Below are 72,089 nucleotides of genomic sequence, written 5' to 3' on the forward strand. Positions count from 1 at the left end.
TTTCTGGGACAATCTTGAAACCCTTAACTTTAAAGCTACCTGTTACCCATAACCCCACACAAATGATTAACCAACAAACATAAAAGAACTCTACAACCAACTAATAAGATTTTTAAAAATAAATAAAAAATAGTAGCTACAAACCGTTGGCAGAAAAAACCATGTGATGAGTAGTAGTAAAGTCAATAAATATGGCAAAATTTTAGCAACTTGGTACTGCCAAATTCTTGTGACTTGTCCCCATGATTTCTTGCATGTGCAAAAAGGTTGTCTTGACCATAAATTTAATAGATAGCCCTTTTAACTTTTGCTTTCTTTTGTATTACATGTGACCATCTAATTCCGACAAGGACCACCTTCCTAATTCCATTAAACAATAGGAATTGTTTATGCACAAAAAAACTGAAACCAATATTGTTTAAACAATTAGTCAAGCTTCCTTCTTATGTATCCAAAAGATTAGATTTTCCATTAACTTGTCCAAATCGCATTTACATGGCCGATATGAAATTGACTACAACAACAACAAACTCAGTGTAATCCATAAAAGGAGTCTAGGGATCAAGGTAGTATGTACGCATGACTTACTCTTCTAGAAAATAAAATTGAATAGATTAAGAAAACAAAGAAGCATATATGTGAGAGGAACTCCAAAATTGATTAAAGTCCGCCCTTGAACACATAAGGTGTATCTACCGAACAATGAAGTTTGGGAAAATCATAGAATATTAGGGTTCAAATCCAACAGAGATAAAATAATGTTAAGCGATTTCTTTTCATCTGTCTAATCTTTAATGAACAAAGTTACTTGATACCTATACTAGTCGGAGTTAGTAAAAGTATTTGGTGAAATAGTAAAGGTGTACGCTAACTACCCTTAATTAATGCAATTGAATGCTTTTTAAGAATCTAAAATTCAGCAGATAGAGATATCTCCAGCATGACATGGTCAAATTTGCACACAGAAAAAAGTCAGCAGTTTGGCTTGACAGCTTAGATTCAATGGAAAAGAAATTCAAAGTTGAATAAACTACTTATAATACTACATGCAACTTGCTTAGTTTTGTCATCTACACATCAGCTGATTCAAATCCAATTGTCAAATGCACATTTAAGCAAAACAACACCAGCATCAAGGAATAAGTCTGAATGGATATGAACAGAATAATCAATGCTATCATTGAAGCATTGAATTAAAGAATTGGCAGTATAGCTCATCCCTCTGTTGTAAAAGCCATATATAAATACAATGGAGAAATTTTCTCATTTAAAAAGGAAAAAAAAAAAAAATGTATATCGACCAAGTAAATCACACCTTTTATGCAATTGCTGAAGCATTGATATGTTAAAAATAGAGTTAGGTTGAAAGATTATACAAAAATGGAGTTCTTGCACTAAGAACTTCCACTGAATCCTTTGCTGTCTTTCTTCAACTTATCCATTTCCATTTCCCTTGTCCGTTGGCCTTCGCTACTTGATCCAGACGGGTACAGCCCATATTCACTTGTCGGATTACTGTACTGGCCACTGCTTTCATATTCTTGGCTCGTCGCTAGTGCCATCTTCCTGAATTTCTTCATGTCTTCATTGTATTGGAGTGCATCATAATCTGAACTTGTATATGAACTGTATACTGTGCTGTGTCCAGGTTTAATCCCTTCATTAAGGTCCGATAACGAGACAGCTCCTTCCAAAGCTCTGAGAACCTGCTCAAGTTTTCAGTAAAAACTTAAGATTGCAGATAGTAAATCCAAAGTTTGCAATCTATATCTTGACTAGAGCATAAACACCTAGTGATTATTAGTTTTAATCAGTAGAAAATAGCAAGTATAGGAAGTAGAGTGCATTCTTTTTCCTGGTTTCCCATGCAGTGTCCAGTACCCTCATTGGGACCGACTAAATCCGGATTCGCGCTTGGAAGTCCCACATTGGGAGAAAGCGCTCCCTAACAAAGGTGACTCCCTACCCAGGACTCAAATCCGAGATCTCTGGTCAAGGATGAAGGAGTAATTACCGCTCTACCATAACCTTTGTTGCTAGTAGTAGAATACATTTGGAATTTATAAACATCACTTTTAATATTCTCACTTGTACAAGGTTGAAGCTAATCATAACTCAACTTCCTAAATGCTTACTGTGTTATACTTTTAATGCCTATTCACTATAAAAGAGCAACCGGTGACGAAGCATCTCACATTCACGTAGGGTCCGAGAAAGGGCCACATCCCAAAAGGGTGTGATGCCTATTCTCTACAAATAAAATAATCTGTAACGCAAAATGGAATTTCACCTGAGTCATTCTTGGTCGACGCTTTGCAGAATGACGCACACAAGCAGCGGCGCAAGCAACCATGCGAGCCATCTCATTATGGTTATAATCATTTTCTATCCGACGATCAACAAGGGCATCAAACTTTTCATCCTCTAAAGCTCGTGTGAGCAATGGCCGTGCCTGAAACAGACAGAAGGTAATTTCTTTGTGAGCAGAACAGCAGAAATACTCCAACTGAAGAGCTAGTGGAAGGAAATCAAAGACGGCCCAACATGTCTGCATAAATATACTCACCCAGTCCACCAAACTATCTTCTGTGAATGACGGATTGGAGTCAACAGGCCGGCGTCCAGTTATCAACTCTAGAAGCATCACACCAAAGGAGAATACATCTGACCTATCCGTAAGCTTTCCAGACGACGCATATTCTGGAGCCAAATATCTAGGGTCGGCAATAATGAAGAAAAACAATCAGGTCTACTGATGATCAAATGGTAAAGAAGCAGCATGCTTAGCAATACATATACAAGATAGGAAATCGGAAACTGAACTAATACACACAAAAGAATCCAATTCTTACCCAAAAGTTCCCATCACTCTGGTGGAGACATGAGTGTTAACATCAGAAGTAAGCTTAGCAAGTCCAAAATCAGCAACCTGAGAAAGCGGAAAAGTTTCTTTGACCACATGGAAACACAAAGAGGATACAGGATTTACTAGATAGTACAACTGAATTTAGCTTCTGATGGCATCCATAATGTATAATTTGCAGAAAATCAACCTCTGAGTGAAAGCGATTGGAGACCATCATTGCCAATGATTCAATAATCAAATAAACAAAATTTAACACGCTCTTCAATTGTACATGCAAAGGATTTTTACCTTAGCCTCAAAATTAAAGTCGATAAGTATGTTAGCTGCCTTGATATCACGATGAATGATTTTAGGTTGGCCTGTGAAGAAAAAATGATTCATTTCACATTGGAACTTGTAACATAAGAGCCAAAAAGGATTATCAACGTGATTTAACCATGGAAATCTCTAAGAATGAGAGAGAGAGAGAGAGTAGAGAGAGAGAGTAACATACAGTCTTCATGCAGATATGCTAGTCCTTTGGCAGACCCTAGAGCAATCTTCAGTCGGGTAGGCCAATCCAATGGAGGCCTTCCCTTTCCTTAAAATATTCCAAGTATAAGAATTTGGATTAGTAGACAGATCAAGCATGTTCAGGGAGTGTATTTATTTGAGTAGAAATTTGTAGGCAATGAAAATGAACTTTTTACTACTGTGAAAGCAGTAAAATAGATTTACCATGTAAATGAAATTCCATAGTGTTGTTCGGAACAAACTCATAAACGAGCATTCTCTGAGCCCCAGTGATGCAGTATCCAACAAGAGAAACGAGATGTTTGTGATGTACTCGGCTAATAATCTCGACTTCCGCCTGAAATTCACGTTCCCCTTGTCCACTTCCAGCCTTAAGTTGTTTAACTGCAACCTCTCTCCCATTAGGAAGGACCCCTTTGTGTACATACCCAAAACCACCTTGTCCAAGAAGGTTAGCATCTGAGAAGCCATCAGTTGCCCTAACCAATTCCTCATATGTGAATGTGCTCTGAGAGAAACCCAAGGCCATGCCAGGAGAAGGTGGTGGAAGCGCAACTTCAGACCCAGAATAATTGGAGGAAGTCCCAGTGCTGCTCATGTAAGGTTGAGGTGAAGGTGCACGTACTGGAGCGTGTGAAGGTCGTAATGCCCCTGGTGGTGGAGGAGATGGTTTTGGGGGCATTGTAACGAAATGATCCGCTGCTGGTGGAGCATTTTGCTGCCAATGTTGCATATGCCCACCATGCGGCTCAGCTGACAAACAACATCAACATTAGTACTCAAAAGTTAATATATCGTAGTATATTTTCTGGAAAATATTTTTACTCACTAACCAAACACTAGCATAGAAAACATTTTCCCAAGACAATTTCTATGGAAAATAACTTCGGTCATTACCAAACATACCCTATATATGTAGCTAAATCTATTCTGTTATCTAGATACTTAAAGCTTGAATCTTCATGCATTTTCAGCAGCAACCAAAAAAATGGTACTCAATAATCCAGGCTCTAGAACATTATACATACAACAATTACGTCTGAGTCCCAAACAAAGTTGGGGTTCGCGATATGAATTCTCGCTTTTTCTTTAAGCTCAATTCATATCATCATCGTACCAAAATAAAATCTGTATTATGAGGATTCATCCTAAATTGGCAAGTTTTATGTTGGCACCCTCCTTTATCCGGACTTAGAACCGGCAATGTGAGCAAGCCCACCCGAGCCGAGTTAACATTATAAATACGTATACGTATATCCAGTTGAATATAACCCACACATCGCTCTTGAAATATATTTGATAAATAAAAAATGTTTAGCAGATAATTAATATCAAATTCAAAAAAGATCTCACCTTTGACCCCTTGTGGTGGTGGAGGTGGAACATAGTAATTATCATCATTTCTTCTTTTCTTCTTCTTGCAGAATATGAACAACAAACTCAACACTGCTAAAATTACAACACCTCCAATAGCAATTCCCACAACTGTCCCCGTTGATATTCCATTTGACCCTCCATCTGACGGCGGTGGTGATAAAACCGGCGGTGATGGACTTCCTCCCCTAGATGGCACCGGAGTCCTCCCTGAAGGTACTGGCGGTGAATTCCCTCCCGCCGGAGGTGAGGGTGATGAACCAGAAGGTGGAGAAGGAGTGGTGGATGGAGGCGAAGGAGGAGACCCAGATGGAGGAGTTGACGGAGTTGTTGGCGGAGCAGGGGTGGTTGGTGGTGGCGGAGAGGCTGAAGCAGCCGGCGGAGTTGCTGCTGGTGGGGTCGGGGTGGATGGAGGAGGAGCTTGTGCAGGAGTCGCCGGCGGCGGAGCTGTTGCTGGTGGCGTTGGTGTGGCCGGAGGAGGCGCTTGTGCAGGAGTTGCCGGCGGCGGAGCTGTTGCTGGTGGTGTAGGGGAGGCCGGAGGAGGAGCCTGTGCAGGCGTCGCCGGCGGCGGAGAAGTAGAATTACTAGGTGGTGAAGTAGGAGCAGGGGCGGTTACCGGCGTCGGAGAAGACATTTTCCGGCGACCGTTAAGTTTATCACTGTGTGAATGTGTGAAAAAGAAGATTAAACCCAAAACCAATGCAAACAATACAAAAAAAATTGGTAGAAACTTTAATAGGAAAATTTTGTATAGCTTTTGATTCTCTCTCTAGAATTTTACTCCTTTTAGGAGAGAAAGTGAGAGAGAGAAGAAAACGAAAACGGAAACTGTAGTATTGTAGTAGTCGTTAGGAATAAAAGAGGGAAGAATAAGCATGTCGAAAGCAGATATTTATTTATTTTATAAAAAATATATATTTTTATTCCTTAATAGATCAACCTTTTGGATTTGTTTTTCCTTGTATTTTGTAAGTTTAACTTATATGCAGCGTGATTTTATTTTTACAAATTAAGTTAAGTATTTGTTAGATAACTATAATAAATTTATTGATATGCATTAATTGGTAATCTCATTAAAATAGTAATTAATATTCTATTACATCTTAATATTAACAGATTGAATTACTTGAGTCGAATATCTACCGGAAACATCATCTCAAACGGCACAAGATAAAGAGTAAATTTACATATACAATGTCGTTCCCAGACATTACTTATATAATTATATTGAATTTATTAATATTATTATTAATATTAATACTAACGAATAATATAAAAAATCTTACATTATCACTTGTATGTAACTTAAATTTATTTCTTTTTCAACCATATGAGTTTGATAAAGTGGTTTTAAGTCGAATGAAAAGGATTTTAAAAAGCTGATTGTTATGGTAAAAGAAGTTTCTAAAATAATCATACAGTCCAAGTGCAATTGCAGTTAAACTATAATTGAGGCGCATTTGATGGCTTGACATATTGATTTTCTAGTCTTCAAAGTTATAGAAATTTAGCTACGTGTTGTTATGTTATATTCTTCTTTCTAATGTGTTTGCCCGATCACATGGTCGCCGGCCAACGGAGTAATGGTCGCCGGCCAACGGAGTAAAATAATTGGTTAGGTCCTAACACCACGTAAAAACCTTGTATATACTCCTTGTCGAAGGTGCAAACAAAGTTTCACAACAGTAGCTGAAAAGATAAGAAACATACATATAAAATACAGAAATCTCTTAATGGTACGAGACCTTTTGGAAAAATTATACTAGCATAGTCCAAAATGGATAATATCATACTATATTAAAAGTATATTCGGACTTGTTGAGCCCAACAATTAATATCACAGCCTAAGTTCGACAAGACAAGTATGGCGACGATAGGGTGAAGGTGCGGCGCTCGATTTGCTTATCCATATGAGTTTGGAAATGTGCACACAAGAAGAAGTTAGATGCGGGCTTCGTTTACTATAAATACTCTGACGATAATAACCTGCCCAATGAATTCTGGATATTAAAAAATGGATCATGGTAATGGGTCATGTGGAGCTGAAAAGATTGAGAGTTTATATATAAAGTGTAGAGATCTTTTAACGGTGTGAGATTTTTTGAGAAAAAATGTGCAAACTTGACCCAAAGAGAGCAATATCCACCATGCTAAGAGCATTTGAAGGCTGGTTCAGCCCAATACTATTAAATAGGGGTGTACGAATAGAACCGAAAAATCGCACCAAACCGAAAAGTCAAACCAAACCGATTAAAAAACCCGATAAGGTTTGGTTTGATTTAGTTTGGTATTGAATAAAAAAATCCGAACCAGACCGACATATAAATATATATTTTATATATATACTTTTAAGACTTTATATAGATTTTTCTTTAAAAATGTCTAGAAATATTTGGGACTCTCTAATGGGATGTAATATTTAATAGAATATGAAGTGCTCTATTTTTATTAACTTTAAATAATGTGTTGTATGATCACTTTCTTGTCAAATGTTATTGAAATGCGTCAATCTCTTTATTTTTTTATATTCATATGCCAAGATTTATTAGATTCTTATATTTTTTTGGAATTTGAAGTGGTATTTCGATAATTAAAAATTAAATAGAATATACATCATATTTAGGTATCATATTTTTTTTTATGCTTAATTATTAAATTCGGTTAACTTTGAAAGTCTACATCAACGAAAATTTATTGTCAGACAACTAAAAAAATAACTATCATGTGTTACTAAGAAAATTCTACCATAACAATATTTTAATAGATCATATGTTTGTCAGTTTTTAAAATTTTTATTAAAGATATTTTTACTTATCAAAAATTTAACATAGTAAGATTGACATATTATTCATGTAATAAAAAAATCTGAAAAATCCAAAAAATTCGACAAAATCGAACCAATCCAAACCAATATAGTTGGTTTGGTTTGGTTTTAATAAAAACCGAACCAATCCAGTCTATGTACACCCCTACTACTAAACTAAAACATGCATGACATATGACATATTTGTAGACTAATTAGTATATATTTTCAATTTATGATTATCCATAACGCAATAAATATATAGGCAGACTCAGAATTTAAAATTTATGATTTTTGAACTCTAAAAGTCGATTTCAAGTACTAATAATTGAAATTTAAACTTAAAATTATATAAATATTTAATGAATTTTATAATACAAATATAGAGTTCGGGACAAATTTACTGGTTCACCCGAATTTGCTTTCAAGCTCCATTAAATGAATAAATAGATATTATTTGATATAAACTGTAGTGTAACCTTGTAAGTATTTAGCATAGCATGATGGGATACGCGTGCCGTCGCTTCTTCGAGATTATATAGTTCCAAATGGAATGTTCATACTGGTGTTATACGCGTTAATTTTATTATGCAACTTTTAAAAAGAACGAAAATCTAATTCAAGAAGTATTCATGATAAAATCATTGTTATTTTGGTTGAATATTATTACCACAGGCGGAGCGAGGATTTCAAGCTTGTGGGTTCATGATTCTAATCGTTTGAAGTTATTGGGTTTTAAATTAATAATTTACATATTCAATAAATTTTTTAAGATAAATACAGAATTCTAACCAAAGTTAGTGGATTCGGCCGAACTCGCTAGCTCCCAACACTCTAGATCCGCAACAATTTGTTACACTTCACATTCAACAATGTCGCCCGTTGTTTTCTTTATGAACAATAGAATTTGAATAAATGCAGAAAATTATTGGTTGGACTCCATTTTCATTGAATTATTTTCCTTCTTTTTTAAGAAATAGCAAACAAATAATTACAAGTTTATGAGAGTATTGTATGATTAATGGATATTGCATTCTCTATTTGCAGATTTTCTTTTATCATTCACATTATCATTTTTCTCCTTTATATACGAGATGTTTATGTTTTATCTAGAAAGGAAAGACATTAAATCATGTTTGTTTTATTCTAAATTGACCGTCTTGGGTATTTTTGGTATCACATATCAATCAGAAGACTTTGTCACACACAAATTTAGTAAGAAGATTTTCACCTTGACTTAAATGATTGTTTAATTCCTTTTACTTTTATCTTATCCTTCTCTGGAACCTAAAATGATTTTACCCATGTAATGAAAGTAATCATCATATTTATTTGAAGGTAAAACTTTTAGCATCTAATATTTATATCGAATCATATTAGTTAATCACTCCACTCATTATTTATACCAATTTGTCGGAGTAGGTAATAATGATCACTATATATATATATATATATATATATATATATATATATATATATATATATATATATATATATATCTGAATATTTAATTGATTATTTCGAAGATGATGAATATGATCATACCTGCTGGCTCTTAGCTGCTGCTCTCAATTTCAACGGTTTTATATATAAAAGTTAAATGACATAACTCATTTTATTATTATTATTTTTAGTTTTTCACTCGGTATCCGTATCCACTTTAGAGTCTAATTTGCGCCAAAAATTCCACTTTGGATAAAGTTAATGCTCCCTCGTTAAATCGACTTTATTCCTATATGGTTCAAAGTCAGCATACATTTTATTACGGATAAGAATAGTATTTATCACTTTTATCATAACTTTTGGTGGTCATAACCCATTGTTACTTTGTAGTTGATAATATAATATACTAAGATTTGGTATTAGTAGTTGTTAGAGAGCAAGTGATAAATATTTATTGCTTTAATAATCATCAATAACCTATTGTTAATGACTAAGAATCTTGGAGTATAAATAGATTAGGGTAAAGTAAATGAGTGTGATGCTAAGGTTTGGTTTTTACTTGTACTTAAGTCAAGGATTAGGTAACGTACTTGTACAAGATTTCTTTTTCTTTTTGCTTCTTCGTTGTAACATAGTAGTAAAATAGAAAAAAAAACAGCTAGACAATTGAAATAGCACCAAACATCATAGTTGGAGGCGTTTTCGTATAAAGAAAGAATAAAGCATAAAGTAGTTAAAATCTAAAAGCAAAAGAAAAAGGTAATAACATAAGAGACAATTCTAATGATATCGACAAGAGTTTCAATTCTCACTGTTCTTTTTTCCATTTCTCTTCCCCTAATCCCCAGTATTAAAAGGAAAACTTTATAGTAATAATTTTTTGAAAATACATTTTTGAATTAAGCTATCACGGGTTCTAGCCATAGAAACAGTCTCTTGCAGAAATACATGGTAAGACTGCGTACAATAAACTCTTATGGTGTTGCTCTTTCCCGGACCTCGCGCATAACGGGGGCTTAGTGCACCGGACGTTTTTTTTTTTTTTTTTTTTTTTTTACATTTCTAAATCAAGCTGATGAGAGGCTTTCAACTTTAACCAAATATTGTCCAATCACTTCTAAGAGAGTATCTTTGATGTTATAACTAGCTAATTTGATCACGCTTCGCGCGGTAATAAATAACTTCATTAAGCTTATAAATGATCATTAATTTCCTAATATTGCTAACGCACTTGGAATCAACAATGTTAAAATTTGACTAGTAGTTTTGCAAAGTACTTGATAATAGTTTTCCATTTCCATGATTCCTATTCAGAATTATTCCTAAAAGTTTTTATTTCTGAAAATGGTGGTCCAACAAAATAATTTCGATTTACAATATTTTTAAAAGTACTTTTCCAAATGCCGCCGGCGTGCCAATTTTGAAAAAATATTGTTTACCGGAAAAATCGGATAACGTTAGATTTGTGGATGATTCTAAGGATATGCAATACAATTTGATATAAATCGCGTAGAGAAATGGAAATATGTGTATTGTTGACTGTAAGAACGAAAATAATAAGGAAAAAGAATGAATAAGTAAAACAAGAACAAGGGGATAACTATCAATATAAGAAGTGATCTTTTTTATGTCGGCCCCCATAGCTTACAAGGATTCCCCTTTTATAGAAGAGGGTCATTACACAAAACAATAAAATAAAACATATAGTGGAAGGCCCATGATGACTTGTCTCTTCCTTGATTCCCGCCAAGATTTTCTCTCTTGGTGCGGTTGCAACGGCTCTTGTCTGTGAGCTCGATACTAGCTCGAACTCGTTACTGGGTCGGGCCTTCGGTCTTGGATCGAGTTCGACCTTCGAGATGGGCGTCGCGTATTTCCGACCTCGAAGTAGCGCCTTGTGGATCGATTCGGTCACGGGCTCGATAGGATTATCGAGCCTACTCCTCGAGTGACTTTCGGACTCGAGGTTCGTTAGTACCGACCTCAAAGCTTACTCCCAAAATCTCATTCCGACTTTTTAACACTCGAACTCGATCGAACGTAGGAAGGCCGAAATCTATTTCGGCGTATACAAATATCTCTTTCGCTCTCTATTTCTCCAACTTGCAAATAGATCTATATATGTAAAAGATAAATCTTTTGTGTATAAAAAAAATATATGATCATAAAACTAAAAACAAGTTTGTAAAGACCCACAAAACCATTTGACCCTTCAGGCCAACAACTTAATATTGAATGCAATATAATTTTTTTTTTACAATCTAGCCTTGAACGAGTCTCTCTCTCTCTCTCTCTCTCTCTCTCTCTCTCCATATATATATTATATATATATATCATACCCAGATACAGTTCAGGCACTAGAATTATTAGTAAGTCATATATATTTCCGATCGAACAAATAAACAATTCTATTGACTTTTAAATTTACGTAGGTTATCATTAATGCATTCCAGAAAGCAAAATGCAAAGCATATATATGTCGTTGAATGAGAATTATTATTTCTTTATTCAACGGCGCCAGGCATTAGACTTATTCATACGCTATCCGAATTAACAATAAAGAATTGACTTATCATTTAAATATATATATGTGAATGATGGATTTAAGAAGGCAAATGCAAAGAACAGTCGTTGAATGAGAATTTGCATGATTGCCAACTAGTTGCCAGCGGTAACTTGGAAAGGCCTGCAATATATATATATATTCAAAAAAATATGATTTTTTTTAACGTTTCCAAGAAACGAGGGAACTATCTGTGTACGGTCAAAACCGATTCTCAGTCATAAAGACCGGTCGAGACAATGGCGTTTCAATCGAAGGGTATCCACATGACAAGCTCGGACGAATTCCGAAATAGGGACGTCGAACTTCGCGTTATAAACGGCAAACTCGATATCATTATTGAGCCCGTGTCCGAATCAGACTACGGGACAACACCGATTGATACAGACCCCTAATATCGATGCCCCAAGGCAGAACCGAGCTCGAACCAAGACTGGGGGTTCGACCTAACACCGAGCTCGAGCCAGTGCCAAGCTCGCAGACAAGAGCAGTTACAACCGCACCGAGAGAGAGAATCTTGGCGAGAATCAAGGGAGAGACAAACCATCATGAGTCCTCCACTATATGTATTATTTTATTATGTTGTTATAGATAAAGCAGTGATCCTCTACTATAAAAAGGGGGATAGACTGCAATAGAGGCAAGTTCTCCAAGATACATTGAGATTTCATTGTGCTTGTTTTTCTAACTCATTTCAGTCCCCCCATCCATCATCCATCATTCCCATTTTATAGCAAAAATACATGTATTATCATTTTGTATCAAAGAGATTCGCATACCCTTAGAACCATATCTAAATTTAACGTTATCCGATTTTTCGGGTAAACAGTTTGGCGCCCACCGTGGGGCTAAGGGTAACAGTGATTGTTTGATATAAATCTACAGTACACTCCAGATTACAACTTCAAAATGGCTCTACCTATTGACCTCGAAACCGGCCTTCAAGATGAAACTAACAACTTGGCGCCCGGTGCCAGAAGGCTACTAACGACGGCAATGAGGCTCGAATCGAAGAACCCGAAATTCGAGCCGAAGTACCATTGGATATCAATTCACAAATAGCTCTAGAAGCGAATCAGCGTTCTGAACCGGAAAGAAGCGTTCAGGGCGGTGCTCATCCCATGGCCCGAGACACCCACAGCACGGGAGAAATTGGGGTCAGCTTGCGTATGATTTTCGAAATGTTACAAGCCCAACAAACAGCGATAGCTCAGTTGCAGAGCCGAACTCATATGCGAAGCGGGCCGAACTCCAATCCGCTTCTCCGAGAAGTCACACCCATAACGGAGCCCGCCGTAGTGAAATCAAACGAGCATGAATCGGGGATCGCTCCTGAAATTGCTAAATTGCTCGAGGAACTCACAAAACGAGTCGAAGCCAACGACAAAAAAATGGAAACGTATAACGCTAGAGTTGATCAAATCCCGGGAGATCCGCTAATGATAAAAGGGCTCCATTCGAAAAAATTCATACAAAAACCTTTTCCCTCGAGCGCGGCCCCAAAACCAATCCCCAAAAAATTTCGTATGTCCGAAATTCCGAAATATAACGGTACGACCGATCCTAACGAATACGTCACCTCCTATACATGTGCCATCAAAGGCAACGATTTGGAGGATGATGAGATCGAATACGTGCTGTTGAAAAGGTTCGGAGAGACCCTCGCAAAGGGAGCAATAATCTGGTATTACAACTTACCACCAAATTTCATCGATTCTTTTGCCATGTTAGCAGATTCGTTCGTAAAAGCACATGCTGGTGCCATAAAGGTTGCAACAAGGAAATCAGATCTCTTCAAAGTAAAACAAAGGGGTAACGAAATACTGAGTGAATTCGTATCCCGATTTTAAATGGAACGTATGGACTTGCCACCGGTCGCAGACGATTGGGCCGTACAAGCTTTCACCCAAGGACTGAACGAACTAAGTTCTACAGCGTCACGTCGGCTGAAACAAAATTTGATAGAGTACCCAACAATAACTTGGGCAGATGTACACAACCAGTACCAATCAAAAATCAGGGTTGAAGATGATCAATTGGGAGCTCCGTATGGGCCCGTACGTCAGAACCACACAACCACTAAAAATCAGAGGAAAATCAACAAAGAACAAAGGTCGAACAGAGACCGATACTAACCGTACGGCACAGATCGGATGAACAACGGTTCAGCACGTGATGCGGTTCGGAACAACCGAAGGACTGATCGGGGACAAAATTCTCGGGGACTTATGAGCAAGAGCGGCTTTGATAAATATGCCGATCCTATAGAAGTCCCTTGATTATCGGAGTATAACTTCAACATTGGTATATCCGCCATCCAAAGGAATCCTAATCAAATGTGCGAATATCATGGCACCCATGGCCACAGAACGGAAGATTGCAGGCAACTAAGAGAGGAAGTGGCCCGCTTATTTAATAAAGGACACCTTCGGAAATTTCTGAGTGATAGGGCGAAGAACCAGTTTAGGAACAAGGAATTCGGCAAGCAAAACGAGCCAGAAGAACCGCAACACGTCATTCACATAATCATCGGCGGCGTCGATTCCCCTCAGGGACCGATGCTTAAACGCACTAAAACATCGATTGTGAGGGGAAAACGATCTCGAACTCAAGATTATACACCCATAGGGACTTTGTCCTTCAGTGATGAAGATACAGAGGGAATCATCCAACCCCATAACGATGCACTGGTAATATCCGTACTCATGAATAAAACTAAGATTAAGCGTGTGTTAATTAATCCAGGTAGCTCGGCCAATATCATCAGATCGAGGGTCGTAGAACAGCTCGGCCTGCAAGATCAGGTCGTACCCGCAACTCTGGTTCTAAACGGATTCAATATGGCATGTGAAACAACCAAATGCGAGATTACCCTACCAATAAACGTGGCCGGAACCATCCAGGAAACAAAGTTTCACGTGATCGAAGGTGATATGAGATATAACACCCTTTTCAGAAGGCCGTGGATCTACAGCATGAGAGCCGTACCCTCGACCCTACACCAGGTCCTCAAATTCCCAACATCGGGAGGTGTCAAAATAGGGTACGGAGAACAACCGGCCGCAAAGGAAATGTTCTTCATCGAAGAAGCAAAATCAATATCCCCGTCTTCGCCGATAAAAGGATCGGGTTCAGAAGGAGACACAATCGGAGAGCAGAGCGCCAAATAGCAATCACAGACATCGACTTCGACCCGGCCAGGTAAGAAGAACATTGAAGAAGATGATGACGACCGGTGGATCCCTCAATCCTTCGTAACCCCCGATGATTTCGATGCCACCAAATCAACAATTGAGGAACTGGAGCAAATCATACTGATCCAACATTGGCCCGAGCGAAAGGTATACCTGGGAACGGGTTTGAGCCCCGAACTCAGGAAGAAACTCATTCAATTTCTTATCAATAACATCGACTGTTTTGCCTGGTCCCATTTAGATATAACAGGGATCCCGCCGGACATAACAGCGCACCAGCTAAGCTTGAACCCTAGGTTCAGACCGGTAAAGTAAAAAAGAAGGACCCAATCCGAGAAAAAACACGCATTCATAAAGGACGAGGTAACCAAACTTCTCAAGATAGGGTCCATTCGGGAGGTAAAATACCCCGAATGGTTAGCCAATGTAGTTGTAGTATCTAAAAAAGGAAACAAACTTAGAATATGTGTGGACTATAAAGATTTGAACAAAGCATGCCCCAAAGATTCCTTTCCACTGCCCAACATTGATCGCATGATCGATGCCACGGCCGGCCATGAGATCCTCACCTTTCTCGACGCCTATTCCGGGTATAATCAAATTCAGATGAACCCGGACGATCGGGAAAAGACTTCATTTGTGACATGACATGGAACATATTATTATAACGTAATGCCCTTCGGGCTAAAAAATGCAGGAGCTACTTATCAACGCCTAGTAAACAGAATGTTCGAAGAACAAATAGGTAAAACAATGGAAGTCTATATTGATGACATGCTAGTTAAGTCCCTGCGCGCAGAGGACTATTTGGCCCATTTGCAGGAAACGTTCGAGATTCTGCGAAAATACAACATGAAGCTCAACCCCGAAAAATGTGCTTTCGGGGTCGGTTCGGGCAAGTTCCTCGGCTTCATGGTGTCAAATTGGGGAATTGAGATCAACCCCGAAAAAATTAAGGTCGTCGAAGACAACACCATCGTGGACAGCGTGAAAGCTGTACAAAGGTTAACGAGAAGAATTGCAGCCTTAGGCCGGTTCATTTCGAGATCATCAGATCAAAGTCACAAATTTTTCTCCATACTCAAAAAGAAGAACGACTTCGCTTGGAAACTAGAATGCGAATAAGCGTTACAGGATTTGAAACGATATCTATCAAGCCCACCACTGCTTCACACTCCAAAAACTGACAAAAAACTATACTTGTACTTGGCGGTATCGGAAGTCGCCATAAGCAGTGTCCCAGTTCGAGAAGATCAAGGTACGCAATTTCCCGTTTATTATGTAAGTTGGACCTTAGGAGAAGCGGAAACTAGGTATCCGCACTTAGAAAAATTGGCACTTATGCTGGTAAGCGCATCTAGAAAGTTAAGACCGTACTTTCAATGTCACCCCATAAGCGTATTAACCAACTGCCCACTCAGTAATATTTTACATAGGCCCGAACTATCAGGTCGATTGGCCAAATGGGCCATCGAACTCAGTGGGTACGATATCAAATATCAACCCCGTACGACCATCAAGTCTCAAATTTTGGCAGACTTCGTGGCCGACTTCACGCCATCCCTCATACCCGAAGTCGAAAAGGAACTCCTTTTGAAATCGGGTATATCGGTCGGGGTATGGATTCTTTTTATGGACGGTGCTTCAAATATAAAGGGGTCCGGGTTAGGAATAGTTTTGAAACCCCCACGGGTAACATTATTAGGCAAGATATTAAAACTATCAGATTAACTAACAACGAGGCCGAGTATGAAGCCATGATTGCAGGTCTCGAACTAGCTAGAAACTTGGGAGCAGAAGTCATTGAGGCGCATTGTGACTCTTTGCTGGTGGTGAGTCAAGTAAACAAAACCTTCGATGTCCGAGAAGGTAGGATGCAAAGGTATTTGGACAAATTGCTTATCACTTTACACCATTTCAAACAATGGACCATACGACATGTTCCACGAGAACGGAATAATGAGGCCGATGCTCTTGCAAATTTGGGATCATCGGTCGAGGTAGATGATTTGAGCTCGGGGACTGTCGTTCAACGTTCAAGATCGGTAATCGAAGATGGGCACGCCGAAATAAATTCTACTAGCTTAACTTGGGATTGGAGAAACAAGTATATTGAATACTTAAGAAACGGAAAGCTCCCTTCAGACCCTAAAGATTTCAGGGCCCTACGGACTAAAGCTGCTCGATTCACGTTGGCTGCGGACGGAACACTATATCGAAGAACATTCGATGGACCGATAGCGGTATGCGTGGGTTCGGGAGATACCAATTACATCCTCCAGGAAGTACACGAGGGTACTTGTGGCAATCACTCCGGTGCCGACACATTAGTTTGAAAAATGATCAGAACGGGATATTATTGGATCGACATGGGCAAGGATGCAAAAGAATTTGTTCGTAAATGTGACAAATGTCAAAGATTTGCGCCAATGATTCATCAACCCAGAGAGCAACTTCACTCGATCCTATCCCCATGGCCATTCATGAAATAGGGAATGGACATCGTCGGCCCTCTGCCATCGACCCCAGGTAAAGCCAATTTTTTTTTATGACTGACTATTTTTCTAAATGGGTTGAAGCGCAGACATTCGAGAAAATAAGAGAGAAAGAAGTTATAGACTTTATTTGGGATCATATCATATGCCGATTCGGGATACCCACCGAAATAGTGTGCGACAATGGGAAGTAATTCGTTGGCAGCAAAATCACAAAATTCTTCGAAGACCACAAAATAAGAAGGATATTATCAACACCATACCACCCCAGTGGGAACGGTCAGGCCGAATCAACGAACAAGACTATTCTTCAAAACCTGAAGAAGAGATTGAATGACGTGAAGAGAAAATGGAGAGAAATTACGCCCGAAGTCATTTGGGCATACCGAACAACGTCAAAATCCAGTACAGGGGCGACCCCATTCTCCTTAGTATATGGTTCCGAAGAATTAATACCAGTCGAAGTCGGTGAACCTAGTCCCAGATTTTGATTCATGACAGAAGAATCAAATAACGAGGCTATGAACACCAGCCTTGAATTATCGGACGAAGGACGAGAAGCTGACCTCATCCGATTGGCCTCCCAAAAGCAACGAATTGAAAGGTATTATAATCGAAGAACTAAACTTCGCCATTTCAAGCCCGAGGACTTAGTATTAAGAAAAGTCACCATCAATACTCGGAATCCAAACGAAGGAAAATTAGGACCAAATTGGGAAGGACTATACCAGGTGCTCGAGAACATTGGAAAAGGATCATACAGGCTCGATATCATAAACAACAAACAGCTATCAAGCAGTTGGAATGTATCACATCTAAAACGGTACTACTGCTAAGGTACGACCTTTCCATATTCATCTAATTGACCCATGCAGAAGTCCGAATAAGAGCTGAACAAGATATTTCGCTTAAAAGCACGCGTTGCACTCTTTTTTCCTTAGATCGGTTTTCTCCCAAATGGGTTTTTCGGCAAGGTTTTTAATGAGACAACCATCGATCGTGCTACACTTTTGACAATATCCGAGGCCTCTTTCCAACCGACCTCGAATACTGGGGGGGGCATCAGGGCCCTCAAATACATCGAGTTCAGATGCAAGAAAGTAATCTCACAACAATAGAGTTCCAACAGGAAAAATTGTAAGAGCCAAATGGTCAAAATGAACCATGCTCATATAGATTGGCCCAAACATAAACACATGTGCAATGACTTGAGATTTATTGTGCAACCAGAATTAAGCCTACGGGCTACTGTTATTTCGAGTTCGAGCAAACATTCACTCGACCATTATGCCTTCGGGCTACTTACATTACTTCGAGTTTGAATCATTCACTAGAATATTAAGCCTAGGGCTACTGTTATTCCGAGTTCGAGCAAGAACTCACTCGACCATAAAGCCTACGGGCCACATTACTTTGAGTTCGAATCATTCACTCGACTAAGCCTACGTGCTTTCTTTATTTCGAGTTCGAGCAAACACTCACTCGACCATTGCGCCTACGGGCCACACTATCTCGAGTTCGAAACATTCACTCGACTATTAAGCCTACGGGCTACTATTATTCCGAGTTCGAGCAAGCACTCACTCGACCATAAAGCCTATGGGCCACATTACTTTGAGTTCGAATCATTCACTTGACTAAGCCTACGAGCTATCTTTATTTCAAGTTCGAGCAATCACTCACTCAACCATTGCGCGTACGGGCCACACTATCTCGAGTTTGAAACATTCACTCGACCATTAAGCCTACGGGCTACTGTTATTCCGAGTTCGAGCAAGCAGTCACTCGACCATAAAGCCTACGGGCCACATTACTTCGAGTTCGAATCATTCACTCGACTAAGCCTACGGGCTATCTTTATTTCAAGTTCGAGTAATCACTCACTCGACCATTACGCCTACGGGCCACACTATCTCGAGTTCGAAACATTCACTCGACTATTAAGCCTACGGGCTACTGTTTTTCCGAGTTCGAACAAGCACCCACTCGACCATTACGCCTACGGGCTACAATATTTCAAGTTCAAAACATTCACTCAACGGCTAATAAGCTACTTTTACTCTGAGTTTACATTAACTCAACCAGTACATTACACCTACGGATTATGTTCCTTCGAAGTTTGAATCATCGACTCAACAAGCAAAACCAGGGACTACAAATCTGATCGATCAGAGAGATTACAAGGTCAACACTCGATCAAAAGTCTTCACGAAACAAAAACAAGTCGACCCCGTTATACATATATATACAAAAATTGCCTACGTGATTAAATTGCAAACATGAAGAATTAGAAATTAAGCTTCCTGGTCGAGCTCTTCCCCGTCCTCAGATCCGTTTTTGCTACCATCATCATCATCATCAGAGGCTAAGGCTTCAGCTTCCGCTTCGAGCTCTTTTGCCTTTTTTACATCTTCGGTAAGGTCGAAACCTCGAGCGTGTATCTCCTCGAGGGTCTCCCTCCGAGACCTACACTTGGCAAGTTCGACAACCCAATGAGCTCGAGTATCGGCGGTCTTCGCTGCTTCTCGGGCCTCCATCTGAGCAGCCTCAACATCAGCCCTATATACAGCAATGGACTTATCCTCCAAGACTTTCGACGACTCAACCTATGCCTTAGACTCAGCAAGTCGTGTTTCAAGCTCCTCGATCTTCTTAGCTTGAACCGACCCCTTTTGCTTGGCACTTCGAAGTTGAATGTCGGCCGATAATAATTTTGTTAAGATGGTTTCTTTTTCTGCTGCCAGGCGGTTGAGAGTCTCTTTCCACCGATTGCATTCAGCTCGGATTTGATCAACTTCTTCTCAAAGTAACCCGATTTTTTCGATCTTTTGTTGCAACTGAGACAACGAAGGGTTAACTTCCACGGTTGAGTCAGACCCATACTTTAATAGAACGAGGCTCACCTGATTATCGAGCTCGACCCCTTCTTCACGGACCTTAGCCAAATCCGCTTGGAGGTCTTTTATAGCCTCGTCCTTTTGGCTGCAAAGAAACCGCAGGGCATCTCTCTCACCTGAGACCTTCCATAGCTCGGCCTCACACTGGCTAAGATCGACTCGAAACCTACTAATGTCCTACACATTAAGAAATACGAGTCAAGTATGGAAAAGAACAAAGAAACCAAGTATGGAAGAATCATTACCCGAGTAATGAAACGCTAAGCCTCCTCTAATAAAAGAGAAGCGTCACCAATATCGAAACCATCGTCGACTCCAGTAAAACAATCCCTAAAAGGATCCCCTGCACCAGAGCCTTCGCCGATATCGGGAGCTTTCAACTCTCGAGCTTCCTTCAACGCCTCCTCAGAAAAAGATGGAAGAGAAGGCGAATGACCCATTGTCATAGCCCCGAGCAAATCACTCGGAGTACTCCGGTCGAGACTCAGGTCTTCGGAAACGACCCCGACAGTCACAACCGCTATCGGCTCGAGAGCTCCGGCAACCTCGATGGCCTCCGTAGATCGGACTACCAAAGCCGATGAGCTATTTTATTCTTCTTCTTCTCTCAGTCGATGGACCGAGTCAATCGAAAGGAAAATTAATTTTCTCCTCACCCTTGGAGTTTTGGGCTTGGGGTCCTCTGACCGAGAGGAAGCTCTTCGCTTCTTATCTTCCCCCTATTTAGGGACTTGGGACTTGTTTCCTTCTTCACCACTCGAAGGCCTCAAAGCGGCATCCCTGGTTACGCCTGCACAAAAGGAAATCGGTAACGAATAGAATGCAAAGAATACTTTGAAGGAAACAAAAAGCAAACCTCACCATAGTTCTTGGCCTCCCATCTGCCTTTTGCCAAATCGCACCAAGCACGCTCGGCGTAAGAGGAGGTCGAGGCTAACTTCTGAACCCAGTCCTCGAGGTCAGTCACCGCTTGTGGCATCCAAGGGGCAGCTGAACATCAGGGAAGGACATCAGAAAAAATCAAAAAAGGACATGAAAAGTGAACAAAAATCACTTACGATCAAAATTTCATTCTTCAGGGAACGACATCTTCTCTTCCGGAATGAGATCACGGGTCCTCACTCGAATAAAATGACCCATCCAACTCCGATCCTTGTCTTCATCGATGCTCGACATCAAAGCCTTCGATGCCCGATGATGGAGTCTGATTAGTCCTCGAAAGATCTGAGGCCGATATAGTCGTATGAGGTGGTTCAGAGAAAAATCCAACCCCCCGGCTTTGATAGAGAAAAAACGCAACAAGATCACTATACGCCATAGAGAGGGATGAATTTGGCCAAGGGTGACTTGATACCTTTTGCAAAAATCAATAATCACCGGGTCGACGGGTCCCAGTGTGAAGGGATAAGTATAAACACTTAAAAATCCCTCCACGTAAGTGGTAACACTCTCATCGGAAGATGGAATTTGCAACACGACCTCGGAACCCCAGTAGCAGTCTTTTTGGACGGCCTCGAGGTGATCCTCCGTTATAGAGCACGTATACATCGATACGTGTTCACATCGACCCAGAACGGAGGAAGGATTCTCCACCTTAAAATTGGTCTTCAAAGTGCACGGGCCAGGAACATAGTCATGAACTGACGGCTCCACCGGCGCCTTATCATCAGACGACCATGAGGAAGAAGCTTTCTCCTTCTGAGGTACAGCTTTGGAAGTTTTCGCCATTGATATGAAAGAAAAGAGTGCAAATAAAGGTGAATAAATAGACAGTACCCAAATTCTGGTATGGGCGGCCCCGTAGCAGCGAAATAGAGAGGATAGATAAGAAAGTTTGGAAGAAGAGTAGGTGCAAAAGTGGTAAAGGTTGTATGGAAAGACTATTTATAGATTAAGGCATGACCGTTCGGTATCAACGGTGGCCGACCAACGTCTGACACACATTAAATGCTTTGGTAAAACCGAGTCAATGGGACAGCTATCACATACGTCAAGATCGGGTTCGATAGAAACGTCAGCATAAATTTGATCGAGCCGCAGGGAAATCATATCGTTCCTTGCCACATCCTTTCCGAGAAACGAGGGGACTATCTGTGTACGGTCAAAATCGATTCTCAGTCTTAATGACCGGTCGAGACAATGACGTTTCAATCGAAGGGTATCCACATGACAAGCTCAGACAAATTCCGAAGTAGGGACGTCGAGCTTCGCGTTATAAACGGCAAAACTCGATATCATTATCGAGCCCGTGTCCGAATCGGACTACGGGACAACACCGATCGATACAGGCCCCGAATATTGATGCCCCAAGGCAGAACCAAGCTCGAACCAAGACTGGGGGTTCGACCTAACACCGAGCTCGAGCCAGTGCCAAGCTCGCAGACAAGAGCCATTACAACCGCACCGAGGGAGAGAATCTTGGCGAGAATCAAGGAAGAGACAAACCATCATGGGTCATCCACTATATGTATTATTTTATTATGTTGTTATAGATAAACAGTGATCCTCTACTATAAAAAGGGGGATAGACTGCAATAGAGGCAAGTCCTCTAAGATACATTAAGATTTCATTGTGCTTGTTTTTCTAACTCATTTCAGTCTTTCCGTCCATCATTCCCATTTTATAGCAAAAATACCTGTATTGTCATTTTGTATCAAAGGGATTCGCATACCCTTAGAACCATATCTAAATTTAACGTTATCCGATTTTTCGGGTAAACAGTTAAAAGAAAAGGTTAACTTATATACAATGACGTAAAAAAGAACTATAGGTCACTTAATTAATTGTTTCTTCCTAATAAGCGAAAAGATATATGCCAAGATAATGACAAAATTAAACAGATAATGAATCTTGAAGTACTATTTCTATTTTCATGGTCAAGAACTAGGGCGGTGCATAATATGATAAATACTGAATTACGGTACCGAAATCGAAAATTTTGGTATATAGTATTCGATATTTTGGTATTTGGTTAAATTTTATAATAATTTGGTATTAGGTATAATGTTTAGGATTTAAAAAAATAATACCGAAATACTAATATCGTACCGAAATATATACTAAATTACACATTACAAATATTGTTGATTAACATACTAAGTTACACTATACTTTCTTTGGCATTCATATTGAGATTGGCAGTAAAGCTCATGTACTTCTTTAGGAAAATGGAGGAATAAGGTAGGATGCAGATTCTAATTCTTACTCTCTAGGTTGCCAAGCAGTTTAACATAATATTTAAACAGTTTTGGAATATTTCTTACTCCGTTACTCTTGTATTATTGCTGCATATGTTGGATTAGTCCTTGTTGTATTCTCTAATTTTAATAATTAATTCTAAGCAAGTAACATGATATTTCCAATGATTAAATGTATTCCTTTATGTACATTTTTTCTCTTAGTTGATACTTGATGGTTTTGGGCAAAATTTTTGTCAACAGTCAGATGAGTTTAGAACGTTTTCATTGAGTATTTTAATTAAGAATATTATAGTCTATGACTCTATGCACTAGTTAATATTCAAACCGAATAACCGAAATTACCAACCGAATAAACCGAAATCGGAAGGAGAAAAGCCGAACCATAACCAATGTAATTAGGTATGGTATTGGTATAACAATTTAAGAAACCGAATACTGAAAATATCGAATCGAAATGACTAAAATCTAAATACCGTATCGTACCGACCGACAAATACCAACTTCACTGCTCACTAGACAATCTTGACTCCGTATAGGTTAGATTTAGAGAGAAAAATAAAAATTTGCTTGCACTTTATACTTTTGGTTGGCTGCAATGCATGTTTGTCAAGTTAGGCAGCTGAAACCGTGTCTCATTCCTCGTTCCTTCTTATTGCTACGCCACGAACACTATAGCATCTATTTTACACGCTATGTTCGGTATTCATATTAGATTTCGACAATTTAAATTTTCGTTGTGTAGGGATCATTAAAGGAAGAAAAGCTTCCTATCCATACTAAAACTTCTATCATCTGCTGATCCTCTTTGGTGGGCTCTTGGTTATCTGGATCGTGCACTGTGTTAGAACTTTTTACACAATCAAGTTATTTAAAACCAATTATACTTATATACTGTATATACTATATAGTAAACGTAGATTGATAGTCCAAACAATCATGATAACTTACTATAACGAGCTAAAGCACATTGATCACATAATAATACATTATCCATGTATATAATTTAAACAATTTCTCTTTTCCCCAGAATACACCAGTCTTGTATTTTCTGCCTCTCTAGTATCTATATTTAATCCAAAAAAAATGTTTGATAACGTTGAATGTGATAAAATATGAGCCACTATTTTTTGAACTACCATATCAATGATTATTATGTAATAAAGAATGTATTACAGATATGTAGTCCCTAATAAAGAATGAAATTACATAAATGTATTCCCGAAAACGACAAGAAAAGTCATTGATTAAATAATTATATCACAAAAATTAAATTAACTTCGTAATATAATACTAATAAGGTCGATAAGGTAGGCTGAAGTCACATGAAAAATTGGGGTTAGTTGTTAATCATAATACGTGCCATGAAATTCGCTTGCCAAAAGGCAACATTGATAGAAAATGACAAACTCTCGACAAGTCTTTACGGGTATTTTGGCAAGAATAAAGAAGAAAAAAACAATTCATTTTATCCACCTTTAAAAATCTTTTACGCAATGAAATTACTTACCAATCATGTAAAATAAAGAATATATTACACCTGTTCGAATTATAAAGTGGCTCTCTCTCTCTTTCTTTTTTTTGGGAAGGCTAATCGTGTCTAATATAGGTATTGGCGCCCGAACTAACCAAATACATATAGCGTAAGGTTTATTAAAGAAGGAAACGCTCCCTACGAATTTTTTTTCCATTTTAAGAACTCAAACGCAATACATTTAATTAAGGATAAAGACATCATATCCATCCTATCATATCCTGGTGGTATAAAGAGACTCTTAACAAATTAGTGATCTGCTACAGAATAAAAAGGGAAAAATTTCACATAAAAATAATTGGGCTCCGTACTTTTCAATTTTATAGCTCATATTTCAATTTACAACCAACTAACCCAAAAATAATAGGCTAAGATTCAACATCCATCTCCAACGGGTTCTCGAAATTACTATTTAATTTTTAAAAAAGATTACTCAAGTTTTTAATTTAACTTTTGAATCAGTAACTGTGACTCAATATTAGTTCAACAAACCAAATCCATTTGGGTGGTGAAAATTAGATTTTTAACAAGCTTAAATATGTGGGTTTAAATTTAGAATTTGATTTTGTGAGAATTTTGGAGTGGGTATTATTTAGACTTGTTAGAAATAGTATAATGAGGTTGTATATGAAATTTGAAGTCATTTAATGGAGATTTGGACTGGTTTTGAACAGGAATTATAACTGAAAATCGTGAAAGAAATTCGTCTACAAACACTTGTATAAAGGTATATAAAAGTATATAATAGTGTATAAGATGTGTTTATACACTCATATACACTATATACAAGATTATACATAATTATACAAAAAACTGACTTCGTCTTCTTCCTTGCGTCTTTTATGAAATTTCACTCAAATCTTGCTCAAATCTACTCCAAATCACTTCAAATTTAAATTTTGAACTCTTTTTGATATTTTCAAACCAACTAACAAACTCAAAAAATCCTATTTTTGAAACCAAAGCTTTGAATGGCCTTCAATGCTGGACTTCTACTCTTCAATTGTCTTACATTGCAACTAGGTGACACAGGGAGAGAAGCAGTAATGACGGACGGCCCCTTGAAGCATATGTAGAAGATGTGAGAAGAAGAGAGAGTGAAAGCCAAAAAAAAAAAAATTACCGTTACTAATTTAATATAGACTAATGGGTGCAAAGAAAATTTCAAAATATGTACAACGTGGGTCAAACTAGATTAGTGCTTCAAATATGGGTCATTTTTGGATGAACTGTAGACCCAAGTGATATCTCATATAATTTTGTCAATAAAAATTACTTATCAAAAATCGTAACTTTCATTAGGTAATTTAAGTAAAATTAAACAAAAAAATAAATGAACAAATCATTTTTGAGCTGAAATACTACAAGACAAATGAAAAACTTTGGTCTTTCTTGTCGGATGACTCCGTTTTGCACCTCACCTTACGTTTGACCTCCATTCTTTACATATATTTATATTTGTCTTGGTGAGTGCACCTAATAATTAGAGAATGGAAGTTAATTCCTAATTATAAATTAAGTGTGATTTAGTTTGAGTTTTCCATTCCTTATATATGTAATAGTATAAGAGGCCCGAATAATAGGCTATGTAGTCTACTCAAAGCGTAAAATTCACGTACAAAGACAAAGCTAAGAGAATATGTTTTCAACTCGAGAATATTTTCTCAGGAATCATCACGTTATCGGGATTAAAATAATAATTTTCTATTTAGTTATTAATTACTAACTAATACTGATATACATTTTATTCAAAAATCTTATATTATCTATCCCATATAAGATGTGCAACTATAATTTTGGGATAACGTTCCCTGAATATTAATTCTTTTTCATATTTATTTTTTCCTTTTCCTCCTCATCTAACCATTTTGTTTTTTTTCTAGTAACCTATAGCTACGAAATTGGCCATAGAAGATTAATCTATTTATATCATTGTAAAGAAATAGTAGGATTATTAAAGTTGAGCAATCATAGTTTGGTCAAAATCTTGTCATTATTTATTGTGCAGAGGGAAAACCATGTGAATGATAGCGTGATTACAGGAACTTTGATAAGAAAGAATCTAAGTGCAATACTTTTTCCCTTCCTACATGATACCTATTGACCTATTAATCTTTCCTTAATTAACCACTTAATCTACCTTAAAAACAAGATTTCATAAGTTAATTACTTAGAATTATCTATTATTGTAAGTCAACTTAACTTAATAGCGTAAAAGAGAAGAAGATAGGTTACCATATCGGCTTAATATGCAAAATTAATTGTTGTAAACACTAAAATTGTTCGTCTCAAACGTTAATTCCTAAAAGATATACTCTATGTTTTATTTTTCCGTGACACTATTACTGTTTGAGGAGACAAAACAATTATTTTTAAATTATTGAAACAAATAAAACAGAAACAAGTGGATATCACTAGAATTGCCCACCTATTAACCTAAGTATCATTGATGAACAAAGCTGGGAAAAGGAATAAGGGGACTTCTCAGTGCTCCAACTTGTATTTTTAATTAAAAAACTAATAATGGAATTCTTTGTCATAGACTCATAGTATATACTCTATAGTCCCTCCCTTTAGAAATATAACTAGCTAAATATTAATAATTTTAAAATATCTGACCTATTAAATTTAATTTTTAATTCCGCCTCTAATCCTTACCACATTAGATGGAGCTGAGGGAATTCCATTTCCATTGGGCCTTGAGAAGTTAGCTTTTTAATCGAAGCCCAGGGAAGTTTGTGATGGACCTAATGGTTTGTCGTTGAAAAGCTTTGGGCTTTTTTCACTTTTAGTCAGTACCAGAAATTATTTATATTCGGTAGCCAAAAAAATTGTATAAAATTTATATAATTTTTACATATAATATACATAATGTAGATATATGTAAAAAAAAAAAAATATTTTTTGGCTATTATTTTGACAACGGTTATATAATGTCATTTTCCCAAAAGCTTTTGGAGAAGCAACAGCTCAACCCAAGCCACAATAAAAGGAAGTAGACAATTTTTTAAATATTAATTATTGATAAAGTGTGGATTATAGTACTTCTATGCAATTTTGAGGTATAAATTTTACTTTTTATAAATTAAAGAAGTGATATACAATCCAAATGATATATTAGATGAGTTTTTAACTTATATACTTCAAAATTGGTCATTCTTTTTTACTTAGTTGGTATGAAAAATTAAAATATACTTCCTCCAATTCTATGTACTTGTCATTTTATTCTTTGGCATATTCTTTAAGAAATATTAACTAATAATAAGCGTTACTTGACTAAATTGTCATTGTTCTTTGACCTCTCAATTTTTATATTTTTTTCTACAACATCTAATTACACCGTTAGTGATACTATTTTAATATTTTTTTTATATTTTAAACAAATAAATATTTTGAAACAATTATAATTAGCTGAGTCATTTTTTATAGAGAGAGATTTATCCTCTAAAGTGAATTTTATTGGGTGAATTTGGATTAGTCGGACTGCCAAAAAAGGAAAAAAGAATTCTATAATGAAATAGAAAAAGGTCATAAAATAGGAAGGTGTAGTGTTATTGGTCTGCAGCTGGAAAGCCATCAAATTAGGATAAAAAAATCTACCGGCCACTGTTACGTTACGCGCCGAGTCCGTGTACGAAATGCGGACACTTCCACTCCATTACATTATCATTTCATTTTCCGCGCAGCATGACTCACACACGACTTGTTTGACGAAATTCCCCTGAGACCGAGAGGCTAAAATTCCCTTTTCATTCCACCGACGCCATAAAATTCCTCTCGTTTTTTGCTTCCTTTGTTTTTCTTTTGCCCGAGAGAGGAAAATTACGACAGGAAATAATAAATAAATAAAAAGATGCAGAAGCCGAGGGATCGACGGTCAAGATCCTCAAGACCCATAACTATTCATAGCTTAGCACAATCTGGAGACGTTTTTGCCTTTCAAAAGTTGCTCAATGACAACCCTTCTCTTCTTAATGAACGTAACCCTGTTGTACGATCTCTCTTTCTCTCTCTGGCTTTATATATCTCTAATATTTGTAGTTTTTGTATTCCTGCAAGAAGCCAAGTTTGCACAAAGAAATGTGTATTAAGGAACCCCTTAGTTATATGATAATGCTTTATGTACGCAATTGGGAGCTACAACCCCCAGAAACTTGGGGCAAGATTAAGAATGCCAACAATGAATATAAAGAGGTTATATATATTAACATTAGCTGAAAAACATATGAATATAACAATATCCTTATGCATCTTCCACTTTTATTGGTTATTAGTTAAAGAGGAAGATGCAGGAGTTTTAGTTTATGGGTTCTGGATCACAATCCTTTTGCTTACTGGGTTTTGAATATATTATTTATACATATTAAATGAATTTTTTAAACATAAATACATGATTTAAGCCAAAGCTGTTGAGTTCTGCAGAACCCGTAGCTACAATGGTGGCTCCACCTCTGGATGCGTAAGGATATCTGTATCATTCAAATGTTGTTCTGGTTAGGCATATCTTTTCACTAGTCCCTAGGGCTTAATTCAAGTGGCAAAGATTGACGGACTTATGACTTAGGTCACAGGTTCGAGCCGTGCGCCATGTAGACTAAGCTTGGTATTTAAGTAGAAAAGGGTAGAGGAGAGGGCTTGTTATCCTCGAGTTTTGAAGGCTGCGATTGATCCTAATGTTTGGCCTCGGACGAATTTCTCGGTCATCAAAAAGAAAAAATATGTGTTCAAGTTGCTAAGTTTGATAATGGCTTATGATGGCCTCAGACCTGATTATGTCTACTTATGGTATTTAAGTAGAGAAGGGTAGAGGAGAGGGCTTATGCACAACTATAGACAAAATCAGCTTACCCGTGTTATACATATAGAGTATTGGTTATTGGATTTAGAAAAAAGATTTCTTTCCTTTTATATTCTGTTGAAAGAGAAAATCAAAATGTGCTTGCTGACACATAATAATGCAGTTGCTTTGGTAAATGGGTGGGATGAAGGTTAGCTAAATGGTTATTTGTTTTCCTGTTCAATAGAGTTAATTGTACTATGCTAGTGTTGTTTGTGACTGCAGGTACAGGATATCATGGTCAAATGCTGATATATAGCTTTTTATTTGGAGTTATTTCCTGCACTTTTGTTGTTTCATGATTTTAATGATTTACCTAGATATGGAGTTAAATTTGAGGCTAATATAAGTAGTACCTTGGGTTACGATGTCTTTGATCTTTCTTTATTTTAAGTTCCCTTAGGAATTTCCTAGAGAGAGGGAATCAAACAGGATACTGATGGTCTTATAAAAGTTTCAAAGACAGTTGGCTACTGATCATGTTTACCTGGTCATAGTCTTGCAGAAGTTAGATTAGTCGGTTGCTTGTGAAAAGTATTCTCCTTATATTGTTTGCTACTTATCTGGATGCAGATGGTGCAGACGCCTCTTCATGTTGCTGCTGGTTACAATAATGTGGAAATACTCAAGTTTTTACTTGGTTGGCCAGGCCCAGAAAAGGTGGAGTTGGAAGCCAAGAACATGGTACGTGAAGGAATCTATCAATTACATACGGTCGCATTTTCTTTTGGAGCTGACTGGACTTTGTCTCTTGTAACTTCTTGCTTTCTTCTTTTCTGCCTTCTGGTGTTAATATTTTGTGCATTGCAGTATGGAGAGACTCCATTGCACATGGCAGCCAAGAATGGTTGTAATGAAGCCACAAAAGTGCTTCTTGCTCATGGTGCTCATGTTGAAGCCAAAGCCAATGTGTGTATATTTACTGCTTCAATTGTGATTGGACTTGGGGCATGTGTTTCTCAATCTGTTTTGATTTTCATTTTCATGTGGCTTTTTGCAGAATGGGATGACTCCGTTGCACCTTGCTGTTTGGCATTCACTACGAGCCGAAGACTATTCAACAGTAAAGACATTGTTGGAGTATGACGCGAATTGTAGTGCTGAAGACAATGTACTATAGATTCCATTTATTCAAAAAGGATCATGTTACTTTTCTGGTCATTGCTAATTGTAGAATATGTGAAGTGCAGGAGGGCATGACTCCTATAAATCATCTCTCTCAAGGCCCTGGAAATGAAAAATTGCGTGAACTTCTCCACCGGTATCTTGAAGAACAAAGAAAACGTAAAGCCATTGAAGCATGCAGCCAGACCAAAGCTAAAATGGATGAACTTGAAAATGAATTATCTACAATAGTGGGATTAGACGAACTTAAACTGCAGCTCCGCAAATGGGCAAAGGGGATGCTCTTGGATGAGAGGCGTAAGGCCCTAGGGCTTAAAGTTGGTGCAAGAAGACCGCCCCATATGGCTTTCCTCGGAAACCCTGGAACAGGTAATCAAGTCTATATAATTTACAAAGAAAAGTATATTCCAATACGCACAGCAGAGGCGGAGCCAGGATTTAAAACTTATGGGTTCGGGATTCTAATCATTTTTAAGTTAGTGGGTTCTAAATTAATAATTTGTACATGTTTAATGAATTTCATCAAACAAATACAGAGTTTGAACCAAAGCTACTGGGTTCGGCCGAACCCGTAACTTGCTCTCTAGCTCCGCCCCTGACGCACAGCACAATGTTTTACCCATTCTACTTAAAGGAGATGGTGTCAAACTGTTAAGAGGAAGTAAATAAATGAGGTGAAAAAAACTCATCGAAAGAAAGCGCATACCTTGTAGCTCGTGGTTATGTCAGTGATGCTGTTGAATGCAGGATGTGTTTCAGTTTCTCTTTGCCCATTGATATTTGCCTAGCCAACTTATGTGTTTGATATATATTTCTTCTAGGTTGATTTCTTATATTTTCGTGAGGGTATACTATTACAGGAAAAACTATGGTTGCTCGCATTCTTGGAAAATTACTTCATATGGTGGGGATTCTTCCCACTGACAACGTGACCGAGGTGCAGAGAACAGATCTGGTTGGTGAATTTGTTGGTCATACAGGACCGAAGACAAGGAGAAAGGTAAGCTTTTTGTGACTGAAGTTTTTCCATATTCCCATAAATATTTGGCTTCGAGGTGACCAAGTCTAGGGAAAATCTGCAGATCCAAGAAGCTGAAGGGGGGATTCTTTTCGTTGATGAAGCCTATCGATTAATACCTATGCAGAAATCAGATGATAAGGACTATGGTTTGGAAGCACTAGAGGAGATAATGTCAGTCATGGATAGCGGAAAAATTGTAGTAATTTTTGCAGGTTACAGTGAACCAATGAAGCGTGTGATCACTTCTAACGAAGGTTTCTGTAGAAGAGTCACAAAGTTTTTCCAATTTGACAACTTTAGCTCTGAAGACCTTGCCAAGATTCTTCATCTTAAGATGACCAATCAAGCTGATAGTAGCTTGCTATATGGGTTTAAGTTGCATCCTTCATGTACTGTTGACACTGTTTCATCACTTATCAAGGACGAAACCACTGAAAAGCAGCGCAAGGAGATGAATGGAGGTCTAGTGGATCCAATGCTAGTTAATGCAAGAGAGAATTTGGATCTCAGACTCAGTTTTGACTGCATAGACTCAGACGAACTATCAACGATTACTTTAGAGGATTTAAAAACTGGTCTTCAGTTGCTGTCGCAAACAGGAGTTGCAGCTTAGTTCTGACTTCTTTCCAAGCCAAATGGAGCGCAGAACCAATGAGTTGCCATAGAAGTTAATCAAGTTATACGTGACTTTGTGAGAAAGTTATAGAGATTGCCATATATTGGTGGCGTCGACCTTGTAATGGATACTAGCTAGAGGTAGATTAGCTCAGGCCTGCAGGTCTGTTGTCCGCGGATTACTTCCTCATGAATTTCTCTCTTTTCGCATATTGCAACCTTGTATTAGTTAGTTCATTAAATTTGTTAAATATCCATTTAAATTCTTCATTGTACTTGGGAAATTCTTTTTGTACTTTTGTTATAGGTTGCTGGCTGTTGCAGGTTGGACAAAAATTATTGTACTGTACTAACTAATCATCCTTATATTGTTCAGCGACTATATATGTATTATCAGGGTTCCATCTTGTCTGCTACTGCTAGTGATACACAATGACAAGTTTAGTATTTACTTTTAAGAATTGCCAATAAAATAACATCTCAAATAAAAAAAATATACTATGAGTTTAGTAAGTCTTAGCTTGTGAAGCACCCAAGATGTGGCCCAGTGGTTAATGAAGTGGGTGAGAACCATGAGGTCTCATGTTTAAATTCCAGCGGAGGCAAATACTAGGTGATTTCTTCCATCTATCCAAGCCTTGGTGGATAGAGTTACCGAGTTGCGCGCAAGCGCATTTGATAAAGAAAGTAAGCATACATATCATAATCACGTATTTTAAGGTAAAACATGTATCTCTATAATTGTTTAAATATTATGTTTCAAGGACGGATAACCGCTACTATTTTAAAGAAAAATTACAAACTTTAAATTATCTTTAAAATAAATATATTTATATGTTGATTCTCATATTATGGATAACAGATATGTCAGTACTAATTTTTAAAAAAAACTTACACATCTTAAATTATCTATAAAATAAATATATTTATATAGTATTAATTTTCATGACTCGATCTCGAGATTATTAGTTAATGATAGATCCATCCCATCATAATTTTGGTATTAAATTGTTGAATTTAGATGCATAAAGATCGATAAGGATGCCATGTTTGATGCTTCAAAGCAAAGAAGTGTGAGAAAAAGAAATACACCTAGTTTTCGAAATTTCCTTATTTATATATATATATATATAACCGAGTAATAAATCGATAAGTAACAAAAAATAAATTAAGCTCCGACTTCCCGTGCAACGTAGCCACAACTCGAACCAGAGCAACCGATTTTTTCATCACTCCCTTCTTCACCATATCCTCGTTTTCCTCTCTTTCTCTCTCTAGAAGAGAGCTATGGTTCAAACTTCTCTCTCTATACTCTCTTCAACATCTCCATCTCCATTTCCTTCAAATTTCAACTCCGATTCACCTTCCACCTCGTTTCATTCCTTCCGACGAATTCCTCGTTTTCCGAATCTCAAGGTCTTCTTATCGAAGCAGCAGCTATTGGTCGATAATAATGACTCGGCAGAGCAATTTTTGGGGAATAATTCGATTGCTGATTTCATGAGGTTTAAACAAGGTACTAGCGCCGATGATAGAGTTAGCACCGCTGAGTTGCAAACCGCTGTTGTTACTTATAAGAAGAAGTTCCCTTGGTCTCTTCTTCAACCTTTTCTCCAGGTAAAATAAAATGTTTCGAACTGAACTTTCTGGAATTTTCAGAGATTGTGTGTGCGCGCGCGCGCGCGAGTCTGTGTGTATGTATGAGTGTGTGTGCGCGTACGCGAGTGTGTATATTTTGTGAGGTTAAAAACTAATTTACACAATCGGGTCACTTAAAAGTCAATTGTAGGTAATTCAATTTAATAAGCATTCATTCATAACCTACACGAAATGGTAAGTAACCGGATAGTGTAAAAATCATTACACTGTAAGTCAGTGCATATAACTTAAATCCGTATCTTATTTAGTTTAAGTTATATACACCATTAGTATAAGGATTTTTTCACAAAATTAGGTCACCTTTGCATGTTGTAGCAGTTAACGTGTCTTAATTTCAAGTCTACAAATCCCACATTTTACATTATAAGGTAAGCGGCTTACTTGTAGATTTATTTTGGGTGACCTGATGGTGTAAAAACTTTTTTGCATTGACTGTGTATTTAGGACTTCGATGTGAGTCATATTGCAAATGAATTGAACATTTGGCTATGTTTGAGTTTGGTTTTGAAGTTTGATTGTGATTTTGAAATTTTGATTGTGTAGGTTGATTTGGTGTCGACAATACACATTGCTGATAAAGAGTAAGTTCATGTCCCTCAGAATCCAGAAAATATTTTTTGGAGCTTGATGTTATGTTGATATGAAGTGAGATTATGTCTATTACTAGTCACTGGCTTCCGTGTAAAACTCCAGATTGAGTAATATGAATTCACCGTCAATAAATTGAAGAAGCTAAGATTATGTTGATTTATGATGGTTACTCTTGAACATGGTAGCATCTATGTGGTATGTGAAACACCAAAATGTGAGAATTAAATTAATCAACATTTCATTTATTTAAGACGTTTAACCTAAAATCTGATTATTAGATTAGTCAGTTAAATTTATAGAATTAGGCTACAAGCAATTTGAATTAAACCAACAGTATGATTTTTTTTTCTAGTAATGAATAAGAAAGCAATAGAACTACATAAACAAAAGTAGTGAAATAAAGTAAAGAATTTCTTATTGAGCAATCCTTGGTTGAAGAAAGCTGTTGAACGACGCTTGTAATTGAGAGAAAGGTGTGCAGTGATTTCTGTATGTTAATAGTATGAGTAGTAGAATGAGAATGGGGGTACAATCGCGGGAAAGGGGGGATATTTATAGTACAAGCTAATTGTAACTGCCCCTAGAATCTAATGTTGATGGCAACTTTTTGTAAAGGCAAGCACACGAGACGTTAGGAATTAGAAATGCGTATGATAAACAGCTAGTTATTAGTCTGCACAACTCAGATTGTATGAATGAAGAGTAATAGATTGGATAATGTTGCTCATTTTGTAGTTTCTCTCAAATGGTGATGAATAATGTCAAAGTGGTAACTGTGTTACCCTATATTTACAGATTTTTTGCTATGCATTTAACGATTATAATATGGAGGTGAAATTCTGAAGATTCTGTTGTTAAATCTACTTGTCCTTTTGTTTGGTGATGTGGTAAAGTAAGTGCCAAAAGGAATCCATATTTCCCTCTTATGTAGTGTGGATAACAAAGAAGCTTAGTAGCCATGGCTTGAGCTAGACAACAACTACAACAACGAAGCCTCAATCCCAAGTTAGTTAGGGTAGGCTGTGTGAATCCTTACTATCTGTTTTGCTCAATTTGAAAATTCTTGAACACTAGAAGTTCTATACATTTTCTACTAACATACATATCTCTAATAGATTAAAAGACTCTTAGGAAACATTGAATCTAACATAAACTTACCAACAATGAATTTTTCCTTCTATTGTGTTCTATTTCTTGCTAGCATGGATTTTAAGATATAGAGGAACTTCATTCCATGTGATTTTAGGTCTATGTCATCCCCTTTTAATACCTTTTCATGGTTTACACCTATAAACCGGTGCTTTTGGAGGGCTACTTATAATATGACCAAACCATTTCATACGACATTCTTTGATTCAAAAAGGGTCCTGATCTATGTCCTATTGAAAGTTGTCCAAAAGGAGCTTATTCATTTCCTCTTTGTACATTAGATCCTTGAATGTAGGAAATCAGATGTTGCATTTGTTGGGGCCTTAAAGAAGGATGGCTAGTTACAACTACAACTATTCACATAAGGAATTTTGTACTACAAGTCTTTTTCCTTCTATTCGGATGTTTTTTGCTAATATATATGCTATACCTTTTATTTGAATGGGGTCATCTCTAATCTTGTCTAATTGTGTGTGACCATCTCATAGATCCCTGAATGCTATTTATATTTTTGTCCTACTTAGATCCTTGGAGTTGTAGACACTTCATTTGATACCCAGGTAATAATTGGAAAACATATTGAAGTCACACTTGTGGACGGCGGCTATTCAGTTAATTCTCTTCTTGCGAACAGAGATCAGATCCCGGGGTTGGGGGATGCTATTTTCTTTGACTTCTTCTTTGTCCTTTTTAGATCCTTGAATGCTATTTATATTTTTTTTTTCATCACTATTTTCTTATTTCTCACAACTTATTTTTGAATCATAAATATTTGAGCATATCAGACATAATCTTCTTTTGGCTTCCCACATGGTGTCCGGTATCTCCGTTAAAGTTTCAATTAATATGGATTCGCGCGTTAGGCCCATTAAAGGGGGAAGCCGAGAAGCGTTACCATGTTTTTTTTTCCTTTTCTCGAACTCCTCTGATTACGGGTGGAGGGATCATATCCATCTTACCATAATCCTTGGTGGTTATATCAGACATTATACTTTTGTGTTTAATACATTTAACTTGGTTTAAGTTTTTGATCTTTTTTTTTTTTTGATGAAGATAGAATAAAGTCTTTGGTCTTCTTCTCTTTCAGGCATTCTAGTTTAGATATTTTTTCTCCACTTCATGCAGCCCTAACTTTTGGCACAAGCCATCTAGGGCTTTACCTTGAGCTTTGCTAACAACCTTTTAAGCTTCTCGTTTAGCTCTCTTATACTCTTTAAAGTCTTCTCTGTCTTCTGTTTTTATAACCTTTTGATAGTACTCCGTTTTCAATTTAATAACTCTTTACACCTTCTCCTTCCACCCCCACAATTCATGTGGTCGAGGTCATAGGCGCTTAGACCCACCTATGACTTCACTTGCTACTTTCTTTATTCTACTTGCACTTCCTTTTACTGGGTATATACCTAACCTTCTAGGTCCAATGCTTTCTCCTTCTGTAGCTTTTCCTGAAAGGCTAGTTAGTTAGTGCTTCTTGGTTTGCTTGGAACTCGTTTCTTCTTTTAGCTTCACATCGGGGACTACCAATCTATCTCGGGTGCTCAAGGCCTCTTTCATAACATTGAAGTCCTTACATGTCGCCCTTTGTGTGTTCTGGTAAGGAAAAAGTCTATTTAACTACGATTACCTCCCCCACTAGTGGGATTACACTGGGTTTGTTGTTGTTGTAACTACGATTACCTCCACTCTTAAATGTGAAGTGTGATTTCCTCTTCTTAAAATATAGTTTAGCTAAAATTAGATTATAAACTAACTTGGGCTAGACAAAAGGACTGAATTGGCTTTGGCAATGCGTCAGGTAGCATCCTTTTCGTCCTCCTTATTGAGTTGGTACTAAAGTTTCCTTTGTGGATTTCTACATATTCCACCTTGTATTTTATGGTCCCCTTTTTACCTACGATCGCTGATGAATGTACTATTATCTTTTCTGAAATGTAGTTTGATATTCAGTTGATTACCTGCATCATTAGTGGAATACAACTATCCAATTTAACCAGGTCTTCTTCTGGCAGAGCTTTTTCATGAACGCTCTTGTCAAATTGAAAATCATCCTTTCCTTGTTATGCAAATCATGAATTGCTAACTGCTTCAACTGAAATTCCTAATTGGTGTGGAAATCCCAAAGTGGGAACAAGTGTGTTCCTGTCTTATTGAAGAGTTGTTTTACTGGCACTTACACTTCCTGTGTTGCATTGGCATCATGCTTTTAACTTCTTTCAGCTAATAGATTCTCATTTCATTGCTTCCATAGAAAACTGTGGTTAGAAATTGGGTAATTATTGTCAATTGAAGAACCGTCCTAAGGTTCATTACTTAACCACATCAAAAGATAGCCGCCATCGACTTTGGCCGAATAGGATAGAATTAATCATCTTTTCAGTAATTAGTTAACAGTTCCATATCTCCGTGAATCAGTTTTTGTACAGACTCTGATTGCCTATATGGCACTAGCTTCCATCTTGATTCTGTCTCGTGGTCATGGTTATTTAATTTTTTTTCTTAATGTTTTATCTGATATCTTGATGTGTATTCCTGATAGAAACATCTTACTAACCTCTATTTCTGCATCATGCTTTTTTGATGTTGGTCTGACTGAACAGTTTGACTTTGATTAATGTTGTATTTGCAGGTATTTTGCTGCCCTACAAAAAGAACTTGAACCATATGATTGCGTTCTCTATGAGATGGTAGCCAGCAGAGAAAGTTTGGAGAGTAGAAGAGGTTCTAGTTCTCTTTCTAGAAAGAAATTAAAAAGCTCAAGATCACGGGGATTTAATATTATTGGATTCATCCAAAGGCAGATGGCAAGATTTCTCACCCTTGATTTCCAGCTAGATTGTCTTGACTACGAGGGTGAGAATTGGTACCATGCAGATCTTGATTTTGAGACCTTCAAGTTACTCCAGGTAGTCTATGTGATAACTTTGCTGTTAAGGCCATTACTTGTTAAACGAATTGCTGATATTCAAAATGTTCATACACTTTTGCCTCTCCCTCACTTCCCTTTGCTTATTTTGTTCAGTAAACGACAGTTGATTTATCTGTATTATGTATTATATTTTTGGTTCACGTATGTTTGGTGTGTGTATGTATATATTATTTATAAGGTTGCACCTCAGACCAACATTTCTAGTTTCTTTTTTTTTAACTGTGCCAAGTTTTCTTCCTTTTGTGTTCTCTGCTCACATGACCCGAAGATTTCACCAAGTTGTATGTACTTTTCAGCTTGAAAGAGGTGAGAGCTTCTTCACATTTGCCAGAGATATGACACTTAGATCAACAAAAGCACTTGTGCAACCTACAATTCCAGAAGATCTTGGCCCTTGGAGATCCAAACTTCTATGGGCTTCTCGGGTGCTGCCGATGCCTCTTGTTGGACTTCTTATCATTGGAGGTGTTTGTGCGGATGTGAAAAGCCCGGCATCTGAATATCCTGAACTAGAAGCCTTGTCCAGACTTGATTTTGGTGCTGCAATAAAGGTCTTCCTGGCAAAGCGACTAACATCCGAGTAAGTTTTTTGGCAGTCAAAATTTAGTTTTGGTTTGCAGCAGGCTGGAGTATTTTATTGTTTTCTGCTTTATTGATTGAGAATAAGAAGTTGTGGCTAAGAAACACCTCCACTCTATAATATTTTAGTATTCTACTCATATGAAGTTTAGATAGGAAATAACAACTATGAATGGTCAAATAATTTAGAGAGAAAAACGAACGGAAGTTGTTATCTGAATCCATTGAGTGTAAGAGTATGTATGAATAATGAAGTAAAACCAACCACAAAAAAAGAAAAAACGAACATTGGGCTGTTTAAGGAACACCCTATCTCCAAAGCAGATGTTATCCATGAATGCAAGCTCATATCGTACAGTCTATAAGTTTTTGCATCAACAGAGAGGATAATCTTGCCAGATTATCGTTTTGCCCCACACTGATATTGTTTACCTTTTCCTCCATCGGATCTTCTGTGTAGTGTGCGTTTGCAACTGCCTCTTTTCATTTACTAAAGTAATTACCCCTTCCCATTATACATGTAGATTCACACAGGTCACAGCTGATGTAGAGGCGGAATCTGTCATCATCGGAGAGAGAAACAAAGCTGCATTAGAAGCACTTCAAAGAGCAATGGACGAAGGTCATAACAAGATTGCTATCCTTTATGGTGGTGGGCACATGCCAGATTTGGGACGGAGGCTGCGAGAAGAGTTTGACCTTGTCCCTTCTCAGGTACAGTGGGTAACTGCCTGGTCCATAAGGAACCGCGACCTAACAACCAGTTCACTTCCTTTCTTGAAACAGATGGCAGAAGTTTCGGGCTGGCCTCTAAATCGGTATCAGACTTTAGCCCTGCTAATTTTTTCTTCTGTTCTTGCATTGGATCTTTGGTTTTGGGAACTCTTTTTTGGCACCACAGCTAATTGGATTTCTCATGTTGCATCAGACATTTCTCAATATGTTCATCTGCACAATTGATGTAATTAAATTGATTGAAACAATCGGATCAATAAAAGCCTTGTGTACATATTTTACGATTCTATTGTTAAATTTTATTTACGAACAGTTCTTTTCTCTTGAATTCTTGCTTTGATTGTTATTTGATCATTTGCTATTATAAGGTTATACCCTTTATTGTTGTTTGGCATCCGTAGTATATATTTGTACAGCGATTGTTCGATCACTGGACCAGGTGTAGAATTCTATATTTTCAATTGTCTCAGATAGTTTATGTTGTTCATGTATGTACCTAAACTGTACTGTACTCTATTCATTGTTGATTATATATACACTACACATCTGCAATAAAGAGATTGTGATCATTTAAGTTCCTCTCTTGCCCTCCACCAAAAAGAACAAGAAAAGGTAAAAGAAAGAAAAGAACCCCATCTTGCTAACCTTCAGGGTAGATGAAGATTGAAAACGACCAAAACAACATTAAACTGTCATCTAATAGTAAGAAAGAAAACAAAAATGTTTTGGGACCTACCTAAATATCTACCTACCTAGATACAAAAATCACACGATGCCAACAAGAGTTCGTAAAAAAATTTTTACAAATTCAACATGTATTATAATACGCATGAAAAAGTAGATATAGTCATAAATTTGTGTTACATGACCCCAAAACACAAAAAATGAATCCACAAGGCATGCGAAGCAACGAGTATCGGTCATAAGGTTGTTTCCTATAGACCTATAAAATTCCAGATCAATCAAAGTACGTCAAAAAGTTTTACAAAATTAGCATTTGTACTGTCATGGGCGGCTTTCCAACCATGCCCTATGACCCCTTGGACGCACCCTATGACGTCCTGGCAAGCCTCCCGACGCCTAGCGCCATGGTCGGCCTTGTGGTTTTAGTTGCGCCAAGTAAGAAGCGCGCCTTTGTCGCCCCACCGATAGCCCTCGCCAGCGCCCAGCCGCAGGCAGATGCCAACAGCGCCGCGCGCGCAGACTCTGATGCTAAAGACAAGGTTGCTGCCAACGGACTTGCTTATACTTTGTAGGAATCTAAGTCATTTTCTTTGTAAATATAGAGTAGTTTTATTTCATGTATTTCCATTATGTCTCTCTAGCTTATTTAGTCAAGTCCTGTAACTTTGATTTTTTTTTTAAGCACTATTAGGGGGTTCAAGCAAGCAAACAATTCTATATACTGTTGTCTCTCCCCCTTGACACCGTGTTACTCTTCTGTAATAGCTTTCATTAATGTAATTAAGCTTTCTTCCATTCTCAATTCTCTTTTCTGTTATCTCAATTGCTCGTGACACTGGTTTTCCCGTACGACACTGACAATCTCGTCTAGCGTACTGAGGGGACCCAATTGGCGGATAGTAACTACACAGACATCAGTTGCTTAGCCTAACGTCACCCTTCCAAGGAATCTCAGGAAGGCACCGCGTAACAGTTGGTATCAGAGCCTAGGCTCGACATCGGACGAGAAAATACATTGCCATTACCACCATTTTTGACCATGGTGAATCATGGGGACCGCATTGCGGCCCTTGAAGAGACGGTTGACGTATTACGACCCATCGTGAATACAGTGCCTGATTTAAGAATCAACCTAGTGCAAAGGTTGGACGACCTGGACTGCAGGATGCGGCAGGCCGAAGGTGACATTGCGAACATCATCGCGACTCTGGGGATTACATCAGTCACTCATGCTGAACATACAGGATATGGGGGACAAAGACAAACTCTTTACATTCCTGGAAGGTTTGAAACCTTATGCCCGCATGGAGCTGCAAAGACAAAGAGTAGATATTTTACCCAAGGCGATCCAAGCAGCGGAATGCCTTGGGGACTATCAAGTGGAAGCTCGGAAGGATAGGCCTCAGCCGCCTGTCCGAGGAGGATACAAATGGGGCCAGCCCGGCAATGGTGGCCCTAGTAGAAGTGGAGGAGATCGGAGTGCAACCAAATCTAAGGCTCCTTCCTCAGGCAGTAATAGTGCTGCATCTAACAACAACGATCGGGGAAGGGAGCCCCTTTCAGGATGCCGTCATTGCGGCAGGCCACATTGGAACAATGAATGCCCACATGCACAGATGAACGCCCATCAAACTTCTGATGATGGACCGATGATGACACAGATAATGCTGACCAGACCGAACCAATAGGTGCCTTCAACGCATTTGTTTGTTCTATTTCTGAAGCCTTAGCGGGAACAAGTACTGGTATCCACAAGAACAAGGACCCATGCCCCACTACCAAGAAAGGGAAAAAGAAGATGGATGAGGGGCCTTCTCTTAAACAATGGAAGACCTTGATGTTCGTCGAGATGAAAGTTAATGGCAAGCCAATTCGGACGATGATAGACACGGGCGCTACTCACAACTGCTTAGCCTCAACTTAGGTAGAACGCCTTGATCTAGTTTTGGGAAAGGGCAGAGGTCGTGTCAAGGCTATTAACTCACAGCCTCAGCCGGTGGGTGGAGTAGCCAAAGGAGTACCAGTGATACTTGGTCCTTATGAAGGAAAAGTCAACTTGCGCGTGGTGATCATAGATGACTTCGAGCTGATAGTTGGGTCGGAATTCATAAGGCAAACCAACACCGTTCCAGTACCTTATGCCGACATGCTACTGATGATGGGAGCAAATGGGACCAAGCCCTGTATTATTCCCTGCACAACCATAAAGATGGCCGCGGAGAACATATTGGCCTTGAAGAAGGGAGTCAAAAGACATGAACCTATGTTCATGGCTACCCTCTGTATTGAAGATATAGAACGTTCCTCGGGTCCCATTCCTGCACCCGTAAAGGAGCTTCTACTGGAGTTTGAAGACGTCATGCCAAAGCGACTCCCGCCTAGGCGCATTGTGGACCATGAGATTGAGTTGGTGCCGTGTGCGAAGCCACCCGCTCGGGCGCCTTATAGAATGTCACAACCCGAGCTCACCGAGCTTCGAATATAGTTGAAGGAAATGATATACGCGGGAATCATTGTGCCTTTCAAGTCCCCTTATGGGTCCCCGATGCTATTCCAAAAGAAACATGATGGCACCCTACGGCTTTGTGTTGATTATCGTGCCCTAAACAAAATCACCATGAAGAACAAGTACCCTATTCCGCTAATGGCAGACTTGTTCGATAGATTGGGTGGTGCTACAATGTTGTCACGATCAAAAATTCCCTCCGTAGGAAGTCGTGATATCACCTAGTCTCTAAAACTAGGTAAGCTTATCAACATGCGGAATAACTGAAATAACAACTTAAAATCTCAAAACTTCAGCAATCATAAACGAAATCTGTAACTCAATATGTAGAACTCCCAAAACCCGGTGAAGTATAAGTCACAACCTCTAGTGATATTACTGAACAATCTTATATGTCACTTTCTAAGATAGTGTAATGAAATAAGGAAAAACAAGATAGAAGGGGACTTCGAGGCCTGCGGACGCGAGCATGTGTACCTTGAAATCTCCAAAGCAACCTCAGCTCACTAATGCCGGGACTAATAGGAAGTACCTGGATCTGCACAAAATGATGTGCAGAAGCATAGTATGAGTATACCACAACAGTACCCAGTAAGTGCCAAGCCTAACCTCGGTAGAGTAGTGACGAGGTCAAGTCAAGAACTTAGTAGAGATAATAAGAAACAAGACGAAAGATACAACGATATAATGATAATGACAATGGAAATGAAACAATAAGGAATTTACGGAAAGTTAACAACACGGAATCAAGACAGTTAATACAACATGGAAGGAAACAAGGATTTACATGTTAAGAAAACAAACAACCAAGACAAGTACAGCAAATAGAGAAAAATCAACAAGGGACACTACCGAGATACCGCCTCGTAGTCCCAAATCATAAAAGTAACTCAAAGTCTTTCTTATATCACCGCGGGAGCCTTTACATTTAGTTTTGAAAATTATTTTTTCCGAAATAGTACTCCGCGTTTTAGCCCAGCTTATCACACCGCATGACTTCTAGTAGTTCCCCTACTAGCCTCGCGTATTAAGCCCACCTTATCTCACCTCATGCATTTCAAAACCCAGACCTTATACCACCGCATGTTTATCAATATCACAACGTATCACAATTCGCAATTCAAGTGCCCAATATCACAACTTACTAGAAAAGCCAACAATAATATGATTTCACAATAAGGAGCCCACGACTCAACCACAATGTACACAAAGTCTCAACAATAATAACCGGAGAGTAACTCAATAAAATGATATTTCACAACTTACACTTTGCCTTAATAGAAACCACGGCCTTTGCAACTCAATACCAAATTCAACGATAAGATATTCCAAGAATAGAAATTTCAAGTAAGGATTCAACAGTTAAATAATAAATACGGAATAAAAGAAAGCAAGTAATTCAACTAAACATATAGGACAATTTGCAAATAAGAGATAAAACAAGTAAACATGTGAAATTAGACTAAATATGATGACTACAACATGTTAAAGCAACTCAATTAAAGCATGAAAGGAAACTACATAGCTGAAAATCAGAAATTTCACATTTAGCCCGTGTACGCACTCATCACCTTGTGTACACGGCTTTCATATATCACAATTATCACAACAATACCAAATCCTAAGGAAAATTTCCCCCACACAAGGTTAAACAAGTCACTTACCTAAAACCACGCTAAATCTATCAACTAGAAGGTCTTTCTCTCGATTTTCCAACTCCGAACGGCTCGAATCTAGCCAAAACAATTTCATACTATAAATATAACTATAGGAAACTCATTCAAACAATGAAATTATGATCTTTGCAAAGAATTAAAAAATCGACCCAAAACGTCACCCCGAGCCCGCATCTCGAAATCGACTAAAACTATAAAAATCGAACATCCATTCGATATCGAGTCCAACCATATAAGAATTATTCAAGTCGGACCTCATTTCGCCTTTCAAAACTCAATAATTTAGCCTAAGGAGTTTCTACCAATTTTTCCCAATTTCTAACTCCAAAGCACCAATTAAATGATGAAATTATCAATAGATTCATGTGAATTAATCAAAAACGAGTTAGAATTCCTAACTCCAAAGTTCTCTATGAAAATCCCTCGAAATTTTGCCTCAAAATGAGCTTTCTAAGTCCCAAAATAAATTATGAATCAAACCCTCGAATTTTTTCCTTTTTTGCCCAGCGACTTCTGCTCTGCGACGCCGCACCTACAGAAAAACCATCCCAGGTGCGGAAAACACTTAAGTACACAATTTCCTCTTCTGTGGACCATGGCTCGCACCTGCGAGCCCGCTCCTGCGAGCCCGCTCCTGCGGAGTATTCTTCGCTTCTGCGAAGGACAACCAAGCAGCCCCTTTTCCGCATCTGCGACCACATATTCGCACCTGCGGATGCGGTCCACTCCTCGCACCTGGGATCCTAGTTGGGCTAATCTATTTTCGCACTTCCGATGACCAACTCGCTTTTGCGAGCCTGCACCTGCGGTCAATCACTCTGCATGTGCGATGACACCAGAACAACCCAGCTTCAGTAGAACACTAAGTCCAAAAATGATCTGATTTCCATCCGATTCATTCCTGGGGCCCTCCCCAAGACTGTCACGACCCAAAATTTCCCACCGGCGGGATCGTGATGGCGCCTAACATTTGACTTGCTAGGCAAGCCAACGTTAGAGAATCATTTACCAATTCCTTATTTCCATTCATTAATTAACATTAATTAACTACAATGAAGTATGACAAGTGCGGAATATCATAAATCTGTATTAACTACTACCACCCGGATCTGGAGTCACAATTCACGAACATTCTAGAATTTATAATAAGTAATAGTCTGAAGGAAATACAACTGTCTGAATGAAAGAAAACAATAGGACGTAAAAGATAGACGGGGATTTCAAGGTCTGTGAACGCCGACAGATTTACCTTGAGTCTCCGGATAACGGACCAGTAGCAAATCTCGATCAACCTGAGCCAGTATCAAAATCTGCACAGAAAGTGTAGAGTGCAGCATCAGTACAACCGACCCCATGTACTGGTAAATGTCGAGCATAACCTCGGCGAAGTAGTGACGAGGCTAGGACAAGACACCCACATATAACCTGAACAATATAATCATGCTAGTGGCAACAACATTAAATAAAGAAATAATGCAGAAATAATAGGAAGGGGACATACAGTGGGGAATACAACATAAAGAGTGAGAATAATGAAAATACAGAATTAAACTGGAAATCCTTAAACGAATTGAGCATATAAGACAGCAAGGAAAACTGCACGGCATCACCCTTTGTGCTTTTACTCTCAACCTCACCAAATAACAAATAAGACTGCACGACATCACCCTTCGTGCTTTTACTCTCTTCCTCACAATATAAATAAATCATGCAGGGTATCACCCTTCGTGCTTTACACTCTTCCTCACAATATAAATAAATCATGCACGACATCATCCTTCGTGGTTTACACGCTTCCTCACAATATAAATAAATCATGCACGACATCACCCTTCGTGCTTTACACTCTTCCTCATAATTCACAGAATCAATAACAACAGATAAAGAGAAGTTTCACGAGAAAACAATATTTCATCAATGATTACTTTCACAATTTAACATCTCGACCTCGAATCAATATTCACAATATTATCGACCTTGGTGGAACCGGATACAAGTCTCCTAACATTTCAACAACAACAATAAGCATGGATAACAAGATTTAAGACTACAATTTGCAAGAAATGAAATTTCACTCGCATACTATGACTCGACCACAACGTATAGATGCTAGTCACCTCAACTATACGTCGTATTCAACAACAAAACACGTAGCAAATACTCACACAATACCTATTCCCTCAAGCCAAAGTTAGACACAACATTTACCTTGCTCCGAAGGCCACTTAATTCTCAATCACAGCTTTTCCTTTGGAATTCACCTCTAAACCACTCGTATCTATTCACAAATGACTCATTAATATCAAATATTGCTAAAGGAATCAATTATATTTCATAAATGAAATTTCCAAAATTATCCTCCAAAAAGTCAAAAAAATCGACCGCGGCCCCGCTTGGTCAAAACCCGAGGTTCGGACCAAAATCCTCTTACCCATTCACCTCCGAGCCTGAATATGTAATTAGTTTTGGATTCCGACTTCAAATCGAGGTCTAAATCCCCAAATTCCAGAAATTTCTAGTTTCTACCCTAACCCCTAATTCTACCATGAAAATTTTAGATTTTAGGTTGAATTCTAGTAAAATGAAGTAAAAGATTGAAAGAAACGAGTTAAGGAACACTTACCTATGATTTGGGGAAGAAAATGTCTTTGAAAAATTGCCCTAGGCTTCCTATCCTTTTGAAAACGAGAAGAAAAATGGCTGGAGTCCGAATTAAATGCTCACTGCCCAGTGACCTTCGCACCTGCGGTGCTTTGGTCGCACCTGCGCATCCGCATGTGCGCTTCTGCAGAAAAGGGTCTGGGCCAACTGGGGCCGCACCTGCGGACAAGGTTCCGCTCCTGCGGAGAAAAGTCAGTTTCTACGAAAAAATGAAGTCCAGGCCTGGGTCGCATCTGCAGGGCTATCGCTCGCACCTGCGAGCTCATACCTGCAACCCTTTACCAAAGGCTCGCAGGTGCAGGCACACCAGATTTGGTGCACCAGCAACCTTGTTGAGTTTTGAACTCAACTTGCGCATCGCCCGAATGGCACCCGAGCCCTCGGGGCTCCAAACCAAACATGCACACAAGTCTAAAAACATCTTACGGACCTGCTCGCGCGATCAAATCGCCAAAATAACACCTAGAACTCTAAATTTAGCACCAAATCAAATGAAATTCTCAAGAACACTTTAAAATTTCTATTTTCTCAACTAGATGTCCTAATCACGTCAAATCAACTCCGTTTCTCACCAAATTTCACAGACATGTCTTAAATATCATAATGAACCTGTACCGGGCTCCGGGACCAAAAATACGGACCCGATACTAACAATGCCAAATATCAATCAATTTTTAAAAACAAATAATTTCCAAACTTTAAATTTTCATTAAAAGTTCATAATTCAAGTTAGTGACATCCGAATTCGATTCTGGGCATACGCCCAGGTCCCATAATTCGATACGGACCTATCGAGACCATCAAAGCACGGATTTGGGCCCGTTTACCAAATATGTTGACCGAAGTCAACTAAAATCAACTTTTAAGGCAAAAATTCTTATTTTCATTAGTTTTCAACATAAAAGCTTTTCGGAAACCTGTCCGGACTGCGCACGCAAATCGAGGAGGGTAAAAATGAGATTTTAAAGGCTTAAGAGCACAGATTCGAGTTCTAAAACATAAGATGACCTTTTGGGTCATCACATTCTCCACCTCTAAAATATTCGTTCGTCCTCGAACGGACATAGAAAAGTACCTGGGCTGGTGAAAAGATGGGAATATCTACTCCGCATATCGGACTCGGACTTCCAAGTAGCTGCCTCAATAGGCTGACCGCTCCACTGCACTCGAACTGAAGGGTAACTCTTTGATCTCAACTGGCGGACTTGCCGAGCTAGAATTGCCACCGGCTCCTCCTCGTAAGTCAAATCCTTGTCCAATTGGACAGAGCTGAAATCTAATACATGGGACAGATCACCATGATACTTTCGAAGCATGGACACATGGAATACCGGATGAACAGCTGCTAAACTGGGTGGCAACGCAAGCCTGTAAGCCACCTCTCCCACTCTCTCCAGAATCTCAAAAGGTCCGATATACCTGGGGCTCAACTTGCCCTTCTTTCCGAACCTCATTACACCCTTCATGGGTGATACCCGAAGTAACACTCTCTCTGACCATGAGTGCAACATCACGAACTCTACGGTCGACATAACTCTTCTGCCTGGATTGAGCTGTGTGAAGTCGATCCTGAATAATCTTGACCTTATCCAAGACATCCTGTACTAAATCTGTACCCAATAACCGAGCCTCCCCCGGCTCAAACCACCTAATTGGCGACCTACACCGTCTTCCATATAATGCCTCATAGGGAGCCATCTGAATGCTCGACTGGTAGCTGTTATTGTAGGCAAACTCCGCTAACAGCAAAAACTGATCCCAAGAACCTCCAAAGTCAATAACATAGGCGTGAAGCATATCCTCCAAGATCTGAATAGTATGCTCGGACTGCCCGTCTGTCTGAGGATGAAATGTTGTGCTCAACTCAACTTGCATACCCAACTCACGCTGAACTGCCCTTCAAAAGTTTGAGGTAAACTGCGTACCTCGATCAGAAATGATAGACACGGGCACACCGTGAAGATGAACAATCTCACGAATATAAATCTCTGCCAACCACTCCGAGGAATAGGTAACTGCCACGGGAATGAAATGCGCTGACTTAGTCAGCCTGTCCACAATGACCTAAACTGCATCGAACTTCCTCTGAGTCCGTAGGAGTCCAACAACAACGTCCATAGTGATACGCTCCCACTTCCACTCAGGAATATCTAGCCTCTGAAGTAAACCACCAGGTCTCTGATGCCCACACTTTACGTGCTGGCAATTTAGGCACTGAGCTACATAGGCAACTATGTCCTTCTTCATTCGCCTCCACCAATAATGCTGCCTCAAGTCCTGATACATCTTGGCGACGCCCGGATGAATAAAATATCGGGAACTGTGGGACTCCTCAAGGATCAACTCACGAAGTTCATCCACATTAGGCACACAAATACGACCCTGCATCCTCAAAACTCCGTCATCTCCAACAGTAACCTGCTTGGCACCCCCATGTCGCACTGTGTCTCTAAGGACAAGTAAATGAGGATCGTCATCCTGCCGATCTCTGATGCGCTCAAACAAAGAAGACCGAGCAACTGTACAAGCTAGAACACGGCTGGGCTCAGAAACATCTAGCCTCACAAACGTGTTGGCCAAGGCCTGAACATCCAATGCAAGCGATGTCTCCCTAATTGGAATATATGCAAGGCTACCCATACTGGCTGACTTCCTACTCAAAGCGTCGGCCACCACGTTGGCCTCCCCGGGATAATACTATATGGTGATATCGTAGTCTTTCAATAGTTCCAGCCACCTCCTCTGCCTCAAATTGAGTTCCTTCTGCTTGCACAATTACTGCAAGCTCCGATGATCAGTGAATACCTCACATGGCACGCCGTAAAGATAGTGCCTCCAAATCTTCAACGCGTGAACAATGGCTGCCAGCTCTAGATCATGAACAGTCTAATTCTTCTCGTGAACCTTTAGTTGCCATGAAGCATATGCAATAACCTTGCCACCCTGCATCAATACCGCACCCAGACTAATACGAGATGCGTCACAATATACTGTATAAGATCCTGAACCTGTGGGTAACACCAATACCGGTGCCGTAGTCAAAGCAGCCTTGAGCTTCTGAAAGCTCGCTTCACACTCGTCTGACCACCTGAACGGGGCACCCTTCTGGGTCAATTTGGTCAACGGGGCTGCTATGGATGAAAACCCATCCACAAATCGACGGTAATAGCCCGCCAAACCCAGGAAACTATGGATCTCTATAGATGATATGGGTGTAGGCCAGTCCTGAACTGCCTCAATCTTCTTAGGATCCACCTGAATACCCTCTGCTGATACAATGTGACCTAAGAAAGCAACTGAACTCAACCAAAACTCGCATTTTGAGAACTTAGCATATAACTGGCTGTCTTTCAGAGCCTGAAGAACGATCCGAAGGTGCTGCTCATACTCCTCTCAACTGTGGGAGTAGATCAAGATATCATCAATAAACACAACCACAAAGGAATCCAGGTAGGGTTTGAACACCTGGTTTATCAAATCCATGAATGCTGCTGGGGCATTTGTCAGCCCAAATGACATCACTAGAAACTCATAATGCCAATACCGAGTCCGAAAAGTTGTCTTAGGAACATCGGATGCCCTAATCCTCAACTGATGGTAGCCAGATCTAAAATCAATCTTTGAAAACACCTTGACACCCTGAAGCTGATCAAATAAATCATCAATCCTCGGCAATGGATATTGTTCTTGATGGTGGCTTTGTTCAAATGCCGATAATCTATACACATCCTCATCGATCCATCTTTCTTCTTCACAAAAAACACAGGTGCACCCCCAGGGCGAGACACTAGGTCTAATGAAGCCCTTCTCAAGCAAATATTGCAACTGCTCCTTCAATTCTTTCAACTCTGGCGGGGCCATGCGATATGGCGGAATGGAAATATGCTGAGTGCCTGGAGCCAAATCAATGCAGAAATCAATATCTCTGTCGGGTGGCACCCTCGGCAGGTCTGCAGGAAACACCTCTGGAAACTCACGAACAACCGGCACCGAATCTATGGGAGGAACCTCCGCACTAGAATCGCGGACATAAGCCAAATAAGCTAGACACCCTTTCTCGACCATATGTCGAGCCTTCACATAAGAGATAACCCTACTGGCAGAATGGCCAAGATCTCCTCTCCACTCTAATCGAGGCAACCCCTGCAAGACTAAGGTCATTTCTTGGCATGAAAATCTAATATAGAATGATAAGGTAATAGCCAATCCATACCCAATATGACATCGAAATCAACCATGTCAAGAAGTAGAAGATCTACACGAGTCTCAAGACTCCCAATGATGACTAGACACGAACGATAATCACGATTTACAATAATATCATCTCCCACTGGTGTGGACACATACACAGGAGCACTCAAAGAATCACGAGGCACAACCAAATAGGAAGCAAAATAGGATGACACATAGGAGTAAGTAGATCCCGGATCAAATAGAACTGAAACATCTCTACTGCAAACTGAAACAGTACCTGTGATAACAGCGTCAGATGACTCAGCCTCAAGCCTGGCTAGGAAAGCATAACACCTGGGCTGGGCCCCACCACCTTGAACTACGACCTTGGGACGGCCTCTAACTGGCTGGTCTCCACCTCTAACAGTCTAGCCTCTACCTCTGTCTGCCTGACCCCTGCCTCTAGCTGGCTGAGCAGGTGGTGTAGCAACTGGTGCCGGAACCATGGCACGAGAACTCTGATGCTGTGAGCTGCCTGTTGCCAGAGGGCAAAATCTAGCAATGTACCTCGGATCACCACAAGTATAACATAACTTTGGGTGCTGTAACTGCTGACCCTGAAACTAACCCTGTCGACCTGAATAACCACCCTAATAACTCTGGAATGGAGGTGCACTAATAGGAGTTGGTATTTCACTGTAGGCTAGCTGGTCGGAATAATGCATCTGAGTGCCACGACCACCTGAGGCACCGTGGGATGCCTGGGGCACTAAATGAAACGGCTTAGGAGGATGGCCTCTACCAAAAGTACCCCTGCCTCTAGATGAGGCACCGCTGAACTCACCGGAATGACGAGGTCTCTTGTCAGACCCTTGACCTCCCTAAGTAAGATCCAGTTCGACTCGTCTGGTGACATTAGCAGCCGCCTGAAAAGAAATCTCACTCCTAGTCTCCTTAGCCATCTGCAATATGATAGGCTGAGCAAGTCCATCAATAAACCTCATCATCTTCTCTCTCTCTCGGTGGGAAGCATAAGAATAGCATGACGGGCCAAATCCACAAAACGGGTCTCATACCGAGTAACAGTCATACTACCCTGCTGGAGACGCTCAAACTGACGGCGACACTCCTCTCTCAATGTGATAGGCAAAAATTTCTCTATGAAGAGCTAAGAGAACTGGTCCCAAGTAAGAGTAGGCGACCCAGCTGGTCTGGTCAACAAGTAATCTTTCCACAATTTCTTGGCGGAACCAGTCATCTAAAATGCAGCAAAATCGACCCCATTGGTCTCCACTATACCCATGTTCCGTAAAACCTCGTGACAGCTGTCAAGATTCTCATGGGGATCCTCCGAAGGAGCACCACTGAAGTGAACATGAAAGAGCTTGATAAACCTATCCAATATCCATAAAGCCTCAGAAGACATAGTTGGCCCATCTCCGACCTGTGCCACAATAACCGGCTGAACTAATCTGACTGGCTGAGCTGCTGGAGCCTGATACTGGGGAGCTATCTGCTCCAGAGCGGGAGTGGTAGGAGTCTGGGCTCCTCCTCTAGTCTGAGAGTCTGCTGGTGCCATGGGAAATGTGTCAGTCTGGGCCACACTCTCCATAAGGCCCACCAAACGGACCAAGGCATCCAGAAATACTGGGGTAGCAATGAAGTCTTTCGAAACCTGAGCTGGTCTGGCAGGAACAGTCTGGGCTGGAACCTCCTCGTCAAGCTCTATCTGAGGCTCCACTGCTGGGGCTGCTTCTCGGGCCCTAGGCTGAGCCCTGCCCCTGCCTCGGCCTCTAGCACGGCTTCGGCATCGACCTCTGCCCCGCATAGGAGCTGTCACTGGAGGCTCTGGCTGCTGCTCAGCTGAGGAAGCGGTACGTGTTCTCGCCATCTGCGAGAGAATAAGAGTAGAAGAGTTCAATCAGTATTGAGAAAGCAAAATCGCACGACAGAGAAAAATAGAAGTGAAACTTGTTCCTAAACTTCATAGCCTCTGGAAGATAAGCACAGACGTCTCTGTATCGATCCTCCAGACTCTACTAAGGTTGCTCATGAATCGTGAGACCTAGGCAACTAGTGCTCTGATACCAACTGTCACGACCCGAAATTTTCCACCGACGGGACCGTGATGGCGCCTAATATTTCACTTGCTAGGCAAGCCAATGTTAGAGAATCATTTACCAATTCCTTATTTCCATTCAGTAATTAACATTAATTAACTACAATGAAGTATGACAAGTGCGAAATATCATAAATCTGTATTAACTACTACTACCCGGATCTGGAGTCACAATTCACGAACATTCTAGAATTTACAACAAGTAATAGTCTGAAGGAAATACAACTGTCTAAATGAAATAAAACAGTAGGACGTAAAAGATAGACGGGGACTTTAAGGTCTGTGGACGCCGACAAATCTACCTTGAGTCTCCGGACAGCAAACCAGTAGCAAATCTCGATCAACCTGAGCCGGTATCAAAATCTGCACAGAAAGTACAGAGTGCAGCATCAGTACAACCGACCCCATGTACTGGTAAGTGTCGAGCCTAACCTCGATAAAGTAGCGACGAGGCTAGGACAAGACACCCACATATAACCTGAACAATATAATCATGCTAGTGGCAACAATAGTAAACAAATAAATAATGCAGAAACAATAGGAAGGGGACATACAGTGGGGAATACAACATAAAGAGTGAGAATAATGAAAAGATAGAATTAAACTGGAAATCCTTACTCTCAACCTCACCAAATAACAAATAAGACTGCACGACATCACCCTTCGTGCTTTTACTCTCAACCTCACCAAATAACAAATAAGACTGCACAGCATCATCCTTTATGCTTTACACGCTTCCTCACAATATAAATATATCATGCACGACATCACCCTTCGTGCTTTACACTTTTCCTCATAATTCGCAGAATCAATAACAACGGATAGATAGAAGTTTCACAAGAAAACAATATTTCATCAATGATTACTTTCACAATTTAACATCTCAACCTCGAATCAATATTCACAATATTATCGACCTTGGTGGAACCGGATACAAGTCTCCCAACATTTCAACAACAACAATAAGCATGGATAAAAAGATTTAAGACTACAATTTGCAAGAAATGGAATTTCACTCGCATGCTATGACTCGACTACAACGTATGGATACTAGTCACCTCAACTATACGTCGTATTCAACAACAAAACACGTAGCAAATACTCACACAATACCTATTCCCTCAAGCCAAAGTTAGACACAACACTTACCTCGCTCCGAAGGCCACTTAATTCTCAATCACAGCTTTTCCTTTGGAATTCACCTCTAAACCACTCGTATCTATTCAAAAATGACTCATTAATATCAAATATTGCTAAATGGATCAATTATATTTCATAAATTAAATTTTCAAAATTTTCCTCCAAAAAGTCAAAAAAATCGACCCCGGGCCCGCTTGGTCAAAACCCAAGGTTCGGATCAAAATCCTCTTACCCATTCACCCCCGAGCCCGAATATGTAATTAGTTTTGAAATTCGATTTCAAATCGATGTCTAAATCTCCATATTCCCGAAATCCCTAGTTTCTACCCTAACCCCTAATTCTACCATGAAAACTCTAGATTTTAGGTTGAATTCTATTAAAATGAAGTAAAAGACTGAAAGAAACGAGTTAAGGAATACTTACCTATGATTTGGGGAAGAAAATGTCTTTGAAAAATCACCCTAGGCCTCCTATCCTTTTGAAAACGAGAAGAAAAATGGCTGGAGTCCGAATTAAATGCTCACTGCCCAGCGACCTTCGCACCTGCGCATCCGCATGTGCGCTTCTGCGGAAAAGGGTCTGGACCAACTGGGGCCGCACCTGCGGACAGGGTTCCGCTTCTGCGGAGAAAAGTCCGCATATGCGAAAAAACGAAGTCCAGACCTGGGTCACATCTGTGGGGCTATCGCTCGCACCTGCGAGCTCGCACCTGCGACCATAGGCTCGCAGGTGCGGGCACACCAGATTTGGTGCGCGAGCAGCCTTAATAAGGTTTGAACTCAACTTGCGCATCACCCGAATAGCACCCGAGCCCTCGGGGCTTCAAATAAAATATGCACGCAAGTCTAAAAATATCATATGGACCTGCTCGCGCGATCAAATCGCCAAAATAACACCTAAAACTCTAAATTTAAGCACCAAATCAAATAAAATTTTCAAGAAAACTTTAAAATTTCTATTTTCTCAACTGGACGTCCGAATCACGTCAAATCAACTCCGTTTCTCACCAAATTTAACAGACATGTCTTAAATATCATAATGAACCCGTACTGGGCTCCGGAACCAAAAATACGGACCCGATACTAACAATGTCAAATATCAATCAATTCTTAAAAATAAATAATTTTTCAAACTTTTAATTTTCATAAAAAATTCATAACTCAAGCTAGGGACCTCCGAATTCGATTCTGGGCATACGCCCAGGTCCCATAATTTGATACGGACCTACCGGGACCGTCAAAGCATGGATTCGGGTCCGTTTATCAAAAGTGTTGACCGAAGTCAACTAAAATTAACTTTTAAGGTAGAAATTCTTATTTTCATTAGTTTTCAACATAGAAGCTTTTCGGAAACCTGCCCGGACTGCGTACGCAAATCGAGGCGAGTAAAAATAAAATTTTTAAGGCTTAAGAGCGCAGATTCGAGTTCTAAAATATAAGATGACCTTTTGGGTCATCACAAAGACCCTGTCCGAATATACCAACAAGTTCCAAACCACATAACAGACCAACTCGAGGCCTAAAATCACATCAAACAACATAAATTCTACGAATCGCAACCCAAATTCAAGCCTTAGCAATTATGAACTTCTGAATTCCGAAACCAACGCCGATTCATACCAAAACAACTCCGATTGACCTTAAATTTTGTACACAATTCATAATTGACGTTACGAACCTATTCCAACATCTGAAGTCAGAATCCAACCCTGATATAAAAAATTCCACTCTCTGACAAACTTTTCAAAATCTTCCAACTTTCCAACTTTAGCCAATTAACGCTGAAACGACCTACGGACCTCCAAATCAACATCCTGACATGCTTCCAAGACCAAAATAACCCTACGGAGCTGTTGAAATCGTCAAAACTCCATTCTGGAGTCATCTTCATACAAGTCAAACTACGGTCAACTTCTACGACTTAAACCTTCAAACTTAGGGACTATGTGTCCCATTTTACTCCGAAACTCACCCGAAATCAAAACACTCCACCCCGAAAAGTTACATAACCACAATATAGCATAAAGGAAGCATAATTTAGGGGATCCGGGCTAAAATACTCAAAATGACCGGTCGGGCTGGCAAGTCCGAATTGCTGAGGCAGATGAACACAAGACGACCTGTGTGACAAGATATGGGTCGTACGACTTCCTGGTCATGCCATTTGGCTTGACTAATGCTCCAGCCACATTTTGCACATTGATGAACCAAGTTTTTCGAGAGTACATTGACGAGTTCGTAGTGGTCTATTTGGACGACATTGTGATATATATCAAAATAATTGAGGAACATCTGTAACACCTACGGAAGGTCCTAGACGATTGTGGGAGCACGAACTATATGTGAAGTTGTCCAAGTGCACATTCGCCCAAAAACAGATTGACTTCCTCGGACATGTCATCGAGGAAGGGCGGATATAGATGGACCAATAGAAGATTCAGGATGTCACTTATTGGCCTCCGCCTAATGATATCCACGCCTTGAGGGCGTTCCTTGGCCTATGCAACTTTTATCGGCAATTTGTGAAAAATTATTCCTTCATTGCATTGCCGTTGACAGAACTCCTAAATAAAGTCACGCCTTGGGACTGGGGTCCATAGAGAGCGGAGGCCTTCAACGCATTGAAAGCGGCTATGTCTAGTAGCCCTGTCTTGGCCCTTCTTGATTTGGCCAAGCCATTCGAAGTACAAACGGATGCCTCTGACTATGATCTGGGCGGAGTTTTACTACAAGAGGGGCATCCAATTGCGTACGAGAGCCGAAAGTTGAAGGATGCAGAACGACACTCTGCCTCCCACGAAAAAGAATTAATAGTCGTCGTCCATTGCTTGCGCCTTTGGAGGCACTATCTGTTGGGTACCCCGTTCGTAGTCAAGATAGACAACACAGTTGTTAGCCATTTCATGACCTAGCCAAAGCTGAATGGCCGCCAGGCCAGATGGCAGGAACTACTAGCGAAATTTCACTTCAACTTGGAGTGCCGAAGTGGGAAGACTAATCAGGTTGCTGATGCGTTCAGTCGGAGGACTAACTTAGCAACGGTGTGCCTACTCGCCATCCTAAGAGGGAGTGAAGTGGCCACCACTATAAGATACCAGATACAAGATCTACTCCTAAAGGATCTTGCTACACAGTATTTGGTCGATTTTGTAGGACAGGGCAAGACACGCCAGTTCTACATGGAATATGGGTTCTTGAAGGTGAAAGGGAACCGACTTTATGTTCCTAAAGGAGGAGATCTGTGAAGGAATCTTCCGATGGAATGCCATCATACTCGGTGGCCCAGTCATCCAGGGGAAGAACGCAACATGGCATTGTTGCGTCGTGCTTATTATTGGCCTCAAATGGCTGATTATGTTGCTCAGTATGTAAAGAATTGCCTAGTATGCCAGAAGGACAAGTCAGACCGCTTGACACAAGCGGGACTTTTGGATCCATTGCATGTTCCAAAGAGACCTTGAGAAAGCGCTTCACTAGATTTCATCACCGGATAACCCAAGGTCGGAGATCTTACAACTATCTTAGTTGTGGTGGATCGGTTTTCCAAGTATGCTACATTTATAGCAGCCCCACAATATATATCAGCAGAAGATACAGCTCAACTCTTCTTCTCTCATGTTGTTAAATATTGGGGTCTTCCTAAGACATCGTTAGTGATCGCGACTCTCGCTTCACTAGCAACTTTTGGACTCAGCTCTTTAAGTGCCTCGGGTCCAAATTGAGCCACAATTCAAGTTTCCATCCGCAATCTGATGGCTAGATGGAGCGGTTCAATGGCATGCTGGAGGAATATCTTTGCCAATTTGTTACTGGATCGCAGAAGAATTGGGTGAAGCTTCTGGATGCTGCTCACTTATGTTTCAATTCATAAAAGAGCTCTAGTACAAACAAAAATGCTTTCGAAATTATTACCGGACAACAACCTCAACTCCCACACACTGTGAATGCCCCAAACATGTCAAAATCTCCTCGAGCTGCCATATTCTCAAAGGAATGGAAGCGAAATTTGGAGTTAGTGCGGAGCTATCTTATCAAAGCCCAAAAGCGGATGAAGAAGCATGCTGATCAGAATCGTTGCTTTGTTGAATACCAAGTAGGAGACAAAGTGATGGTGAAAATCCCAAAACGATACTTGTTTGCAGGGGTCCATGACCCTCATCTATTGCAAAAATACATTGGACCTTTGTCCATTGAGAAGCACATCGGGAAAGTTACATACCGGGTGAATACCCCAGCCTGGTGGAAGATTTATCTAGTTTTCCATATGAGCCTTCTGAAATCCTTTCAGGAAGACATGGAGGATCCTTCACGGAGCCAACTCACAATACCCAATATTCGAGGCCCTAATTCAACCGGGAATAGGCGGGTAGAAGCTATTCTTGATGATCAAGTGGTTCATGCTTCAAGGAAAGATCACCAAGAGTTCTTAGTGAAATGGCGGTACTATGATGCAGAAGAGAATATTTGGGAGAGGGGAACAAACCTCAAAGTTTACAAGAGCCTGATCTATGATTATCTTGCAAGAAAGGCACCGAGGACGTAGCCAACTTAGGTAGGGGAGAATGTTATGAGCGACTTTCCAGCCATGCCCCATGACCCCTTGGACGCGCCCCATGGCGTCCTGACAAGCCTCCCGACGCCTAGCGCCATGGTCGGCCCTGTGGTCTTGGCTGCGCCAAGTGAAAAGCGTGCTTGTGCCTATGTCACCCCACGGATAGCCCTAGCCAGCGCCCAGCCGCAGGCAGATGCAAACAACGTCGTGCTAGCAGACAGTGCCGTACGCGCAGACTCTGATGCTAAAGACAATGTTGCTGCCAACGGACCTGCTTCTACGTTGTAGGAATCTAAGTCCTTTTCATTGTAAATATATAGTACTTTTATTTCATGTATTTCCATTGTGTCTCTTTATCTTACTTAGGTCAAGTCCTGTAACTTTGGTTTATTTTTTTTTAAGCACTATTAGGGGGTATCAAGCAATCAAACTTTCTAGCAAGCAAACAATTCTCTGTACTGGTGTCTTCTCCCCCCCTCTCCCTCGACACCGTGTTGCTTCTCGTTAATAGCTTTCATTTATGCAATCAAACTTTCTTTCATTCTCAATTCTCTTTTATGTTCTCTCAATTACTCATGACATTGGTTTTCCTGTACAACACTGACAATGTCGTCTAGCATACGGAGGGGACCCCAGTTGACGAATAGTAACTACGGACATCAGTTGCTTAGCCTTACGTCGCCCTTCCAAAGTTCCAATGAATCTTAGGAAGGCGTCGCGTAACAGTACACACGAAAAGTGGATATAATCACAAATTCGTGTTGCATGACCTCGTAGCACCATAAAATGAACTTGAAAGTCATGATGAAGCTAAGAGTACTCGTCACTAGATCGTTTACTATGGAACTACGAAATTTCAGGTCAATCAGAGTCCATCAAAAAAATTCTACAAAATCAGCATGTGCTAATACATGCGAAAAAAGTTGATATAATCACAAAGTCGTGTCGCATGACCTCGAAATGCGATAAAATGAACTTGAAAATTATGGCGAATCTATGAGTACTGGCCACTAGGCCGTTTTCAATGGACCTACAAAATTTTAAGTCAATCAGAGTCCGTAAAAAAAAAATTTCAAAATCAACATGTACTAATACACACGAAAAAATAGTTATAGTTATAAATTTGTGTAGCATAACGTCGAAATGTCAAAAAATGAACTCGGAACGATATGGCGAAGTAATGAGTATTGATCCCTAGGCCATTTCTTCTCCACCTATTAAATTTCAGACCAATCAGAATCCGTAAAAAAATTCTACAAAATCAGCATATACTAATACACATAAAAAAAAGTGAATATAATCATAAATTCGTGTTGCATGACCTCGAAATGTCAAAAAATAAACTCGCAAGTCAGTCAATTTTTTTTTTTTTTTGCAAAATCAAAATATACTAATGCACTCGAAAAAATAAATATAGTCATAAATTCATGTTGCATGACTCCAAAATACGAAAAAATGAACCTGAAAGTCATGGCGAAGCAATGAGTATTGGTCGCTAGGCCGTTTTCCTATGGACCTATGAAATTTCAGGCCAATCAGAGTCTGTCAAAAAAATTCTACAAAATCAGCATGTGCTAATACACACGAAAAAGTAAATGTAATCATAAATTTGTATTGCATGACCTCAACGCCAAAAAATAAACTCGGAAGTCATGGTAAAGCAATGACTATTGGTTAGTCGGCCATTTTCAATGGACCTACCAAATTTCTGACCAATCAGAGTCCGTAAAAAAAATTCTACAAAATCAACATGGTACTAATATACACGAAAAATAAATATAGCTATAAATTCGTGTTGCATGACCCTGAAATACCAAAATATTAATCTAAAAGTCATGTCGAAGCAATGAGTATTGCTCACTAGGATGTTTCCTAAGGACCTTCAAAATTTCAGGCCAATTAGAATCTGTTAAAAAAATTATACGAAATTATCATGCGATAAGACACACAAAAAAGTGGATATAATCACAAATTCATGTGGCATGTAGTCAAAATGCCTTAAAATGAACTCGAAAGTCATGCCGAAGCAATGAGTATTGGTCACTAGACCATTTCCAATGGACCAATAAAATTTCAGGCATTTATAAATAAGTGCCTAAGTACCCAATTTTGACTATTAATAATATAGCCAAATTCAAGTTTCCCTCCAAAACATCCCTTAAAATATTCAAACCACATAAGACGAAACACTTCTTCCTTTCTTATTTTGCCAATGAGGGACAAGTTTCTTCCTATTAACTAACTCATCAACTTTAACTAAACTAACACTCCGAACAAAATGTATGCAATCAATTGGTTTACAAAAGTTTCGAATCGTGGGTACAAAGTCGCCTTTAATAGCCTTATCCTCCAAATTGGGATTTCTCGACGTGAATCTTGATTAATCGGATTGCAAAGCGAGTACCGAGTGTGATCTCTTTATCCACAAAGTAGGACGTCTTAGCGTGAATCTTGATTAATCTGATCGTAAAGTGAGTATCAATCACCGGGTGTGAAACAAAAAGAAGTTATTCAACATTCATGGAAGGCAGCTCTAGTTTTTAACCTCAAGTTCCAAAATCAATAAGTCTCCATTTTCGTATAATCTAAGCTATTGGTTGATTGTCAACAACAGTCGCTTTGGCCGAGTGGTTAAGGCGTGTGCCTGCTAAGTACATGGGGTTTCCCCGCGAGAGTTCGAATCTCTCAGGCGACGTTATTCGTTTTTACTCTTTCATTCATTTCCTTTGGCTTTTTCTCTAACACATATGACAAAGTGAGAAAGGGCCAATTTCCATTAGGTGCAAGTATCAATACTTTGGGAAAATGTTTTTTTTTTCCTAGCTGAAATCATAATTATGTTATGAACTATTTCTTTTTACTTCTTCTTGGGGTTAATAACTTAAATGGTCATCCAAGTAAAGGCAATTTATTTGAGAGGAGTGCATCTATTTTTGATTATTTCTTTCTGTGGTCCATAATAAGTAATTTTTTGGCATTTAGTATACTCCTTAAGAAAATACTAACTCCTAGAGAAAAAAAGATATATTGATTAAATTACTCTTAATTGAAAATTTAAATATTGTTACCTTAACACATTGGGATAAGTAAATAAAGGCAAATTTTGGCAAAATAAAATTAATTTCTTCTTGATTATGTAAAATGACACTTATTTTGGACCAAAATAACAAGACCAAAAGGTCATTGATTATGGACCGGAGGGAGTATCTTGTAAAGGCTTGGTAAGCAGGGGCAAGTCAACAATTGTAATACCTGGTTTATCTGAACCTATACTTTCAACGTTAAATATAAATTTGTGTAAAATTTCACTAAAATTGCAACAATAGTAGATATGGACCTATAACTTTAAAAATATAATGAATTCAATGCCAAGAACCTTAAATATTGAACGAGCAAAATTTAAATCTTAAATCCGGCTCTACCGATAAAGCCAAATTTGAACGGAAGGGAATGCCTACAGTTTACTTTTTGTGAGTTTTCAAAAAGTACAACGAGGACAAGCATGGGCCATTACTGTTTTCATAGCAAATCTTTTAATTTTTACCTCAAAGTTTAGAGGCAAATTTCGCAATAATGATATGTACTTCAGAGTAATAGTGAAAACAAATGAACGTACTATTACTGGCTAATTGCAGATTCAGATAAAAACGTACACTTGCTAATGTGTTGATTGTCCTAAAGTTTGTCCAAATATATGTCAACTCTATAAATTGTTGCATTCCCAACAATTTCTAGTAATTAGATAGATCCAGTAATTATATCAGCTTGCACTTGTTTATCATGATAAGTGATAAAATTGATATGAGAATGTGTATTAGTTAAATATGATTATAATAATATACTATTATGTAAAAACACGCATGATGTGTTAATTGAATTGTTTTTATTTTTTTATCTATTTTCTGGCTCTTACAATGCTGTTTTTCTTATGTTTTTTTTGACTTTTGTTGTTGGTATTGATCTATTGTCTATTTTCGTATTCTTGAGCCGAGGGTCTATCGGAAACAGCCTCTCTATTCCCTCGGAGTAGGGATAAGGTCTACATACAATACACCCTCTCCATATCTCACTTGTGGGATTTCACTGGGTTGTTGTTATTGTTGTTGTTGTATTGAGCATATATAAGTCTTTTTTGTTTGGTTCCCTTGCTTCCTTGTGTATTTCGCTTGTGCTCTATCAACATTCATTGGAAGACCATCAAAGGTTGCGATGAGAAGGATATGATTTTTTCACTATTTAATTAAATATTTTGGGTTCGCATTCGGACAATATAAAAAATCCTGATAGGGAGCTTTTCTCCATTTAATGGGCATCATAACACGGTACAAATTTAATTGGGCAAAATATAAAATTGGCTGATCGACTGAAACTAATTACATTTGCTAGCCGAAAAATGTATAAAAAATATATATATTTATATGCAAAAAATTATACATTTTGTCAGCTATTATTTTCAAAAGTAGCTAAAATATACATTTTTCAATCCGATTTAGCCGGGTAGCAGAGCGATTACAAAAAGTATCGTGCCAGAAACAAAAGAAAGAACATTCAATGGAGAGAATCTAGTTTCATATCTTATATGTTGGTTTGCCATTAATACTTTGCTATGTATATACCAAACGACATACTTATCACCAATTCAATAATTCATCAGTAGTACCTTCTTACATGCAAATGACAAATTATACTATGTTTTTTGGTCTGGTGGTAAAGGAGAAAAACCAAACGTTGTAAATGGTTCGGTTCAACCGGTTAGTTTATAAAATTTGTACCATACCAAGTTTTTGATTATTTTATACTGTATAATCAAATTTAGACTTTTAAAAACCGTACCAATCATATCGGTTTCTCTTCGGTATCGGTACAGTTCGGTTAATTTTCGATATTTTTTAAATGTCATTTAAAAGTTACTAGTAGAAGCATAATGCAATAACATACCTACTTTTATAGGATTTATCAAAACTCTCTAAACAATTTTACTATTTAAAAGGTGATGAACTAAGAAAATATGAAAGATGGCCAAAATATAGATCCATCAACTATTCTATAGCAGCGTAAAAGAAACTAAGCAAAGACCCAGAAAATATAAATCATACGGATGAAAAGATATTAAGCAAGCCGAGACTCAAGAATAAAGTCTATAGAAGATTAAATATTTGAAAATATAAATTTAAATCATACGAAAATTTAATATATTGTAGTTTGCTATTCATAATCGCTAGATTATGTAGTGTCTTGATAGTGAATATGCTGGAAATAATTTAGCTTCAATAGGAGTAGTATAATAGGTTTGGGAATTAGGATTTTGGGTTTTATTAATTGTTGGTTTGTAACCGTTTTTATAATTTTAAGGCCCAAGGAAAAATTTAATGCTTTATTATTTTTAATATTAATATATAAATATATTTTTTACATGTAAATTTATTCAGTACGGTTCGATATTTTTTTGATTTATTTTCATAAAATAAAAAATCTACTATAATTATCGGTACGGTTATAGATTTATATAAAAACCTACAATTTTATTAAAAGAAACCTAAAAATCAGTTCGGTTCGATACAGTTCGGTCGATTTAGTCGGTTATTAAATATGCATTGACACCCCCTTTCACTATATTCGCTATTTTACTTGAGGGGACCAAAAATGGAGAATCAATTCTTTTCTTTTGTTTTATTATTTGTCAAATAAATAGAAAAGAAAACATAGCGTCTTCTTATAGATGGTGTAAAGATTAATCAATTTGACTTACTTTTTCTCTTGTATTAAATATTTTCTGCTACAACGTAACAATCTTATCAACATATTAATAACAGTGAAGTTCAGATTATTTTTTCTCAACATTTTTACGAGGAATTCTATTTTTTGTTATTCCATAACTTATACACCATAACATTAATTTGATTACTGAGGAAATATATTGTTGGATTTTTTTATCTAATTAGATAAAGATGTATGAATGGGAAATAAAGGGAAAAAATTAGGAGGAAAACGAAAAGTTTGAAATAGTTTCCTTTACTAATACACTTTGACCCTCGTTGGAAAAAGGAAGAAAATCTGTGTGCTTATATAGAGAAGCATATCTTCTAACTCTTAAAGAGTTAAGAAGAACTGGTGCCTCGCGTCGTCGTCGTCGTCGTCGCTCGGCTTCGACTTCGGCTTCGGTCAATCCCGTTTTCCGTTATTTATTTTTCTTTCCTGATATTTTTGCGCAGATTTTATTTCGCGGATAATTTTCTAACGACTAACGGTCGTTTTTGAATTCGCGATCAAACAGAAAAGTATTTCTGTCGAAACAGTATCTCTTGTGAACAGGTACTTTCGCACCTCTTCAACTCAGACTATTTGACTATAAATTCAAAGGTTTGGTCTCACTTTCCGACCACCGAAAATTTACATACTCTCCCCTCTCTCTTCTGCATTTCTGCATTTGTTTTCCAAAAGCAAAAATATAAGTATCAGTATGGTTTACTATCGTTTGTTGAGTTCGACGAAATTCTGTAATTTCCATTGCCGGTATTACAGAATAGTTGTTCTGTTCTATCCTAGGAGAAATTAATCCAACAACCTTGGGCAATAGTGAGAGGATTAAATTCCTTAAAGAAACACAGTTTTCTGTTGGGCTTGAAACGTTATTCATTTCATTCTATTTTTGTCTTTGATTTCTGGTTTCATTTTATTTTACAGAAATTATACTTTCGAATACAGATTACAACATATATTAACATATATTCTTTCAAATTTCAAGCCGTTAATTATGACCTCGTTCGTCATATCAAGTATAAAAGGAGGAATAATATGACAAAGTAGGTGATAGGTAACATGCAAAATCCACATAAAGGTTGGGTTAATTCCCTTGTGTTGAGTGAAAACTTGTTTTAATAGTTTATTTTGAGACCCAATATTGCCATATTAAAAGAACTTGATTATAAAAAAAAATATCAACTTAAAGTGATGAAATCTTTGAAAAGTGACCTCATGATTATTGCCAATTTATAGGACAGTTTCCTAAGGAAAAAGGAAAGAAAAGACAGCTTCCTAAAGAAAATGTGATGAGATGCTTATAGTTCAGTTGCTCTTTAACGGGTTATGTGGTACGAATTCGAATTAAACGGGATCTCAATACGGGTAAAGCAAGCACCGGGTGGAAACAAAAAAGAAAAGAAATCTTCATTAGCGGCGAATCCAAAATTTCAACTATATGTCTTCCAGATTTTTAAAACGACAACGCAAAGTACTAATAATTGGATTATAATTTTAATATGTATACATATATAATAAATTTCTTAACACAAATATATTATTTGCGCAAAAAATGAGTTTCGCCGAATTTGTATACGGGCTTCTAGCTCCGTCTCTATTATCCATACTTTATTAGGGTACTCGGAGGCAAATTAATTATTTAAACTTGATAATTTCAAATTTTATTTTCTCAAAACTGAACCCAATGTGCTATTGTAATTATGAATTCATATTATATAAATTTATACACTTTGTATAAAAAATATTGAATTCAATTGTACTAGTCGACTCTGTATTGTATCTGCCTTGATGGTACATGCTAATGGTAAGACAAGTAGATAAGATTTTTAACTTCAAATTTTTCAGAGACCATTTTGCTAACATACAAAAGCAAAGCATCAAATCAAAGAAAAAAAAATCAAGAACCAATGTCAAAGGCTATATGTTTATTTTTTGTCATTAAGCTGAATTCAACTTCAGAAAGCTGAACCCATCACTTGAGAGAAGTGTTTCCTAGCTTTTGTACTACTACTACTAATCAATAGGAAGTGTGTCTGTTTGCTTTTGGAAGCTTCTATGATTTCAAGATGCTCTTGAGAGTTGAGAGAGTAGAAGAGCACTTGTACATTTAAATAAGGATTTAAATGGGATATTTACATAAATAGCCAGTTTGATTCACTATTTATTTTTTAGCCGATATATATAGATTATAGATGAAGGGGAGCCTTGAACCAACGATCAAGTTGTCTCTGTGTGATCTATATGTCACAGGTTCGAGCTGTGGAATCAGCCATTGATGCTTGCATCATAGTAGGTAGCCTACATCACACTCCTTGGGATGCGACTCTTCCTAGGCCTTGCGTGAATGCGGGATGATTTGAACACTGTGCTGGTCTTTATTTTACATAGATTTAAACGAAAGAGAACCTTGGAGCAACGGTCAAGTTATCTCTGTGTGACCTATAGGTCTCGGGTTTGAGCCATGGAATCAACCATTGATGTTTGCATCAAGGTAGGTTGTCTACGCCACACTCCCTTGGGGTGCGCCTCTTTCCCAGGCCCTGCGTGAACACGAGATGCTTTGTACACCGAGTTATCCTTTTTTTTTTTACATAGATTATAGACACTGATTATATATGGTGATATACATATAATACCCAGATTATACATAAATTATACACTCGTCAGCTATTTTTTAGTTTAAACAGTTGGATGAGCGACTATTTAGTTTTTTGCACCAAATGTAATTAATGATTTTCTTTAATTTTATACGCTGAAAATGTAAATCTTTTTACACCAACACTGTAGATGGTGCAGTTTAATACATATTATACCAAGTTAATTAATATTTTTTTTAGATTACTAATTAATGATTATCATAGAAAGTTATCTGTAATTACTTTATAAGTAACTTAATCGTGTAATACATGAGTAAAACTTAAACTCATTTTTTATCTATATTTTTACAGTTTTTTGGGATTTGGGGGTGAAAAATTGAGGTTAATGCAGTACTCTCCAAGATAAACAGTTCCTTGCTGAGGCAGTAAAACTGCTGACAAACAGGACATATGTATAATGACAAAGGTTCCAATATTGGGGTAAGTTGTCTAACAAAAGAACATGAAAAAGGTCACAATATTACCTCTGTCTTCCAATCCTGAATTTCACATTTCGAAAATGGTGTTCTATTGGGGGAAATTTGGGAATTATTTTCTATTATGAAAGAGTACTCAAAGGGGTTTTGTTATTATACTGTATTTGTAAAATAATTATGGAGAAGAAAACAACGTATAGACAAAAATGTAGAAGAAGTAGAAACTAATCTGAACCCACTGAATTCACAGTGTATCCTTAAGGAACTCAATCCCCTCCTAGTACCCGAGGTTGTGGATTATTTTCTCCCAGGATAGAACGGATGACACACTGGTATAATGATACTTCAAACCCCAGTGTTTCAACGAACACAAATGGCGGCAGCAAATCACACTTACTGTTGTTTTGTGGTAGTTAAAACAATGCAGAAAGGAAGAGGAGAATTCAAAATTTTCGTAAGAAAAATCTGAGGGAATAGCCTTCTATTTATAGCCAACATGTTGGGTTTAAATGAAGAAATGCAACTCTTCAGAAGGTCTGTCATGACTGTTTACGTAAAAAGGCCATAACATAAATGGCCATTTACGCAAAATAAAACAGGAATTCAAAACGCGGAGGAAAATTAATTTTCCGTTATAAAAATGGATAATTTGGATTAAATAATATTATATTAATATTTAATATTAACAAATAAATTTAATCCAAAAAAATAATCAATCAATTGACCAAACTCGAAGCTGAGCGAACGACGACGACGCAAGGCTTGCTTTCTTCTTAACTCTTTAAGAGTTAGAAGAAGAACAATTGTATATGTACCCATCAAAAGTCTTTTCCTCCTTTAATATGGGACAATGTCCCTTTGTCAAGGAGGAAAAATTAAATTTTTATTTTTCCCTCCATTTCCCATTTACCCTCTTTTAAGCTAAAATAAGCTTTAAAAACCCAAGGTTTTTCGTCTGGATCATAGTAGAATAAATCTCAAGACTTTGGAAATTTCAGTGTTTGGATATAGATTTAATTTAAAATAGTAATTGTATAAAGAGTTCTTACATTATTAGTATATTCTAACCTATTGTCGCTCGTTATATACAGGGCTTATATTTTTCATGTTGCTAATTTTACATTATGAACAGTTGTTTGTATTTATTTTTTAAATGATCTAATTTGATGTTTTTCCACAAAAAGCAACCTAATCTTTTCAACTTCAGCTTTTTCAAAGCACAACCACTAGTGATGAAATGCGTAGAAATTTATCCTCTTAGCTACTTCTTTAAGCGCATAAACAAACAGGGTGGATCTACCACATAACTTACTGCTTAAACGTTTGTCTAAACTATAATATATTTATTTATTAAAAAATTCATTAAATAGCTATAAATATTTACTTATAAATCCAACTTTTTTGTATATTAATTTGAAATTTTTATAGAAATTCGTTAACTGCAAATTCTAGATTTGCCTCTTGTAAAAAAAAACATTCTAAGTAGTAATTTGAAGAATTAGGGTTCAAGACTTCGAGCATCGAATTTGAAAACCTCCATAACCACTAACTTTTTAACAATGTCAATTTTATTTTATTCATAGTAACTGAGTTGTATCCTTGTTTTTCGGCGGAATGTTTTTATTGACTGAATATGGTCTTTTTTTTACTTACTATATTTATTACTTTATTGTTTTTCTTCGGAACGTTAATTAGTTGGATCATAAATTATTCGAGATAATTTATTCTTTTATTCATTTGGATTACTTTCTTAAAGTACACTTAGGAATCTCCTTTGCAACTTGAATTCAAAATATAAACAAGTACTTCTCATTTAGCCCCATTTAATTTGTATAATTCCTTCATTTGGTCCCCTACATTCTAGACTTCTAGTACTATAGAAACTTTTTGGGTGTTTTAGGTTTAATTAATTAAACTTATTGTAACGTGTCTTATTTTCAGTGTTATCCTATTTATTTTTGGACATTTGCATATATTTATCTTTTAGATAATCTGTCACTCCATAAGAGTTGAACCCCGTTTAATATTGTTGTATTTTGAGTTTTGTCTAACTTTTATACACTGGAAGTATAATTATTTTCTGCACTATTAGTTTATCTAAAGATAATTGCAGAGTATATAACAGTAAATAAGTGGGATAAGCTACTAAAAAATAAGGCAGATTACCTATTGCATCATGTGATAGCATATAAATCATTTACGTTATATTATCGGTGTAAAAAAAATAGCCCAATATACAAAGTATCTCGTATTCACGCAGTGTTTGGGGAAGGGTTGCACCCAAATGATATAATATAGACAACCTTACCCTAATGCAAGCATTTATGACTGCTTCCACGACGCGAATCTGTGATTCATAGCTCACACGGACACAATGTTATTGTTGCTATAAGACTTTCCTTCTTATGTTATATTATCGGAGTATATAAATTATATTTATTTGAATTTATTTGTAAGCTCCGATAATTTTGTTATATTATATTGATCATATCAATTATTTATTTATTTCAAAGCGTATTGAGGGAGCCCCATGCATGAACTGTTTTCAGATTTCAGGGAAAAAGTTAAGGTGCACTAACTTAGCGAGGTTGAAATTTGGTTATAAAAAGGACAATAAAAAGAACAAAAAACAGCAAAAAGTTTCATTATCAGTCACTTTTTAAAATTTTCTCATTTTCAAAACTGTTCTTCTTTCAGTTACTTTATATATAAACTCTCATTCATACACTCATAATTGTATAATAATTCTCTCTTCAAACTCTTCTTCTTCTTCTTCTTCTTCTTCTTCTTCTTCTTCTTCTTCTTCTTCTTCTTTTCTTTCTTCTCAAATGGAGAATAAATTCAAAACAAGAATTTCTCGAATGTTTAAATCTTCGTTTGGTTCATGCAAATCCAAGAATATTTCTGATGCCATTGATAATAAACCAGTTTTTCAACCTCAAAATCGTCACCAACATTACCAATTAGTTGAACTTTTCTCTCCAAAACCTCGTCTATTTCCTTCCATTTGTGCACCAAAATACCCTGAAAATTTCCAAACACAACAACAAAGGTGTTCACTTCCCAACAGTGGCGTACGCAGAAATTTCATGCAAACAGCAGTGTCGGTCTATTGTCACAATTCAACTTGTAAGTGATTAGTTTCCGTCTAGTACTATGTTTGTTTTAAGATTTTACCTCTTGTCTCAAATAATGGTATAATGTCAAGGGTATTTAGTTGAACATTTTTCACCGAAAATTATATGTTGCGTATATAGGTCAATATTTATTTTTTTGACATATATGTTAAATCTTTAATTAACATCTTTCGCAAATTTTTTGATTTTGCCACTATTCTCAAATTAATATTTATTTTGTATTATTTACAAGCTATGTATAATTTTTTACGAAGCAGTATCGGATGACATTTTTGACGAAATTCTTTTAATTTTACAGCTGACACAAATGGAAGAAAATGCCCTCCTGTATCACCAATTTTTCCCTTGAGTTATGACTCTCAAGAGAAATGCAACTTCAAAAATATGAACAAATATTATGAAAACAAAACCAAGAAGAAGAAGAGCAAGAAGAAAAAGATGACAAATTCCAAGATAAAAAGATTTGAGTTTAAAGAATTTCCTAATTTTGA

General features: G+C 38.3%; 4 protein-coding genes and 1 non-coding gene across 5 annotated transcripts in view; 4 read left to right on the forward strand and 1 right to left on the reverse strand.

The window, feature by feature from the left end:
• Positions 1-1,156: 1,156 nt before the first annotated feature.
• LOC107788756 (proline-rich receptor-like protein kinase PERK15) lies at positions 1,157-5,585 on the reverse strand. The gene is made up of 8 exons (XM_016610465.2): positions 4,733-5,585; positions 3,584-4,132; positions 3,360-3,446; positions 3,155-3,225; positions 2,853-2,929; positions 2,567-2,714; positions 2,291-2,452; positions 1,157-1,706 (listed from the first exon to the last, which is right to left on the reverse strand). The coding sequence occupies exons 1-8, from the start codon at positions 5,385-5,387 to the stop codon at positions 1,395-1,397; spliced, it is 2,061 nt and encodes a 686-aa protein (XP_016465951.2). The 5' UTR covers positions 5,388-5,585; the 3' UTR covers positions 1,157-1,394.
• A 22,849-nt stretch (positions 5,586-28,434) lies between these two features.
• LOC107829695 (uncharacterized) lies at positions 28,435-32,911 on the forward strand. The gene is made up of 7 exons (XM_016657162.2): positions 28,435-28,871; positions 30,291-30,401; positions 30,528-30,626; positions 30,718-30,828; positions 30,908-31,211; positions 31,703-31,842; positions 31,925-32,911. Exons 1-7 carry the CDS (start codon positions 28,734-28,736, stop codon positions 32,474-32,476), a joined length of 1,455 nt encoding a protein of 484 aa, XP_016512648.1. The 5' UTR covers positions 28,435-28,733; the 3' UTR covers positions 32,477-32,911.
• A 717-nt stretch (positions 32,912-33,628) lies between these two features.
• Positions 33,629-40,445, forward strand: LOC107829694 (uncharacterized). The gene is made up of 5 exons (XM_016657161.2): positions 33,629-34,095; positions 34,681-34,718; positions 38,504-38,780; positions 39,100-39,383; positions 39,907-40,445. The coding sequence occupies exons 1-5, from the start codon at positions 33,766-33,768 to the stop codon at positions 40,340-40,342; spliced, it is 1,365 nt and encodes a 454-aa protein (XP_016512647.1). The 5' UTR covers positions 33,629-33,765; the 3' UTR covers positions 40,343-40,445.
• A 21,796-nt stretch (positions 40,446-62,241) lies between these two features.
• On the forward strand, positions 62,242-62,323 carry TRNAS-GCU (transfer RNA serine (anticodon GCU)). Its single transcript has one exon. It is a non-coding gene; the product is annotated as a tRNA-Ser (tRNA).
• An 8,865-nt stretch (positions 62,324-71,188) lies between these two features.
• Positions 71,189-72,089, forward strand: part of LOC107829697 (transcription repressor OFP8-like) — a 1,412-nt gene continuing 511 nt past the window's right edge. Inside the window, exons 1-2 of the mRNA XM_016657163.2 lie at positions 71,189-71,590; positions 71,897-72,089. The exon at positions 71,897-72,089 is cut by the window's right edge and continues 511 nt beyond it. Coding sequence (XP_016512649.1) covers positions 71,290-71,590; positions 71,897-72,089 — 494 coding nt within the window. The 5' untranslated portion in view covers positions 71,189-71,289. The remainder of the gene's footprint in view (positions 71,591-71,896) is intronic.

The sequence above is a fragment of the Nicotiana tabacum genome, chromosome 21 (genome assembly GCF_000715075.1).
Source record: "Nicotiana tabacum cultivar K326 chromosome 21, ASM71507v2, whole genome shotgun sequence".
Lineage (NCBI taxonomy): Eukaryota > Viridiplantae > Streptophyta > Magnoliopsida > Solanales > Solanaceae > Nicotiana > Nicotiana tabacum.

Coding starts and splice junctions, on each gene's coding strand:
- LOC107788756 (XM_016610465.2), bottom strand. CDS start 5,387: ATGTCTTCTCCGACGCCGGTAACCGCCCCTGCTCCTACTTCACCACCT. Junction 4,133..4,732: donor ACCACCACAAGGGGTCAAAG/GTGAGATCTTTT, acceptor GTTGTTTGTCAG/CTGAGCCGCATGGTGGGCAT. Junction 1,707..2,290: donor GTCGACCAAGAATGACTCAG/GTGAAATTCCAT, acceptor AAACTTGAGCAG/GTTCTCAGAGCTTTGGAAGG.
- LOC107829695 (XM_016657162.2), top strand. CDS start 28,734: ATGCAGAAGCCGAGGGATCGACGGTCAAGATCCTCAAGACCCATAACT. Junction 28,872..30,290: donor TTAATGAACGTAACCCTGTT/GTACGATCTCTC, acceptor ATCTGGATGCAG/ATGGTGCAGACGCCTCTTCA. Junction 30,627..30,717: donor ATGTTGAAGCCAAAGCCAAT/GTGTGTATATTT, acceptor GGCTTTTTGCAG/AATGGGATGACTCCGTTGCA.
- LOC107829694 (XM_016657161.2), top strand. CDS start 33,766: ATGGTTCAAACTTCTCTCTCTATACTCTCTTCAACATCTCCATCTCCA. Junction 34,719..38,503: donor ATACACATTGCTGATAAAGA/GTAAGTTCATGT, acceptor TTGTATTTGCAG/GTATTTTGCTGCCCTACAAA. Junction 38,781..39,099: donor AGACCTTCAAGTTACTCCAG/GTAGTCTATGTG, acceptor TGTACTTTTCAG/CTTGAAAGAGGTGAGAGCTT.